Below are 72,089 nucleotides of genomic sequence, written 5' to 3'. Positions count from 1 at the left end.
ATGCATCCGAAGGGTCTGGGGAACAAACTCTCTCAAGAATGTCCCTAAAAACTAAACCTATGAAAGTGAATTTGTGTCGCCGGACAAATCAACTTATACGCTCGCCACCACTGGTATGTTGTTCCCTTAAGTTGGAACGCAGTGAAAGCAACTCCACTCATCTCCACAATACCCATATTGCGGAGAATACAATAGCACTCCCCTAGGAACCCATCCACATCCTCTAAAGCCAAACCACCGAAAGTATGAGGGTATTACTTCTTGAACTTTGCAAGTCTAAGCTGTTACTCCTCATATGTTGCTACTCTAACCACAGGCTGAACTGGGACAACATGTTGTATCGGCATGACACCTGAAACCTGACCAACGTGGAATCGCTGCTCTGGAGTACATGCGGCGAGAGTCTGAGCTCCTCCCCCAATTTGTGAAGTAGCTGGTGTAACCGAAATCCACTTTTTGCCTGAGCCAATGTACCCAACATGCTCAGGAACTGTGCTAAAGTCTCCTAAAGTTCTGGTGTAACAACGGGCACCTCTGGTACCTGTCCCCAACCAGGAGCTACTGTCGGCTCCTCAACGACTGCTCTGATGGGTACTCTAGCTGTAGCACGTGCTCCTCCTATGTTACACCCTATATTTTCGTATGTAAAAATGCGTCGTAAGTAAACTAATGTAGGACAAAAAAATGAGATAATATTTAAAAGTATATAAAGTAAGTTAATCATGTTACCTCTGAGGTTACAAATATTGAAGATCATGAACAACAAGTACAAAGAGGGTTGGATAGTTCAGAAGCTAAAGCAATTGAAGAAAATAATATTTCGTCGAAAGTCGACAAGTTGGGAATGTTATAACATGTACCTTTGGGGTGAGACTAGGGTGATTAACATGATAAAGAGATTATGTTATGATTTATATTAGTCATATTACATCCGTGTGTTATGTTTTTAAGTCAAGCGAGTTGTGGAACAAAAGTCGATGAAAGTCATCACAAGTTACATTCATAAGTTTTACTGAAACTTTGGGTCAAATGTAACTGCAATTTTCTCCCAATATACTTAGAGTTATGGTGTGTTCCACCCATCCAATTAAAGATCTATGAGTCTATTTTCCAACGCATTAAACCATTTGTCAATACGACATCGGAGTAGAGAGATATGTGCATTTTTGCGATACTGCGCAAGCTGCTAGGTGACAAGTAGGTGTGTCACCTACTTGCTTAAATGAAAGCCCAAAAATGGGCCATTTCGGGTCGTCCAAAGAGGCCTTTTAAGGGCCTATTTTCTTCATATATTAGACTTAAAATAGAGCATAATAACCAGACATAAGCTCTGCAAAGAATCCTCCCAAAAATTTCCCACAAACCCTAATTGATTTTCTCTCCCTTTCAAGTTCCAATTGGAGGTAAAACTTAGAGTTTGAAGAACCAAGATAGGAGCTGAGTTATCCAACAAATAAGGTGAGTTTACTGCTCTCTTTCATTCATTTTTTCTTCTGTAAATTCATGGTAAGTCGTTCTATACTTGTAAGAACTCACGGGATGGTGATCGGAAGCCGTGAGTTCGAGTTATTCACTTGTAGCGGACTGTTTTGTGTTGCTGTTGGGCTGCGTGTTTTATTACTATTTTGTGGAGTTTTGGAGGAGGAAGGGGGTTTATAAACACCATATAAATGTAGGGTGGTTGGCTGGTCGTTCGTCATAACATTTTCGGGTCGTTTGACACTACTACGGTGGTCGTTTTGTGTACGAAGAGATTGGGGTGTGTTGGGCTGTTTTGTAGTATTTGATGGTGTATATAGGGCTGAAAAATGATGTATATATGTTGTTATTGTTCTGTCCTTGTATTGTTGGTGTTATCTTGAAGTTGGAGGAAGGGCATATTATAGGGGAGATGCTGCCCGTTTTAATACAAAATAGGTTTGTCGTTCGTTGTGCGATAATGAAGATATGGTTCGAGATGGGACGCTACAACATAGCTCTATGTAGGCTAGCAGGTCATCAGGTAAGCTTTTATTTTTCACTTTCAATATTTATGATTTACGGTCGGTGAGGCAAATTGCTGCTATTTATAAAGATTGGCCATGTGTGGCATGCATAGTATGTTTCTGGCTACGTGCAGGTTGGTTTTAACCTAGTGTACGAAGGATACTCTGGAAAAAGTTTCCAAAGTCTCCAAGAGTAAACATTCGAGGACGAATGTTCCCAAGGGGGAGTGATGTTACACCCTATATTTTCGTATGTAAAAATGCGTCGTAAGCAAACTAATGTAGGACAAAAAAATGAGATAATATTTAAAAGTATATAAAGTAAGTTAATCATGTTACCTCTGAGGTTACAAATATTGAAGATCATGAACAACAAGTACAAAGAGGGTTGGATAGTTCAGAAGCTAAAGCAATTGAAGAAAATAATGTTTTGTCGAAAGTCGACAAGTTGGGAATGTTATAACATATACCTTTGGGGTGAGACTAGGGTGCTTAACATGATAAGGAGATTATGTTATGATTTATATTAGTTGTATGACATCCGTGTGTTATGTTTTGAAGTCAAGAGAGTTGTGGAACAAAAGTCGATGAAAGTCATCACAAGTTACATTCATAAGTTTTACTGAAACTTTGGGTCAAATGTAACTGCAATTTTCTCCCAATATACTTAGAGTTATGGTGTGTTCCACCCATCAAATTAAAGATCTATGAGTCTATTTTCCAACGCATTAAACCATTTGTCAATACGACATCGGAGTAGAGAGATATGTGCATTTTTGCGATACTGCACAAGCTGCTAGGTGACAAGTAGGTGTGTCACCTACTTGCTTAAATGAAAGCCCAAAAATGGGCCATGTAGGCTTTTATGATCAGTAAATATATCAACATGAACACCATATAAATAATGCCGCCATATCTTAAGTGCATGGACAACCGCAGCTAACTCGAGGTCGTGGGTCGGATAATTCCTCTCGTGCTTCCTCAACTGCCTTGAAGCATATGCAATTACCTTACCATGTTGCATCAGGACACATCCTAACCCGACACCTGATGCATCACAATACACGGCATAACCCTCTAGACCCTCTGGAAGTGTTAGAACTGGAGCTGAGGTCAACTTGTTCTTAAGCTCTTGGAAACTCCGCTCACAAGCCTCTGTCCATTGAAACTTAGTTTCTTTCTGTGTCAACTTCGTCAATGGAGCCGAAAGGGAAGAAAAACCCTCTACGAACCTCTGATAGTATCCTGCTAAGCCTAGAAAGCTACGAACCTCTGTCGGAGTGGTAGGTCTAGGCCAAGATTTCACGGCCTCAATCTTCTGAGTGTCCACCTTTATCCCTTCATCTGATACAATATGCCCCAAGAATGCTACAGACTTCAACCAGAACTCACATTTAGAAAACTTAGCATACAACTTACGATCACGGAGGGTTTGGAGTACCGCTCGCAGGTGGTCCGCATGCTCATCCTCTAAACGGGAATAAACCAGAATATCATCAATAAATACTATCACGAACAGATCTAAAAATGGCCGGAATAGGCTATTCATCAAGTCCATAAATACAGCGGGTGCATTAGTCAACCCGAAGGACATGACAAGGAACTCGAAGTGGCCATATCGAGTCCTGAAGGCTGTCTTCGGAATATCTTTTTCCCGAACTCTGACCTGGTGGTACCCCGACCTCAAATCAATCTTGGAAAAGCATCTAGCTCCCTGCAACTGATCAAACAAGTCATCGATCCTTTGAAGTGGATACTTATTCTTAATAGTTACCTTGTTCAACTGCCTATAATCGATACACATCCTCAGCGAGCCGTCTTTCTTCCGCACAAATAGTACCGGTGCACCCCAAGGTGAGGTACTGGGCCTAATGTAACCTTTCTCCAGCAAATCTTTTAACTGCTCCTTCAACTCCTTCAATTCGGCAGGTGCCATTCTATACGGAGGGACGGATATTGGTTGAGTTCCTGGAAGCAAATCGATGCTAAAATCAATCTCTCGCTCTGGAGGAATACCTGGAAGCTCATCTGGAAACACATCTGCATACTCTTTGACTATGGGAATAGACTGAAGTGTAGGTATCTCAGCATCTGCATCTCTAACTCGCACAATATGATAAATGCACCCTTTTGCAATCATTTTCCTCGCCTTCAGATAGGAAATAAACCTACCTCTGGGTGTTGGTGTATTACCTACCCATTCAAGGACTGGCTCACCCGGAAAATGAAATTTGGCTACCTTTGCTCGGCAATCAACCGTGGCATAGCAAGCTGCCAACCAGTCCATGCCCATGATAGCATCAAAGTCCATCATCTCTAGCTCAACTAGGTCAGCTGAGGTCTGACGACTACAAATTGTCACCGTACAACCTCGGTAAACCCGTCTAGCAATAATCGATTCTCCGACCGGTGTAGATACCGCAAAAGGATCACTTAGTATTTCAGGCACTATACCAAACTTCCTCGCGACAAATGGGGTAATATACGATAAAGTAGATCCTGGGTCTATCAAAGCATAAGCATCGTGAGAGCAAATGGTTAATATACATGTCACAACGTCTGGTGAAGACTCCTGGTCCTGTCGACCCGCTAAAGCATAGATACGGTTCTGATTACCGCTTGAACTGGAACCTCTACCTCTGCCTCGACCTCTACCAGCCGAAGACTGAGACTCACGCCTTGAAGGATGCACGGACATAGACGATCCTGTTGCTGAACTCGCTGGTTGTGCCATTCCCCCAGAATCTCTATTTGGGCAATCTCGCATCATATGCCCCGGACGCCCACATGTATAACAAGCATCAGAACCTGCTCGGCATTGACCCAAGTGTCCTCTACCACATATGTCACACCGCGGAGGAAATGACCATGTCTGCGCAGAACCTCGTTGTCGCTGCAAACCCGACGCCCGTGAGCTCTCACCTGGTCCTGACTGAGTATAGCGGTCGAGTTGAGAGAGCGAGTTCCGCAGCAGAAGAAGCCATTGTTAGAGCTCAAGGGAGATGGGGTTCTCAGATACAAGGGTCGTTTGTGTGTTCCAGATGTAGCAGGGCTACGAGACAGGATTATGTCAGAGGCACATTATTCATGGTATTCCATCCACCCTGGATCGACGAAGATGTATCATGACATTAAGGATATGTACTGGTGGAATGATATGAAGAAGAACATTGCTGAGTTTGTCGCCCAATGTACTAGTTGCCAGCAAGTGAAGATAGAACACCAGAAGCCCGGAGGGCTAATGCAGACTATAGAGATCCCGACATGGAAATGGGAGGCGATAAACATGGACTTTATAACGGGTTTACCTCGTTCTAATCGTAAGTTCGATTCCATATGGGTGATAGTCGATAGGCTCACAAAATCAGCTCACTTCCTACCGGTCAGATCTATATATACAGCAGAAGATTATGCAAAGTTATATATTAAGGAGATAGTGCGGCTACACGGAGTACCAGTTTCTATTATATCTGACCGTGGGGCTCAGTTTACAGCACATTTTTGGAGGTCATTTCAGAGAGGTCTAGGGACTCAGGTGAATCTCAGCACAGCTTTTCATCCACAGACTGATGGACAAGCCGAGCACACAATTCAGACGCTCGAGGATATGTTACGAGTATGTGTGTTGGATTTTAAAAGAAGTTGGGATGAACATCTACCTCTTATCGAGTTTGCATATAATAACAGTTACCACTCCAGTATCCAGATGGCTCCGTACGAGGCTTTGTATGGGCGTAAGTGCAGATCTCCTATAGGGTGGTTTGATGTTGGAGAATCTGGGTTACATGGGCCAGACCTGGTTCAGCAGGCCATAGAGAAAGTAAAGGTTATCCGGGAGCGACTGTTGACAGCTCAGAGTCGTCAGAAGTCATATTTTGACGTGCGGCGACGAGACTTAGAGTTCAGGATTAATGACTGGGTATTCTTAAAGGTATCACCTATGAAGGGCGTGATGAGGTTTGGCAAGAAAGGAAAGCTTAGCCCACGGTATATTGGGCCTTATAGGATCATTCGGAGAGTGGGCCAACTAGCTTATGAGTTAGAGTTGCCCTCAGAATTGGAGTCTGTCCATCCGGTTTTTCACGTATCTATGCTACGGAAGTGCATTGGCGATCCTACCCGAGTGGTGCCCACGGATGATGTACAGATTACAGAGGACTTGTCATACGAGGAAATTCCAGTTGCCATCCTAGACCGACAAATCCGCAATCTACGAAATAAGGAGGTAGCTTCCGTAAAGGTTTTATGGAGGAGCAAGAATGTAGAAGAGATGACGTGGGAATCGGAGGAAGAAATGAAGTCTAAATACCCCCACCTATTTCAAAATGAAGATATGGTTCGAGATGGGACGCTACAACATAGCTCTATGTAGGCTAGCAGGTCATCAGGTAAGCTTTTATTTTTCACTTTCAATATTTATGATTTACGGTCGGTGAGGCAAATTGCTGCTATTTATAAAGATTGGCCATGTGTGGCATGCATAGTATGTTTCTGGCTACGTGCAGGTTGGTTTTAACCTAGTGTACGAAGGATACTCTGGAAAAAGTTTCCAAAGTCTCCAAGAGTAAACATTCGAGGACGAATGTTCCCAAGGGGGGAGTGATGTTACACCCTATATTTTCGTATGTAAAAATGCGTCGTAAGTAAACTAATGTAGGACAAAAAAATGAGATAATATTTAAAAGTATATAAAGTAAGTTAATCATGTTACCTCTGAGGTTACAAATATTGAAGATCATGAACAACAAGTACAAAGAGGGTTGGATAGTTCAGAAGCTAAAGCAATTGAAGAAAATAATGTTTCGTCGAAAGTCGACAAGTTGGGAATGTTATAACATATACCTTTGGGGTGAGACTAGGGTGATTAACATGATAAGGAGATTATGTTATGATTTATATTAGTCGTATGACATCCGTGTGTTATGTTTTGAAGTCAAGAGAGTTGTGGAACAAAAGTCGATGAAAGTCATCACAAGTTACATTCATAAGTTTTACTGAAACTTTGGGTCAAATGTAACTGCAATTTTCTCCCAATATACTTAGAGTTATGGTGTGTTCCACCCATCAAATTAAAGATCTATGAGTCTATTTTCCAACGCATTAAACCATTTGTCAATACGACATCGGAGTAGAGAGATATGTGCATTTTTACGATACTGCGCAAGCTGCTAGGTGACAAGTAGGTGTGTCACCTACTTGCTTAAATGAAAGCCCAAAAATGGGCCATTTCGGGTCGTCCAAAGAGGCCTTTTAAGGGCCTATTTTCTTCATATATTAGACTTAAAATAGAGCATAATAACCAGACATAAGCTCTGCAAAGAATCCTCCCAAAAATTTCCCACAAACCCTAATTGATTTTCTCTCCCTTTCAAGTTCCAATTGGAGGTAAAACTTAGAGTTTGAAGAACCAAGATAGGAGCTGAGTTATCCAAAAAATAAGGTGAGTTTACTGCTCTCTTTCATCCATTTTTTCTGCTGTAAATTCATGGTAAGTCGTTCTATACTTGTAAGAACTCACGGGACGGTGATCGGAAGCCGTGAGTTCGAGTTATTCACTTGTAGCGGACTGTTTTGTAGACTGTTTTGTGTTGCTGTTGGGCTGCATGTTTTATTACTATTTTGTGGAGTTTTGGAGGAGGAAGGGGGTTTATAAACACCATATAAATGTAGGGTGGTTGGCTGGTCGTTCGTCATAACATTTTCGGGTCGTTTGACACTACTACGGTGGTCGTTTTGTGTACGAAGAGATTGGGGTGTGTTGGGCTGTTTTGTAGTATTTGATGGTGTATATAGGGCTGGAAAATGATGTATATATGTTGTTATTGTTCTGTCCTTGTATTGTTGGTGTTATCTTGAAGTTGGAGGAAGGGCATATTATAGGGGAGATGCTGCCCGTTTTAATACAAAATAGGTTTGTCGTTCGTTGTGCGATAGTTGTACCTTTCGTAACTTAACGATAGTATTATTATCATTCTTGTAGATTAAGGTGCGAAGAGGTGAGTTCAACTTGGTGATTGAAAAGATTGTGATAAGGTATGTTAAGGCTAAGCCTTCCTTCATTTTGGCATGATCTCGTAGCTACATGTGTTAGTAATGAGACAAAAGAGAAGTTCATATTCATGAATTTATTCACACTATTCTAGTCTCATAAGTTACAATATTATTCCTTATCGAGACTCTATATTCAATTTTAGTATTGTCTTCTTTCAGTCAAGAGAGCAGCAAGCCTATATATACAGTATTACAGTATTTTCATTACCATCGAGCTATAATCGATGGGCAGGCCCCTATTGGGCAACCTCTGATCAGATGGAAAGTTATATACCGAGCCTACTGTGGCCGAGCGCCTATGAGCGAGCCCAGCATGGTCGAGATACATAGCCTAGTATGGCCGAGCGCCTATGAGCGAGCCTACTATGGCAGAGCAGTTATATATACCGAGCCTTATAAGGCCGTACAATTATTTTACTTACTATATTGAAGGAGTTGAGTCAGTATCAGCAGGTAAGTATATCTCCAGATCATCTTTGACTCCCAGTTAATTTCAGTTATCATATTATCAGTTCAGTTTCAGATTTCAGTTATTTTATTGCCTTACATACTCGGTACATTATTTCGTACTGACGTCCCTTTTTTGGGGGCGCTGTATTTCATGCGTGCAGGTTCAGACAGACAGACGGGTAGACCTCCTCAGTAGGTGTTTCCCGAGTTCCGCCTGATCGGTAAGCTCCACGTCTTTCGGAGTTGCCAGGTCTAGAGTTTTGTGTACATCTTATGTATATCTGTATATATGTTATGGGTAGGTCGGGGCCCTGTTCCGATCACAGTACATCTATCAGTAGAGGCTTGTAGGCATATCCTGTTGGTTAGTGCAGTATGTTGGGTTTGTATAAATTGGTGGTTTGTCAGCTGTAGTAGCTATGACGGCCTTGTCGGCCTAGCTTTATATTGATATTTAGTTAGTGCTAGTTTCCATTCAGTTTTATATTTTGCTTCGCAAATTGTCTTGCAAGGTGGCCCCATGGCCAAAGTATGACATTATGTGTTCAGAGTCCCTTAGTCGCAATTTGGTACGCCAGGTTAGGTGAGGCACGGGGTGCTTGTCTCGCTCCTAGGTTCGGGGCATGACATCCTAGGCCTCTGCCTCTGCCCCGTCCCCTAGCAATGCCGACTCTGAGGGCAACATTGTCGTTAACTGCAACTCATGTCCTCACCATTTATGAGAGAATATAATGACAAGGATTCAAAATCCGAGATCAATAAACTCACGCGATAGGAATGAAGGAAGTTAAATTGTCTTAATAGTTTCGTAGCCTCTCAAAGATAAGTACATACGTCTCCGTATTGATCCGCAAGACTCTACTAAACTCGCTTATGACTCATAGCACCTATGAACCTAGACCTCTATACCAACTTGTCACGACCCAATTTCCTTCCGTAGGATATCATGACGGAACTTAGTCTCTAAGACTAGGTAAGCCTAACACTTACTAAATAATTCAAAGAACTCAACCATCAAATAAAAATACGAGATAAAAATTTTATACAAATTACAATTCCCAAAACTGGAAGTACAAGTCATAATCTCTACTGAGTTTGCTAGAAAAGCCCTAAATAAAACTGTTTAGATGGAAAGGCGACTCCGAGGCCTGCGAACGTGACGGCAGGTTTATCTTGAGTCTCCACAGCTCGACCAGCTAATTAATAATCAATAAAAATTGAGGCACCTGAATTTGCACAAAAATGTGTAGAAGTGTAGTATGAGTACACCGCAACGGTACCGAGTAAGTATCAAGACTAACCTCGGTAGAGTAGTGACGAGGGAAAGCCAAGACACCTACCGAACTAAACAACCTGAACAAATGTGTAGATGAACTAACAGAGAAACAATATTAATATAAAGCTAAACAGGATACGGGATACAAGACAATACTTGCAATGATACACTAGTAACAACAATATTCAACAGGAAGTAGTCAGGTAATAATGTTGTAGAGTAACTAATCATAGTCTATGTCCGGGAAAAACAAATAAAGGGAAACCAACAACAACTCAATGAGAACAACTGCTTTCACACAAAATCTGTTCAAGTATTTTCATGAGGTACCTGATGTTAGGCCAAAATTCTATACTTTTAGCACATTATCCGCCCTATATTTTGTTGGTTTAGTAAGTTATTGTGCGACAATTACGCTAAATTTCGTTGGTCTATGTGTAGGAACATCGGAATAAATCATCGAATGAAAATTGCACAAAACGTGGACAAACAACGCAAGAAAAGAGCCAAAAGCATAAAGTACCCAAACTGTGCTACAAACTAGGCTTTGCGAGGTTTATAGCCAGGTTGACCGTGCTATAGACCAGGCTTCGCGAGGTCTATAGCCAGGTCGATCGTGCTATAGACTAGGCTTCGCGAGGTCTATAGCCAGGTTGACCACACTATATACCAGGTTTCGCGAGGTCTATAGCATGGTCGACTGCGCTATAGACCAGGCTTTGCGAGGTCTATAGCCGGGTCGACCACGCTACAGACCAGGCTTCGCGAGGTCTCTACCACGGTAATTAAAAGTCGAGATTTAAAAGACCCTAACCCGAATTTGGACCGGGGGATTGACATAAATACTCCCCAAATGAGTTATTCTAGGGTTGGACACGAATTTGGAGAAGAAAAAGGCTGCCAAGCATAGGAGAACCATTTTTTAGGGTAGACTCCACCAATGAGGACGTTCTTTAGAGGGGATTCAGCCTAAGGAGGCAAGAACACTCTAGGAGCAAGGCGGTGAATTCTTCTATGAATTTTTCACTTCCTTCTTCCTATTTTCATTATTGGTTATGAATTCTAGTATTGTAGTTTTGCATACTATTATAAATAGCTATTTTGTTATCTAGAGTTTTGATAGAACCTTTTGTAGGACAAATTCTTGTTATATTTTTATATAATTGAGCCATTGGATTCCTCGACTTGTTCAAGTATGCGTTTATTGTTGTTGATTGAATGTCCATGAATTAATTGTGCCTATTTAGTGTGTATATTGCTTGAGAGAGTACATATTTAGGTAGTTGTTGAACAACATCACTCCTAACGTATGTGAGAGATCAATACGATGGGTTTAAAGGTAGGATTAGAGATAATGAAACCTTGGTGTGATTGTAGTGAGTAGTGAATTAGTGCCAGCTACCGCAGTTCGAGAGAAAACGTTTAGTAAATTGTGGTAGTTGCTCGAGAGAGAGCTACGACACCCAAAGTACTCACGATCGGTAGAGAACACTTAGGCAAAAATACAGAAGACGTAGCGGGAAGGATTTCGACATTTGGGGAAATCATAACTCTAGACCTCCTTAGTCTTGTCTCAAATTTCATCCTTGTTAGTTGATAATTTTATTGCTTTATAATAGTTGTTAGTTAATAAAACATTATAATCTTTATAATTAGGAAATTCTTTGGACTTATGTTTCTTAGCAATATTGAACAACTGTAGCTAAGCCTTAGTTCTCTATGGGATTCGACTCCGGACTTGTAAACCGGATTATATTTGCAATGACCGCTTAGTCCTTTTCATAAGGCATAGTTGGGCGTGATGAAATTTTGGCGCCATCGTCGGGGAACTAACGGTGTAGTTGTAGGTGTACATATTGCTAGGTTGCAAGTTTGAGCTTTTATTTTTGTTTTATTGTAATTGATTTTTTTTTTGTTTTACTTGTTGATTTTAGAAATATGGAATCTTGGAATTATGAGAGTTTTGATGTTGGTAATTCTACTTTTGATCCTCCTTATGCTTATTGTAGAGGAAACCACCTGTGGCAAATTTGTTAAAATATTCCCGAGAGTGTGTTATGTGCATCAACTCAATCTTATGTGTGGAATGTATCTGATGTTTGTGTGGTCAAGATGGTTCTACATTTTCTTGTGAAGTTAATAGGAACAAAGCCCAGGGAAGCTGACCTGAATGAGATCAAAGATATGTTAAAGTGTTTCATGGAACAAAGTAATGAGAAACAACTACAACTGCAAAGGCTATGGGATACTATCCAAAGGCAAGAGGCAACTCAAGGTATGAACAATAACTGCTAACTCAAGGTCGTGGACAAGATAGTTCTTTTCATGCACCTTTAGCTGAGTCTAGCCAAAACTCACACAGTGCACTTATCATGTGAGTTTGTCGTGTTGTAGCCAAAATTTATCCATCGCGAACGCGATGCAATTGTCACGAACGCAAAGACCGCTCAGCTTTAGCCTTCGCAAACGAGGGATCTCCATTACGAACGCAAAGCACGAAATCGTGCCTGCCTCAAGTTCTTCTTTGCGAATGTAAGGACCATGTCGTGAACGCGTAGCTTCAAGGTTCCACACCTTCGCGAACGCGAGAATGACATCGCGAACACGAAGAATAATTCAGTTGCCCTTCCCAGATGCCTTACGCGAATGTGAGAACTCCTTCACGAACGCGATGAAGAAAATGCCTTCAACAGAACACCAGAAAGTTGCTATCTTTCAAAGTCCAAAAGTGATCCGTTAAGCATCCGAAACTCACCCGAGGCCCCCGGGACCTCGACCAAACATACCAACCAATCCTAAAACACCATACGAACTTAGTCGAGCCCTCAAATCATATCAAACAACACTAAAATCACGAATCACCTTCCAATTCAAACTTAAAGAACTTGAAACTTCAAAATTCTATAACCGATGCTGAAACCTACCGAACCACGTCCGATTGACCCCAAATTTTTCATACAAGTCATATTCTATATTACGGACCTGCTCCAACATCCGAAATTGAAATCCGACCCTGATATCAAAATTTCCACTACCGGTCCAAAACTCCAAAAATTCGACTTTCGCCATTTCAAGCCTAACTCTTCCATCTTCAGCTGGTCTATAAGCTACGGACCTCCAAAACACTATCCGGACACGCCCCTAAGTCCAAAATCACCTAACGGAGCTAACGGGACTGACAGAACTCCATTCCAGAGTTGTCTTCACACAGTTCCGACTACGGTCAAAATCTTAAGGCTTAAACTTCCATTTAGGGATTAAATATCCCAAAATACTCCAAAAATCAAAACGAAACCTCCCGGTAAGTCACGATAGCAGAAATAAATATGGAAGAAGTAGTTAAATAGGGTTTTGCCTTACAAAGCCTGCCTAAATCCAGGCTCCTCTTCTACATATTAATTTTGATGAGTGAGCACATAATTAATACTTGGACAAAATCAGTCTACTGCATATGGAGATGATATAGTAGCTACACTTGGAAGACTATGTTGGCTTCAACTCTGTGGTGGAGATGTTTGGAATTTATTTTAGCCTATGGACAGTATACCCTGGCGCCTGGTGAGAGCTTGATAGGTATTGCTTGGTATTTTTCAATGATAATTGGATTCACATACACTGATAGGAGAAGGAAGCATTCGACTTATTATGTTGTAATAGCTAGTTCATTAGATTTTAGCTTTTCTATCTTTTTAATAGCTAGTAGCTTCATGCAACTTCTATTTTGGTTTGGACATCTTATAAGCTTTGGATCTATTTTGGGATTTTATTTATATATTAGCCACTAGGCAAGTACTGCCGAGTGGTATAGTTGCTTAAAAAAGAATAGGGGATCGGGGCTGTAACTCTCAAAACGACCGGATGAGTCGTTACAACATAATAACAACCGCACGGAAGAAACCTCGTGCAACACAATAACAACCGCACGGCAGAAACCTCATGCAAACACATAACAATTTTCTCAATAAAACATGTATGCCAAAAACATAACAACTCAAATAAATGACTTTCACAATATGTGCCCACATGCCACAACATTACCTCAAAACAGTTTCAATATCACAACCACGTATAGCCCTCGGCCCAACAACACGGAATACAATAGCAACATCTATAGTAACACGAGAATACAATAAGTAATTCTACACAAGAACTTCAGAACATAAAGGAACGGAAGAACGAACTCATAGAGAAAGACACAACAGGGAAATAATAGTCTCAACAAGATTAGTTCAATTAGGGAGATGTAATGTGTAACAATGATTCCACGAAAGTGCAATTCGACAACAAGAGAGATAGCATGAATCAATGACCCCAAATAAGAATACACCAACAATGAAAAGGGTAACAAACTTACATTAAGGCTAAGCAATTACAAAAGAGATAATAATGATTTCAGTTAAGGTTTAAGCAATTACGGAAAGATAACAATGATTTCAATTAAGGTTAAGCAATTACGGAAAGATAGCATGACGATAAAAGAGGCAACAACTTCAATTAAGGCACATAAGAGTTTAATCGGCAATAAGGGTAGAATATGAAGCAATTAATTCCAATTAAGATATGTAAGGGTGAATTTAGTAAATGAGAAATTTAACATGACAAAACAACTTCATATTTAATGGACATAAGAACCTAAAAGCACTAGACGGTCAAATTTTAACAAATAATTCCGGGCACGTACTCGTCAACTCACGTACTTGGCCTTCACATGACACAATTTGCACAAAAGACTCGAATCTTAAGGGGTAGTTCCCCCGGACAAAGTTAGGCAAGATACTTACCTCAACCCACACTCAATCAATCAATCAATTAGAAGGCCTTTCCTTCGATTATCCAACTCCGAACAGCTCGAATCTAGAAAAAATAATTTCATATTTTAAATATAACTATAGAAAACTAATTTAAATAATGAAATAATGATCTTAACTAAGAATTGAAAAATCTCTCCAAAAAGTCGACCCGAGCCCGTGTCTCAGAACCCGACCAAACATTATAAAAACCGAACACTCATTCGATATCGAGTCCAACCATATAATAATTACACAAATCCGATACCAAAATCTAGCTCAAATCTCGAAAAATTTTCCTAAGAACTTTCCTCCATTTCCCCCCAATTTTCAACCCAAAACACTAATTAAATGATGAATTCAAAGACATAAATATGGAATTTAACCAAAACTAAGTAAGAATCACTTACCCCAATCACTCCCTTGAAAATCTCTCCAAAATCGCCTCCAACCGAGCTCTCAAAATCAAAATTGTGAAATAAACTCAAACCCTCGATTTTGAAATATTTAAGTCTTCCCAAATGTCCTTAATCACGATCGCGAAGCACAACTATGCTGCCCCAAAATTTAACCTTACACGATCGCGTAAATTCCCACACGAACGCGATGACTACCCAGCACAGAACTACGCAATCGCAATCACTTCTTCACGTTCGTGAATAACAACCACGCGGAATCCAGTTGCCTTACTTCCTCTCCGCGAACGAGACTTAGCCCACGCGTTTGCTATGCACTGCTTCCTCCAGCTTACGCGATCGCAACCCAAAACTTGCGATCGCATAGAACAAACTTCCACTGCCCAACAAAATAGCCTATGTGATCGCAGACCTGTCCATGTGATCGCGCACAAGGTAACCAGACAGAGACACTAGAAAACTTCAGCCATTACTACAAATGAAATTTCATTCTGATAACCATCTGAAATCCACCCGAGGCCCCCGTGACCTCAACCAAATATACCAACAAGTCCTTAAACATGGTACGAACTTAGTCAAGGCTTAAAATCATATCAAACAAGGCTAAAACCACGAATCGTGCATCGATTCAAGCCTAATGAACCTATAAACTTTTAACTTCTACATTCGATGGCGAACCCTATCAAATCACGTCTGATTGACCTCAACTTTTGCATACAAGTCATAAATAACATTACCGACCTACTTCAACTTTCGAAATCAGAATCCGACCCCGATATCAAAAAGTCCATTCCCGGTCAAACTTTCCAAAAATCTTTCAATTTTCCAACTTCTGCCAATTAACGTCGAAATGACTTCCGTACCTTCAAATCAACATCTGGGCATGCTCCTAAGACTCAAATCACCAAACAGAGATATTTGAATCATCAAAATGCCATTTTAGAGTCATTTATACCAAAGTAAAAAATTCTGGTCAACTCTTACTACTTAAGCTTCTAAAACAAGAAACCTTCTTCCAAATTGACCCTGAATCATCCGAAAACCGAACTCAACCAGACAAGCAGGTCAAAACACATAACACGAAGCTGCTTGAGACCTCAAGCCGTCGAACGGGACGCTAATTCTCAAAACGACCGGCAGTGGAGGTTGATTATACACTCATAGATTTAAATATAATCAAGGTCATGGGTCTGAATTCTTATCATGATTACATACTCATAGATTTAAATATAGTATTCCTAAGGTATCAACATGATCATGATTCCAACAGTACTAGTCAGTTATCATGTTCAAACAATATCAACAAAGGGACTTCACTAGGGTTTAAGAGTCAAATCTAGTTTTAGATCAATAGTAGGAAGAAAGACTGAGCATGGATCAAAACAGAGTATGGTATTGTAGAATTAAGCAAAAGCTGGCAACATTCAGTCAACTGCTTATGGGCAGAATAAATGAGGTACTGACCTCAAACAAGTATGGAAACTTTACACATTACAGAATCAAAATGATCAGGAAAGTGGAGAGAGAGGAGGTGAAAACATTGTGTCAAACAAGTTCAAAGTCCACATGAACCTAGCTCACCATATAGGTATAAAGTAATCATGCTTCAATTCTATCATTGGTTTTAGAAGTAGGACTAAATCATTTCTTCATGAGAGATAAACTAACTATATATGCAAGCAGACTTTTAAAAAATCCCTAGGGGTTCAAACACTAAGGACAGGGATGTATTGCACATGTGTATGAAGACCTCAACTAGTTATAGAACAGACAAACCTAGTTATGCAATAATTACTGGTTGACTTTATCTAAACAAATCATGACTTACACTGTAAGAGGAAAATAGTTAATCCTACAAAATGTATATGCAGCAAAGATTCATGAGGAAGAACATCTTGATGTAAGTAAGATAGTATTCTTATGCATGCAATTTTTTGAACATGATCATGGGAAGGCCCTAGTGATAGCTCAGATATCACTCTTAGAATTAACAAGTATACATGCAGAGTAGAAAGCATCTAGGCACTCACACTCTTTCAACTCAGTTAAGTGACATGGATATATAGTATATCAGTTAAGATTACCACATAATGAACCTGACTACAAACATGTAAAATGCAGGGAAATGATATGCATAGGTGGCCATTATAACAATATTATTGGCGGAATGGAAACATGAACATGATTGGCTTATCGATGATGGTAATCAAACAGAATAAAGACCATAGTGCTAATTCAAAAGCAGTTTTAACAAACACAATAGACAAGAAAATTCTTAAACATTGTAAGTTCAGACTTAAGGTTAAAGGGCAAGGACACAAGTCTTGAACAAATCCAGATTTCAATAGCTACCAAATAATACACTTAGCCTTTAGAAGTCATAAAATTACAAAAGTGCAATAAAACAAGAATAAGCTCATTATGAGTCACTGAGAACTATGAAGTTTACATTGAACATAAACATATAAGAATTTAGGCGTAAAGGCTGTAAGAAAGCTCAGAACAAAGATCAATAATTATCATTCAACTAATCGATTATCACTTAGGAATAATAATGGAATAGGCTGCTCGTAAAAAGATTATTATACTAACAAAACATAATTATCAAAACAAGTCCAACACACACAGTATAATTATAATCTACAGAATCTAACATTAATGTATCTAAATCATTAAGAGAGGCGAACAAAAAGAAAAAGGGAAGAAGGGTATTGACCTTCTTAAGGGCAGCAGACCAAACGAATTCCCTTTTATTGTTCAAAGATCGCGGAAAAACTTTTAAACTTGAACCAGCAAATAACTCGGCAAAAGAGAAGAAACCAGTAAGAGACCTAATTATAAGAAAACCTACTTTCTTAATGTTTTGGTTGCTCTAGTTTTGTTGTGTTAGGTTGTCTCTTGGTAAGTACATTAAAGATCCCATTTTAAAGTGGCATTCAATGCTCTAAGGCTTCATGAATTCAAACTAGTAGTGGAGGGTGACGCATAGTAGATGATGACAGCTAATCGAGTGAAAATCACAAGACAAAGGGTGAAATGAGTAATGATTTTACCTGAATACTAGAATGGAGTGAATCGTTGAACGTTGAGGCATAAAAAACCATCGGTCAAAACCCTAATACCCATAGGTCATTGCATTTGACCTCTGGGTGTCGAATATTGATGATGAAGCCAGCTAACACCTCATGCTCGCTTTGATTTAAAAGAACGAAGAACGAAATAGATGAGTTTGAAATTTCACCTTTTAGGTCTGATTTTCTCGACTAGGGTTTTGAATTTGAAAGGAGAAAACAGAAAGAGAGATGAGACTGAGAGTGCAAGAACAAAAGGAATAGCCATGCATGCTATGGATTTGAAAGATCAGTGACGATTTGAAATCTCATCTCTCAAATTGAAGTTCAGCTTTTGGGAGATTTGATTTGGTGATAAAATAGGTAAAAGTCCAACGGAAATCATGGATATGGAAGACAGATGATATGATTTGAGGTCAATTTCACGACCTTGCACCAATTTGTGCAAGGTTTGTTGATTGATGGGGGTTTAAGGCAGACGAGATAAAGAGAGAAGAAGAGGAAAGAAAGGCGGTTGGGTGAGGGAAAATGAGTTAGGGTTTGGGGTGTGAGACTGGTTGGTCTCTGAGTTAAAATGGAAGAAAAAGATCTGGGCCGTTGGATCATTTGATGAACGGCCCTGATAAATCGGGGCATTACTTATTTAAGAAAAATGACTTTAGGAAAATATGGGGGCCGTCGGATCTATGTGATTCAACGACTAAGATAAATTCTAATAATGGGTCGAGATATAAATGAAAAATAGGGAATAAATTGTGACCATTGATAGTTTGAATCAACGGTTTATATCGATTATGTTGGTTTTATAAGTAGGATCAACCGGTGACGTGTCAGGTCATGATTGGTTGAGACGTAATGGCAAGGATTGCCAAGTTAGAAGGGGATGGGGGTTTTTGGACTGGGTTGTTCCGATTTAGGCATGGTCTTTGGGCCAAAATTAATTTAAAGAATAGTCACTTTGTGCTTGGTTAAGGAATTGCAATTGTAGCCAGTTAGTAATTTTTTAAAAATCTTTTTTAAAATCAATTTAAATAAACTTAACAATTTTAATAAAATATGGTGAAATTATAATTACTATATGTTACTAATTATTTAAATTATCTATAAATGATACTTAAATTGTAGCACTAATTTCAAACTATTAATGGAGTAGCCTAAATTTGGAAATTATGGAATAATTTTATCAAATTGTAAAACTTATGTAATGTACATACAAAAATTATTTTACGATAGTAAACATATTGGTAATTACACAATATTAGTACTATGTGATCAATTTTGAAACTAATATTTAATTAATTTATAAAAGAGATATTCATTACAAGAAAATTACCTTTAAAGCATTTATTGTAAATTTTTAAGCGTGAATAAATTAACTTTAAAAGGGAGGGTAAAAATTAGCCATCAACAATAACAGAGACTGAGATATAATATGCAAATGAATGAATATGATTGAGCACATAATTACAATTTAGGAAAATAACTCAACAGCAAAAATGACCTCAGTGGGTCCTAAAAAAATCAATATATAGCCTAAACATGATTTCTAACAAGGATCACAACTCAATTACTCTTACACACACAAATTTCATGGATAGAAACATGATTTGGTAACTACACAGTACCACAGAATCAACCAAGTCATAATTCATACGGTGCATGCCCACACGCCTGTCACCTAGAATGTGTGTTACCTCAAAACCAAACACATAGCATGTATATTCAAGGGTTCATACCCTTAGCACCAAGCTTAGAAGTGCTACTCACCACGAACAAGCCAAATCCAATACCGAGCAAGCCAAACAATACTCTAGAAATGCCATCACGCGTATACCGACCTCCGAACGACTCAAAACTAGCCAAAAGAAACTCAAGAACATCAAATAATGCCAAAGGAAACAAACCCAATCGATAAAAGTGGATTCTTTAATCAAAAGCCTAAAGTCAACTAAAACGTCAAACCCGGGCTCGTACCTCGGAATCCGATGAAACTCACAAAATCTGACAACTCACTCAATTATGAATCCATCCCTAGTAGTTTCTCTCAAATCCAACTCTCAATCGATGTTCAAAGCTCAAAAATTCACTTTATGAAATTTTAGACAAAATCCCCCAAATTTCACTTTGAAATCATCAATTAAATGCCAAAAACGAAGATGGATTCACGAAATATAACCAAACTGAGTATAGAATATTTACCCCGATCCACATGGTGAAAATCGCCTCCAAAATTGACCAAATTCGAGCTCCCAACTCAAAATATGACAAAATAAACAAACCCTCGATATTATATGCTTTTTGCCCAGTTGTTCTGCCTCCTTTCTTATGACAAACAACCCTGGAAGTTGCTTTCGATGCCTCTAATGGATTCCTTGTAATATTCCAGTCAAGTTAGGCTTTTCAATCACTCCATTTGACCTTATAATGAATGAGATATGTTGGTTTCAATATTTCAAAATAGTATAGTTTTTTAAATACGAATTCAGTGGCAATGTCATAATTAATCTGAAAATCTAGTAACCCAATTTTTAGTAAAATGACCATAAATTTCTCATACGATGTCGAAACTTGATGATTCCAGTTTTTATGTTTTCAAAATTACGATATGGATATAATGCTTCAATCAAAATATACATTGGAGCTCATTTTCTTAATGTGGTGTCATTTTATGCTTGAAGAAACGACGTTGAAACATAAAAAATAAAAAAAAACAAGCGCAACACAACCCAAACCTATTCGAAACTCACCCGAGCCCCTCGGGACCCCATCCGAATATACCAACAAGTCCCATAATATAACACGGACTTACTCGAGATCTCAAATCATGCATAACAACATCAAAACCACGAATCGCACCTCAAATCGAAATTAATAAACTTTTTAATTTTCAAGTTCCAAAACTCGTGTCGAACCATATCAAATCAACTCAGAATGGCCTCAAATTTTATACATAAGTCCCAAATGACATATGTTGAGAAAGTTTGAATATTGACGAAATGATGCGATAAGTGAAAAAGTATAATTTTAACCAAGTAGGAGATCCTACTATTATTGATTGTGTTATCGGGCATGTGGGATTACATTTAGGACAGAGGGATAGTTGTAATTTTCTTATGGTTTGTAATGTTGACATTAAAGTGAACTCGGACATGGATTAACTGGTTTCGTCATATTTAGTACTCCAAATGTTCTATATGTGGTGACGATCCTAGTGAGGAGACTATATTTGTGGATAGGGTATAGAAAAAATATGTGATATTTGTTCAGGGATGGGACACCGTAATCGTTCTACTAGTATTGTCAATGTCTGACTTTAATATTATTATGTGCATGAACTGATTGATGTCCTGCTATGTGATGCACAATTATCGGGTAAAGGATATTAGATTTGTTATTTTTTATGGACTTAGAATAACATGAAAGGGAATAAATTCATGATTACCATGGGCGAGGAAGTTCCTTATACGATGATTCTACATAAGATGAATAGAAAGTGTTCAACATATCTAGTTATGATTGAAGACACGAGTACATATTCTCACTCTTGGGATAGTAGACACGAGTACATATTCTCACTCTTGGGATAGTTGTAGTTACTAATAAGTTTCTCATAGTTACAAGAGGCATATGTAGTGTAATTAGAAAAAGATAAGGTGACTTTAACGACGAAGTATCCATAACTCTCTTTTGCTAGGGTATAGCTCGTTTAACATTCGTGTCTTCTTAGTGGGGGGAAATGTAATAACCCAATTGTTTTCTATATACTTATTAAATTGTGAGACTAGAAAATTAATTTATTTTGTAGCTATTGAAAAAGTACTAAGCTAGTAAAAAATAATTTATTATAATATATAAGATAATGCACTAAATAAATAGTTAATGGGCCTAATTTGTCATTACATGTGTTAATTGGGTAATAAAATAAATGAGACAATAAGTATTATTGAAGAAGTGGACAAACCCCATATTTACTTTCCCGATGGCCCACGTAATGGAGATTTAGGTTAAAGAGAAACAGTAATTGGGTTTTGGGTCATTAACTAATACAGTCGAATTGCAATTGTAAGGAAAAGGCAATAGACGTGTCTTTGGTGGAGTTGACGTCATCGGGAATCGAGAGCTAGAAGTTGACAATTCTTCAACTCAAAATTTAGTACTCAGGTACATTATATATTTCATCTCAATAAATGTATTCCTTAAACTTGGTAAGAAAAGAATTATTTATTATATTTTATGGTAGTGTTAAGAATTGAATTATGGAATAACTGGGCATGGCAGACATACTCATGAGGCCTTAGGATTGAATATTTAAATTTAATAAAAGATCGTCTTACCCTTTATTATGGAAAAAACCAATTAAGATGTAACTTTTTGGATCTTAATATTAGAACATTACATATACAGAAAATTAGTGATGGACCTTTACACACATGTAGAATGACAGGGTTATGATTTATATTTTCTTTTTTTTTGGTAATAATTACATAATGATTGAAAACATAATTAATAGTAATGAGTTTAAAAATCAGGTGCAAGGTTGGACCTATTTGGACGTTACCATTAAATCCACTATTCGAATTCTTATTATTAAGTATAGAAAGATTTTGATTGTATTATGTGGTTGTGATAGATTAGAATGGGATATTGGGATATATTACTATTTAGGTATAAAAGAAAAATATAAAGATATCACTCTAAGCTCGAAGGCTAAGAATATTGAGATTTGACCTCACTAGTCTAATTGACACTATCAATTAGTAATATTTTTGTATAGATTGAGGCCATTTGGTTGGTGTTATAGACGTTGCAAGGTTGGGGAACTTTCCGTTAGCGAGGTAAGTGAGACATTAAGCTTTGATGCTTGTTTTTTCAAAATACGTTTTGAAAGTATGTTTTGTCTACATGTTCCATGTGTTGGGACGAGCGTGTGCTTGGCAGAATCGTCGATCTTTGACCAGCCGCAAATATATTTTTTTTTTTGTGAAAAAGTTAAAATTATTTAATTAAGTGATTCGTGGTGTGGTGTTATATGGCGTAGCCTCGTGCTATGGCGTTGGGGTATTAAAATTTTTTTTTTCGTTGCTATAATATATTTGAGGCATTGTATATGCCGCCATAGTATATTTGGGACATTGTGTATGATGTCGTGGACTCGTTGGATGTTTGGTTAATTTTCTGTGCTGCCGTTTATGACAAATCTTTAGTGTAGATGGTACTGAGATATATAGTGTTATTGTTGAATAGTTGTTTGGACCTTATAGAGTAATTATATAGTGAAAGAATTTCTGTGCATATTATTTTTGTGCTCGTTGTGTGTTTGTATTTTCTAATACTTTTTACCGAGGTATTGAGAGTGGCGGGTCGGGGATCTTACTAGGTTATATTAACGTATAACTCACTCCTTACCTGCATGTCTATGCATATACTATTGGTGAAGATGGAGTTAGTAGCTGAAGAGTTTGCTAGAGTTGATTCAGCTATTGAGATGAGCCGCAGCATTGTCCGTGGAAGCTGCCAAAAGAGTCTTTATTATTTATTCATATGATGTCTTTTGAAATTCTCTTAGATGCTCCATGGTCTAGTGTGGGATTTGGGCTAGAGTTTTAGTTTAATGTTATTAATTGTTCGTAATTAATTATCAGATTATTTGGATACTCCTTTAATTAATCAAATACTACAAATTAATGGATAAGGTATGAAAGTATGGTTCGCCTGATGGGTAGTGTTAGATGGGTGTCAGTCACGTCTAAGGAGTAGTTTGGGACGTGACAAAATTGATATCAGAGCTTAAGCTTTAAGTCCTGGGTCATGGAGCAGTGTTTAGTAGAGTCTGGTTCATGGGTATGTAGGCGCCCATACTTATGATCTTGAGGCTACTAAGCATTTGGGATATTTTCCCTTATTTCATTCCCCATTCGTGCGTTAAGCTAAATCGATTTTATTCTCAGGGCATCCCTTTAATTAGCAAATAGCTAGGCCACATGTATCCTTCTCTGCTGGACGCACAATTGATTTGGAAGTTTATGATAATATATGGGCGATTGAGAATGGCCTTGAGTACATGAAATGTTATGCGCATTGGTGATAGTTGAGATTTTACTTGTTTTAAATTTTGGGATAATTCTATATTCGAAGGAACGTGTGCAAAAGTTCCTGTAAAGCAAAAAAGTTTGAGAGTTAATCAAAATTTTGAATGTTGAGATTCTGTGTGAATTGTAAAGTGGTCTAAGGATTTGATTTTTGCCTCATAGTGACTTATTTAGTATTCAAAGTTGTGGATACTACTCTATATTATAAGTTTGATTTGGATAAGAAAAGAATTGAATGCAGAAGTAAGAAGTGTAAGGTAATAATAGGTTATACATATCTAGATTGTTAGGCTTGGTGTGAAAGACATTCTGAGGAAGGTGCTTATATAGTTCTAAGCTTAATGCCTTTTGAATTGATTTGATACTACTAGTGATATCGTGATGGTAATGTTATAGGTGTAATCGTGGCATTACTATTCTAATTTAAATGCATTGAGTATGACCATGATAGTTGCACTATGTGATGTAAAAGTTACAACATATTAAACTTGGGGTCCGTTAATGAATTCTGATATGTGAGAGAAAGTAAGACTTAAATATAACGCTTAATGCACCAATATAGAAAGAGGTTGAGTATGAAACTTAGTAAATAGTGGCATGATTAGCTATTAGTCGGCATTTTTTGCTTGACTATTTCTTTGTCAGGACCGAGGCCATGATGTCCACCACCGCCGACTCTCCTGAGGCTTGGAACCCTATTCGTAGGTGCTCGTATTTATACATCTTTTATTTTTTTTATTTTTGGTGTTTTCCTTACTGTAGGTTGGTTAATCAACTGCTCATTTTTCTGAAGCTACTGCTCAACCTCTTAAGATGGTGACCCACATTGATGATTGGGCCAGACAGATCCTTCCTCATACGGCGGGGATACACGATTGGTCATGTTTTTCTTAGAGACTTAGGCCATCTCTTCCCTCGGCAGGTAACCTATTCCCTATCGTCGACGTTGTGGTTCCTTCGCCTATGTCTATTCCCTTGGCTGATTTCTTCCTTTCTCATTTTCCTTAAGGTTCGGTCAGGGGGTCTTCGAGGAGGTCGAGATCCCCCACGCCCTTGTTCCGGAAGAGGAGGTCCACTACGCCTTCAGTCTCTGCCCCTGCCTCGGCAACGACCGCTTCTGCCTACATCCTGATTCCACCCGTCGCTGCTTCTGCCCTCATTTTTGCTTCGGTCGTTGACACTTCTGTCCCTCCTCTATATTCACTCATTGACGAGGACGACGAGAATTCGTCTAATGCTAGGGATCTTCAACCTCAAAAGAGGAGTTCTGTGGATGTGGGTGATGGAGTCCTTCTAGTTGTTGATGCGGCATAAGGTAACTTCTCGTTATGTGAGACATCGACGATTTTGTGAGTGATGATGTTGAACCGAGTCTCGAGGTTCCGACGCCGGTGGAAGATGATGTAGTAATGTATCTTTATTCCAAGAGAATTGAGATTGAGGGGGCGGCTGCGGGTGATCTTTCGCGGCGAGAGGAGGCTTTAATCTCCCAGAGAGCCACATATACTTCTTTGTCTACCGATGGTAGAGGTAAAGGTATTGCTGAAGAGGGTAACAATTCAGGTTCTGACATTAACATGGACGACCTGAGAATGATTGAAGAGGGGCTTACCCAGCTCGAGGTGAGGTTAGAGGGGGTTCGAGGACTATCACAATCCCTATGGATCGCGACTTGTTGGTGGACACTGAGGATGTAGTATCCGCCCTTGGTCCCCTCTGTTCCGATGTTGAGGGTAAGACCCTTAAGGATGTAAATGATAGCACCTTGTCGAGGAGCATTATTGGCCTCTCTCTCAGGGTAAGTATTTGTTATATGAACTTTTCCTAACTTTTTAACGCATTCTAAGTTCTAACCTTTTTCTTTTTTCTTTGGTTCGTAGATGGTGATTCTGGAAATTGAGAGTGCCTTGAGGGAGAAGAGGCGCAAAGAGATCTTCGTGAAGCTGAAAGATAAATACATTGAGTACCACGACAAGTATCGGGATCTCCAAAGTCAGCTTCGCGAGGGTGGCGGTGTGCAGACCGTGAGGGAAGATTTGAAGAAGAGGGACGATGAGCTGGTGTAGGCCATAGAGATGTGCAGCATCCTCGAGAGGAGGTTTAGAAGTAGGGAGAAGGAGCTTGATGTTAGCAGGGGAATAGAGGCCCAATGCAGTGACCTTCAAGCCCAAATGGTTGAATTGTGAGGGCGGCTTGAAGAGTGTCAGTTTCAGTTGGAAGCCTTTAGCGGCGAGATTGCCGTGAACATGAGGAACTTGAGAAGGCGGAGTCTTCTCGTTTGGACGCTAGGAGGAAGGCGGAGATGTTCACGTTGGCGAATAAGACTCTTCAGGACAAGCGGGAAAACGATCAATATTTGGCGAGAGATAAGGAGGACCGGCTCGAGGAGAGGATTGGGAAGTTGGAAAAAGTCAACTCCAACCTTCATGACTGAGTGACCACTTTAGAGGCCGAGAAGGCTCAACTACTTGCACGACCATCCTCTTCCAATGCTTCTAATTTTCCCAGTGTACCTCGGTAGTTATACAAAGAGTGGATCCACGTCGAGGCCCGGATAGATGTGTTTCGGGACCTGTACGCACCAGGCTCCATTTCTGAGGCTGTCGGGGTTAAGACTCGTGAAGCTCGAGTCGCTTGTGGATATAATCCCACGACGCCTCAATATGACGAGGAGGATGGGGAAGAAGGTGTATATCGTCTTGAGGAGGACACTTGGTATGAAACCGTTTATCCTCAGGGCGAAGGTGGCGAGGATATCGGGGACCGAGGTGATAAGGACGCAGAGGGTCGTGATGGCGAGGGCCAATAGTCTTTCTTTTAGATTCTTTTTTTTATGTATTTTTGCTGGCATCTTTAAGAGCCTTTGTAATGAACTCTTTATTCATATATGAATGTTTAAGTTGTTTTCTACGTCTTCTTTGTACCCGTCGCTTGTTTCTACGCTTACGTACTTTGCTTTTGTTCTTTACTTGTTATGATTTCTGCTCTTTTTATTGTCGGTGTCTTCTAGTTGGTCGTGACCTTAGGGACGAATATTTATTCGCCATATCTTCCCTTTGTTTATATAGGTCGAGTGTGTCTCTTCATTTGTATTTGGTTGATAGGTGTTGTTTGAAATTGGTTGATTTTTATCTTTTACCAAGTTGTGGCTGAGGGCCGGTAGGTGTTCGTCCATGTTGGGTCGAACTTAACCTCGTGCTAATGTACGGACGAGGGATGATAGGTGTTTGTTTGAGCTGGGTCAAACTTAACCTTGTTCTAAGATGCGGCTAAGGGCTGATAGGTGCTATTCGAGATGGGTCAAACTTAACCTTTTATTAATGTGCGGCCGAGGCCCGATAGGTGTTGTTCGAGATGGGTCGAACTTAACCATTCGTTAATATGTGACCGATAGGGCCGATAGGTGTGGTTTGAGCTGGGTCGAACTTAACCTTTTATTAATGGTGTGGCTGAGGGCCGACAGGGTCTTTCTCGGCAGACATATTTTTTTGATAAATGTAAGTTTCTTATTACTTTGACGTTGTCGCTCTGATTATATGATTGGAGAAAGTTACAAATTTTGGGCTCTAGCTGACGTTCCAGTATCAGTCTATCTAGTCCCTTCATTGCTTGACTTGGAAAGTATTGAGAAGTTGGGCAATGAAAGAGAAAAACAAATCCCTCCCCCGCATACTTCGACTCCAAGTGTCCCTTTTGTTGCCTCGTTAAAAACCTCCTTGAGAAAACCCTAATGGGACAAAAATCAAGTGAGGGGAAAAGAGTACGACTTTGGGATACTTCTTCCTTTTAGAAGTTGAAGTACTTGAGATGGCTGATGTTTCAATTGTTCGATAATTATTTCCCTTCCATTGTCTCTAATTGGAATGAACCCTTATTTTCTTTGGCTGTAATTTTGTGCGGGTCGTCCCAGTTCGTTCCCTGTTAGCCTTCCCGTGGGTCTTTGCTCGCTTGAGTTTTGGCTTTGAGTACGTAGTCCACGACTTTGAGTGACAGAACTTTTGCTTTCTTGTAGTAGTAACATTCTGCTTGCTGTTTTTGGGCGACCATCCTTATGTATGCCATATCTCTTCATTCGTCGATCTCATTGAGTTCCTTCCTTCTACTCTCATCACTACTAGTACTACTTTTGTGGGAGTACCTTAGGCTGGGTTCTCCGACTTTAACTGGTATGACTACTTTGGTCCCATAGACCATAGAGTAGGGTATATATCGTGTGCTCGTTTTCGGTGTAGTTCTACATGCCCATAATACTTTTGGGAGTATCTCCGGCCATAGTCCCTTGGCATCTTTGAGATTTTTCTTCATGATGTTTAATATGGACTTGTTGGAGGATTCTTCTTGCCCTTTACTCGCTGGGTGATACGGGGTTAAAAGTATCCTCTTAATATATCATTTCTCGAAGAATTCAGCGATTTTCTTTCCCGTGAACTGGGGTCCGTTGTCGCAACTGATCACCTTAGGTAGGACGAATCGGCAGATGCTGTTTTTCCATATAAAGGTGATTACCTCTTGTTCGCCATTTGGGCGAACGCTCCCGCTTCTACCCATTTAGAGAAATAGTCAGCTAAAACCAAAAGGAATCGTACATTACCTCGCCTTGCTTGGAGAGGCTCCACGATATCCATTCCCCACTTGATGAACAACCACATAGAGGTGACCGAGCGAAGATGTTCGCTTGCTTGGTGAATTATCGGGGAGTATTTTTGACATTGTTCGTATTTTTTCACGAATTCTGAGGCGTCCTTTTTCATGGCAGGTCAATACTATCCTGCTCGATTGAGACATCTAACGAGTGCTCTATTGCTAGAGTGAGCTCCGTAATAGCCTTCATGGACTTCCTCGAGGACGCGCTGGGTTTGGTTTGGTCTCAAACATTTCGCGAGAGGACCGCCGTATGTCCTCTTGTATAGGTCGCTATGGAGGAGGTTGTATCTGGCTGCTTGCATTCTCAGTTTTTGGCTTCCTTTTTGTCGTTAGGGAGCTCGCCATCCTGCAAGTAGGAGATAATACGATTGCGCCAATCCCAAGTTAAGCTTACAGTTCTTACCTCGCTTTGGTCTAGCGATGAGTTGAGGAGGGGGACTACGCTTTTATCCCATTCGAGAAGCTTTTTCACGGTCGGTGGTGTCCCTTCTCCTATGGACGTAGAGGCCCCTTTTCCATTTGGTTTTGTTATGCTACAATGGGGGGAGGTGACCTCTCACGCTCGGGGGAGGCAGTGGGTGTCACATCCTCGCCTAATGTTTCACAACTCTCATTGATAGCATTCACGAGGTTGCTAGGGAAATCGCCTGTCACTTTCCTCATTTCTCCTTGGTTACCTGCCATGTAGATTTCCGTATGTGCAAAGAAAAAGAAAAATATTGGGTTTGTTAGGTTAGTGACTCACGTTAGCTATAGATCTAAAGGAAACTAAAATATTAACTAAGAAGTCCCCATAGACGGCGCCAAACTGTTTGACCAAAAATATAGATCTTGGTTCAACTAATTAGGTTTAAATAAATAAGAGTTAATTTTAGCTAATAATAATATCCTAAAGACAAGGTTATCAGTTTTATGACAAATAACTTGTATATTTGTCCTGATGGTAATGAATGTGAGCAATAATAATAGTGTTCAATAATCCAAAAAGATGGAATATGGTATTAAATAGTAATAAATAGTAATAAATAATATTTAAATAAATAAAACGTGTAAGTCACCCGAAAAGGGGCGAGATATGTGGATATTCTCTCTGACAATGATGAATGATTGATGAACCTTTGTACACTTAGGTTGTTCTTGGATCTAGTGAAAAAGCTCGACAAGAATCTTAGTAAAAAGGTTATTTTTGTATGCTTGTAATATGGTCACATTCTTTCTCTATAAAATCAATATGTTTTACTACAAGTGGATATCTCATGCCCCCTCTCATTGTATCAATTTCTATTTATAGGGATCATGTTCCTAGGAATCTTAATAGTACAGATACAGAGAATTTTACTAGAATATTTCTTTTTCTGTCCTATCTTAAAACTAGCTGTTATAACTCTGTCTAGGATGCTCCACCTCGGTCTTGATCTACGATGATTGCCCGATCTTGATCTTTGTTGACTCTTCGACCGCACCCTTCATCGCTTCTAGGCTACTTCGACCTGGGGCAGATCTTTGTTAAGACCTTATTGATAACACGTGGCGGCCGATGAAGGCTATCATGGTGCTGGTGTGGCCTGCTTATATCAAAGATATTGTTTGGCCTATACAGTTACACGACAACACATCACAAATGTATAAAAGAGAACACCAAGAATTGTGGTGTGATGGATAGGATTCTCCATTCTTAACTGCAGGTCGAGTTCGATCCCTGAAAATGAAAAAATTCAGGGGGGAACGACACAAATATGATATTTTTGGGCGACTGTTGGTTTTTTGACCCCGATAACAGAAGATTTGAGAATATAATCTGATGCCAGAAATACGATCGGTGAAATTTCTAGTTAAATCCTGGTGATCACAATAACTCACAAAGTTCCAACGGATCACCAGAATGTTTTACCATTGTTGCTGAAAATTTTGGATGACGAAAATTTTGATGATCATCAGAATTTCTAGTGTTTTAAAATTCTAGCACATAGATTACCAAAAAATTTCAGCATTGTTGGCTGAAAATTCTGGTGATCTTGAGAATTTCTGATGCTTTAACATTCTGGTGTGCAAACTATTTTCTTAAAACTTTCCTTAACGGGAAGAAAATATAAACAATAATTTTAAAAGATCTATTTAACATAATTTAGTGAAAATTCAGGTAGTGATTGCTTCTCCATTAATGGACCTTTTGCGACTCGAGCCTAAACTGGACACTGAATAACGAAAAACTTAAAATGTGAAAAATAAAAGAGAATAGGAGATCTAATTACCTCCGTGACCTGTATGGGCCAGTAAAAAGAACCAACACCTTTGATTGACATGTTTTTGACTTGATCTTCCTATGCAGTCAGTTTCTCCATCATTATGTCTTCTAAAAATGTGACTAATGGTCCCTGAAGAAACACTGTTTAAGATTTGTGAGGAAATTTTCAGAATTACCTTAAACTACTTCAGGGTGCTGTCGTTCGAAAAAATTTATTTTGTGTCTGGATGCATATTTTTTGTCTCAATTTTGTAATCTTAGAATTTTATGGACCCAAATATATAAGATATGGATTCATAAATATGTGAGATAAAGAGAGGTCTTACACAATTAATATCAATTGTGTGAGACACATCATAAAATCACTCGTTGTCCGTCGGGGTAAAAACAAGAAATGGAAAAGGTCATATTAACTACCATGTACTGGGGTAATATACATTTGTCATTAGTTGGTTACCAATTAGTCCGTAAATTATTACTTAATGAACTTGATTTACGATTTGTATGTATATATAGGAAAAGTATCCTTTAATCATGCGAAAGAACTGACAATAAATAAAAGTGTTTCCTATCTAACATTTTAATTAAGTTTTTAGATGACGTGGTAATACAAGTTAATATATTATCAAAGCACCCTATGTAAGTTATAGATTCATATCTCACTGCCCCTTTATCATAAATAAATATTTAAAAAATTATGTGCTTAGCTTGAGAAATAGAACATAAGTGCACTTGAGACTAAAGACATAACTAAATAAATAAATGTGCCTCATTTTCAAACAAGTAAAATTTTTAAATGAGATAATCACACAATTCAATAAATTATCGGGGAATTGTTGAATGGTTTTTGAATGAATTAAGTGTGCGAATAAAAAGGCTATTAAATAAATAGATGTGCCTCATTTCTAACAGGTAACAAGGTCACACAATTAAATGAATTACCGGAAAATTATGCTGAATTGATTTTGGATGAATTAAGCGTACGAATTAAAAGGCTCTGCCCCTTATCCCCTGCTATGACAAGGAAAGAGTAACCATAATCTTTGCATCTTTCTCTATTTTAGGCCTCAATATTTTCGAATTTCTCTTAAAGAGATATATCTAAGCTTCTTGTCTGTTAGTCAAATTAAGAAAATTCCTGTGCCATTTCCTTTGGATTATTGAATTACAAGGGACCATAGTTCATATATTTATATGGATTAAAGGGAATAAATATACATTTTCATGATTACAACAGCTCATGATGTGATTTAAATGCTGATTTTGACATGGGAAATTTCCGATATATGACACGACAACATGGTGGGATCCTAACCTGTCTGTCTTTCTGTATACTCTATCCCAAGTTTATGATTAAATGCAATATATTAATTGTACTCACGTTTGTCACACAGAAAAGAAACTATTTTCTGCATTAATTTCGTGTTTTAGTCGTAGGACTATGGCGATTGATCAATGGGGCACAGAGCTATAAGAGAATAGGACTTTCCACTCAATCATGACCCACTCTATCCGAGAATCATGTGATTGGCCTTAGTGTTTCTTTTCGAACGACGAGGACGAGACGGAGTTAGAATTTTAAATTTGTGGGTTCGAGATTCTAGAAAAGATGGGTTACTGTGTTTAAAATAAATTATTTATACATATTAAATAAAATTTTTTAACATAATATATGATTTGAACTAAAACAATTGAATTTTGCCGAACTCGTACACACTACCTTAGCATCGCTAGATGATGACTCATAGCAGATTCTGAAATTTTGATTTGGTAGATTCAATATTTAGATTTTTGTTACTAACTCATTATACATTTGAGCAGTTATGAATTTAGTATTTCTTAAATTTTAGTAGTTTTTCATATATGTTTCTATGTTTCGTATCGAAAACATAGGGTTCATTATGAAACCAAAATTTATGTTTTCCATCCGCCACTGAATGAAGATATACCTAAACAGATTGTTGTGCATGAGAATTGTTCGAGTTAGTAATATGAATTAATTAAATTATATGTAATGATAGGGCAAAATTTTTAAAAAATATAATTAGTGTAGTTTAACATATTGTAGTAGGTTTGTTATTGTTTATATATGATTATATTAACTTATATTATAAATATTTACCTATAATAAAACTTATAAATGACTGATTATGTTAATTTTTTTTGCAAATTCATTACAGGCCGGATGAAGAACTTAGCAATCCATTTTTAAATAGATTGTATGTATTTACGTCGATGAGTCCTAAAAGTTCGGAGTATATATATAGTGAGAGGGGACAGTACTTAAATAATAATGGTAAGTAAACATCATATTGGAAAAGAAACAAAAGCCTTATTAAACCTCACAACCTTAAAATCAAACTTGTGTACTAGCTCAATAATGGAATAAATAGATATTGTTTGCGTAAAATTCTGTATATGCCACTAGTTAGGGAGAAGATTAAATATATCTTCACAGTTCTAGATTGGTTGCGCTAATAATATTTAGCAAATTTCTACTGTAATAATTAAATATTGCCCATTAAACATCTCATAAAAATTAGAAAGAGAAATTTTCTATTAGAAATGAGCACATAGCACAGCAGAGATATATAGGTGTAGCATGTGAATTCTCTGCAAGAGAAGAAGAGTATAGTGGAGAGAGCTAACTTAGGAAACAATACATTAAATTGATCTAGTCCAAATAATATCTGAAAAAAATAAGAAGCAGACGAGGAAGTCCTTCCCCTTAGATATTAAAAGAAATAGTAAGCCAGCGTTGTTTTCGGTACTCGCTTTGGTTTCGCCTAAATTTGGATTCGTGTCGGAAAGTCCCATATTGGTAGTAAAATACTCCCTAATAAAGACGACTTTATACCCAAACATCAAACCCGAGACGTTTGGTTAAAAATGAACCACTCTGCCATAACTCTTGTTGGTCGTTAAAACTATTTTATATTCCTAAGGGCGGTCCTTCCTTAAAGCGGGTAAAACAACTGTTTTAGGCCCCATATTTGTAGGGGCTTTATTTTTGGTTACACATAATAGGTTGTATATAAGTTTAAAAAAAGGTTTTGTAAAGTGAAATTTTTTGATTTCCTTCTTTAACAAATACAGAGAAGAAGGATTTGCAGCTGTTATGATTTCTGTCAATGAAATTGCCTTAGAAATGAATATCGAACACGAATTTCGTAAGAAACGTGTGATATGTAGGAAGAAACACTTTGATTAGAATGTTGATAATGAAATCTCAATATCTCTCGAAGAGTCCTTTAGAGTTGATTACTTTTTATACATAGTAGACAAAGCTATTTTTCACTTCAAAATGGATTTTGAACAATTCGAAGCACATGAAAATATTTTTGATTTTCTGTTTAGCAGTAAAAAACCGAGATCACTCTATGATGAAAATTTAAAAAATATTACCTTAATCTTGAATGTTCCTTAAAGCATAATAATCAATCTGATATTGATGGCTTAGATTTATTTTCTGAATTGAAGTGTTAAGATAAATAGTGCAATTAGAAGATAATAGATTAATTGATATACTCAATTAAATAAAAAAATTAATTTTTTTTCAAATGTCTATATTGTTTATAGAATAATGTTAATAAGTACTCATGTTTACCGTTGCTTCAGCGGATAGATTTTTTTAAAATTAAAATTGATAAAATTTTATCTAAAATCAACAATGTCTCAAAAAGGGTTAAATGGATTAACTATATTGTCAATTGAGAAAGACTTATTAGAAGAAATTGATTATATGAAAATTATGAATAACTTTGCATATAAAAAAGATAAAAAAAAATAGATTTTAAATTAAAAAATAATAAATATTTTTAAAAAAAGTTAAAGCCCCATTTAAAGTTTAATTTTAGGCCACAAAATTCATCGGCCGCCCCCGTATATTCCTCAATAAATATATTCTAGCTAGTAAGATTTCCCCTCTATCTAATTTTGCTAATCTGAGAGTAAGATTATATAAAATGTCAGAATTTGATTCATCTACATATCTATTTCTGTTTCTTGTTCTGAAGTATTTTTAATGTTAAGTAAATGGTCTGCGGTGGACCACATACAATTCAATGTTCTTTGTTTTGACCATTATCATCGGTGGCGGATCCAAAATTTTGTACAAGCGGGTTCATTAAATACGGCATCAATAATAAGAACGATAACAGATATAACAAGCGAGATTTGCTCCACTATATTTTTTCTTTTTTATTCACTACAACAAATGAAGTCATCATTTTTAAGTTGACGTTTTTAGCTTTACCAGTTGAGCAAGTTTTTTTTAATAAATGTACTATAAATTCTATTTAAAATTTAATTTTAGAATAAATTATCTACTTACTTGAACAAATTTCAAGATTTGCTATGTGGAGTTGATCACTACACCATCCTGAGTCTTTGAACCCGCTTGACCACCGCGCCACAAAAGTGTGTTGTGCCAAGTGGATTCATTATTATTTAAATAACCGTATTGTTCCTGTATTAGATTTATAAATGTATGTATACATAATATTTTTTTTTTGAAGAAGTTGGTTCATTTGAACCCTTTTGATATACGTGGGTCCGCCCCTTATTACAACCTTTGCAATTCTTTCCTTTTTATACATTCTTCAGTAGACTAATTGCAATGCATAACCGAATATAGCATACTTTATATTAGTAGTATAGAGGCCATAGCCATTATTGAGAATACGGGGCTAAACTTTCTGCCTATAACTGCTACTTAACTATTTTTGTTTTTAAGTGTCTGGCATCAGTAATTTGATTAGGTAAAACGTTTAACTAAAAAGAAAGAAAAACTCTTGACCCATACATATCGGAAGTGAATTTAAAAGTTGTGGTTTTAAATATGACTCCATATTCCGAAGATGAAAGTAGCAGAAATGAAGATGTTAAGATGGATGTGCCAGCATACTAGGATGGATAAGATCTGGAATGATGATATTCGGGAGAAGGTGCGCGTGACTCCCATTGGTGACAAGATAAGGGAAGCGAGGCTCAGATAGTTCGGGCATGTACAGAGGAAGAACCCAGATGCCCCGGTAAGGAGGTATGAGCGGCTGGTTATGGAGGGCACGAGAAGAGGTAGAGGGCGGCCGAAGAAGTATTGGGGAGAGGTGATCAGGCAGGACATGGCGAGACTTCAGATTTCCAAGGGCATGACACTTGATAGGAAGATGTGGAGGTCGAGTATTAGGGTTGTAGGTTAGGAGGTAATTAAGTCTTGCCTTACTTCGTACCGTTGTGAGACTGAGCTGAGGGTCTTTCGGAAACAGTCTCTCTACCTCTTCGGGGTAGGGGTAAGGTCTGCATACACACTACCCTTCCCAGACCCCACTAGAGGAATTTCACTGGGTTGTTATTGTTGTTGTTGTATTTCTATGATTATAAAAGTATATCTTTAGTTAAGGATATGGTGGAAAGTTTGAAGTTAAGCATTCTAATTAGGAAAGACAAAGTCATTTACTATCATATGTACTCTCACCGTCTTATGACAAGAATAAATTTAAAAATTGTGAGTAAAAGAGAAGTTGAAAATAGAGAATAGTGCTAAGTACCTTTTTTAATTTTAAAAATATATGTAATAAAAATGAATCGCATTTAACTTTGAATTAACATAATAATGGCGAACGAAGTAAAGAATAATGAAAGAAAATCATTTCTGTTGAATTAAAGGTAATTTAGAAACATTTTAGGAAGTAACATTCACTATGACTTTCTTTTATCCTCCCCAATATCCTATATCCTATATATGATACAAACTTAGCACCAAACTAGCTCCTAATTTTTTTTTAATTTTATGTATTCATAATTTTAATCTAATCCTTTAATTATGTGAATCTAATTCAATGAGTTACTCGCACTAGTTTTGTCAAAGTCTCGATAGACAAGAGTATCTAACTCGAAAAATTACAATACGTAATTGCAAATTGGCTAAAATATAAAGTGAATATATTGAGGCCATAAGCTTTACTGACTAACATTTTAAAATATATTACATGATTAGGTTGTTTTAAATCTAAATCCACTAAGCATATGTTTGAAACTTGAAAGAGATTGTAATAATATATTGAAATTAATCAAAAAAAGTTTAACGTGCAAATGCCTTTTTAGTCATATACATGTATGTGGGACTATAATCTTGAAGATAAGATGGTTACATACTATCATATCACTTAAAAGATATTTATAGGTAAGCCTTCTTTACAATACATAAAGGCAATTTGATGGTATAAAAATATCTTATGTGGCAAAAAAAGGACAGCCCAATACACAACATTTCACATTTATGTATGGTCCGGGGAAGAGCTATACCTCTAGGAATGTGGTGTAGAGAACTTACCCTAATGTAAATATGTAAATATTAGTGTCTACTTTCACGACTCGAACTCGTGACTTGTAAATCACACAGAGACAATTTTACAGTTGCTGCAAGACTCCCTTTCGTAAAAATATCTTGTACTGAAATGTATATAACTTAAAACTCCTAATCCATTAACTTACTACTCCCTCCGGTCCACTTTAATTGATTTTTTAGCATTGTTTTGTGTGATCCACAATATTTGATTTTTTCATATATTAAGAATGAATTAACTTCTTTTTTTCAAGGTTGCCCTTGGAGTAAAGAGCCTAGGAGGATATGTTATATTTCTAACGAACAAATTAAGGTTAATATGATCAATTTCTTCGTTAATTAATGCTAAAAGATAAATTTCTTAATATGTATAAAAACAATCAAAAAATCAATTAAAAGTGGACCAGAGTTCTTGCACTCATTGGTTTTTCCTATTTTGAAGTCACAACAACATACCCAGTATAATCCCACAAGTGAGGTTTGGAGAGGGTAGTGTGTACGCAGACCTTATCCCTACCTGGAGAGGTAGAGAGACTGTTTCCGATAGATTCTCGGCTCAAGATAAGATAAGGTGGAAAAGAAGAAAAGGAAAAGAAGAAGAAGAAGAAGAAGAAGAAGAAGAAGAAGAAGAAATAGGGTGGAGAAAGAAAGACGAGGGAGACAAAAGACGATAAGGAAAAAGAGGAGAAAATGTATCATCAGATAGTAACAATCAATGAGCAACAATTTCCAGTAAAAGAGAATAATACTAGTACTACTGGCAAACCTAGGAGAAACTCACAACTACCTGTCAACCCACCACCTTAATCCTCGACCTCCACACCTTCCTATCGCTAGTCATGTCCTCGGTTAGGTGAAGCACCGACATGTCCTGCCTAATCACATCTCCCCAATACTTCTTTGGCCTACCCATGCTCTTCCTCAAGCCCGCCATGGTCAACCTCTCACACCTCCTGACTGGGGCATGTATGTCTCTTCTTCTCACATGGCCAAATCATTGCAACCTCGATTTCCGCAACTTGGCTTTCAGGGATGCCACTCCCATCTTGTCCCTAATAACTTCATTCTTGATCTTGTCTTTCCTCTACACATTCATCTCAATATTCTCATTTTAGCTACGCTCATCTTCTAGACATGAGACTTCTTGACGGGCCAACACTCAGCTCCATACTATATAGCCGGTCTAACCACTACCCTGTAAAATTTTTCCTTAAGTCTAGGCGGCACATTGTTATCGCATAAAATCCCCGAAGCTAGCCTCCATCTCATCCAACCCGTTCCAATGCGGTGAGTAACATCCTCGTCAATCTCCTATTGCCTTGAATTATAGACCCAAAATACTTAGAAACTATCACTCGTGGAAATGACTTGGGTATCCATCTTTACTTCCACTTTCACTTCCACTGCCACTTCTTCTTCGTGCCTCCAATGGGGTGGGTAACATCTTCCACTTCTTCTTCACGCCTATTTTGAAGTCGTAACTTCATAATATCAATCTGCACTAATTAGAAGCTGCCATGTTATTAAATAGGATTAGAAACTTCCAAATACTCCATTAATTTTAATCAAATTATGTAGGTTGAAGCACAAGTTTCTAGTAAAAATCCATCGTACCATGAGCTATATTAATTGTACGTATCTTTTGTAGGATCGGACAAACGTGGCACGAGGAATTCAAAACCTTTTAAAAGGGTATAAATAAGGAGGTTCGGTGAGAAGCCTAAGACAGAAGTTTGTTTCCTTTCTTTTATTCTAAAGCACAATAGGCAAAGCTGCTCTGTTTTCATATTCTGAAACATTCACTTTCTTTTCATATGCTTCTCTAAATTCAACTGTTTGACCGAAAAGAAAAATGAAATTCGATCTCGAGAATCCATTATCGAGCTCAAATGAACACGAAAACGACACCGTTTCAGCTCTCTTCGCCGCCGAATCCGATCACATGCCTTCCTTTTTTTCATTCAAATCTACTGACATTCCCTTCTTTATTCGCCGCCACGCCTTTTCTCTTATTTCTCAAGTAAATACAGTTCAAAATCTCTTTCTGTGGATTATTCTTTTTCCTATTTATTTATTTATCTGCAACTAAATTTTGTTTGACTTTGTGATGATTTTTTTGAAGGTACAGTTTTCTTACAATTTAGATCAATTTACTACATATCTCGCTGTCAATTACATTGATCGTTTCCTCTCCAAACAACCAGTTCCGGTAAATCAATCTCATATATGATAGTGTAAAAATATTATTCGCATTATCAATTTTAGTATCTAAGTTAAATTAATGAGAAATTGAAGATCTGATGGAAATCCTGTTGACGTACCTCAGGGGAATAAGCCATGGATTGTACGGATTCTCGCAATTGCTAGCCTTTCACTCGCTGCTAAGATGAGGAGCATCAGCTTGTCTCTCTTCGATTTTCAGGTAATTAAACTGTCAATAATTATAAGATAAAGCTGTTTATCTTATGACAATTTTATCTGATTAATTCAGTGAAACAATTTGAACAGAGAGATGAAGGTTTAATTTTTGATTCGCAATCCATTCAAAGAATGGAGGTTTTGATTCTCACAACGCTTAACTGGCGGTTACGATCCATCACGCCTTTCGCGTTTCTGCAATTTTTCGAGTCATTGTTTGAACTCAGTGAGTCGTCTCTGAGTCAAATTCTCAAAGACCGAGCTACAGATATCATCTTCAGTTCTCATTACGGTATATGTGAAATCTCTGTTTCATTCGTGATTAATTACCATTAATTAATAATTAGATGTAACTTAATCATTGTTTAGTGATGTTGATGTTTGCTTTAATTACAGAGGTTAAGCTTTTTGAGTACAAACAATCAATATTGGCTGCATCGGCGCTACTTTGTGCAGCTCATGAGTTGGTTCCGCAGCAATTTTCTTTTTTCTTAGATGCAGTTTCTAAATGGGAACACATAAATAAAGTAAGATTCTCTTTTATCCATCACTTTAGTTTTAACTTTTTAATGTGTTGTTTATGCTTAGGACTTAAATTATGTAAAACGGGAGAAGAAAGTATATAACGTTCTGCAACCTCAAAGAGAAAGCGATAAAAATAGTCCCTTATGTTTGAGGATAGGTTTAATATAGTTTCTTAAGTATGCATTGAACATTTTTTTACATTTGAATCTGAATACAAATCTGAATATTAAGATGTGTTTTAAGATCTGAATACTAAATGATTATGACTGTTTGTTTTTTAAACATCTGAAGATATAAAATTTTCTTTATTTAAAAATTAATAAATATAAATTCAAATAAAATATTAATTAATCTATTATTCTATCAATAATATATATATATGATAATTGGCGGTGGTGATTGCTAAGGGAGGTGCTTGTGAGTGTTGACTAAAGGCGGTGGTTGGTGGTGATTTTGGATGGTGGTGGTTCTAGGTAGTAGCTAGTGGTGATTGATGGCGATAACGATTATGGTTGAGGAAGGTGGTGGTGGATGGTGATAGTTAATAATAGTGGGTGGCGATGGTTGTGGTTGTGATTGAGGAAGGTGATGGTGGGTGGTGATAATTTATAATGGTGGACGGTACCAGCTATGATTATTGCTGATGATGGGGTGGCTAGTGGTGGTAGTTGAGATGGGTGAGTGTGTGGTTATGGTTGAGCATGATGGTGGTGGTGGTGGTGGTGGTGGGTGGTGGTGGTAGTGGTAGTTGATAATGGTAGGCGATGGCGGCAGTTAGTAATGAATGTAGATGATAGTATCTTAATGAAATTAAGTCTTTGTTATAGATCTTAATCATACAGATTTATTTAGACCCATTAAGTAATTATGAAGTAAAAAAAAAAATAAACACGTTTAATGATTAAGATGTGAATGATTAAAATTCAAACTTTAAAAACAAACGCACTTAACGTCTGAGATCTGAATTATTAAGATTCAGACCTCCATTAAATGCAAACAAATAAGGCCTTAATCTTAATAAACATCTTGATATTCAGATGGCTATTCAGATTCGAACATCTTAATCTTAAAAAAAATAAATGAGGCCTTAGTCCTTTTAAGTTTGGCAAAAGTTAACACTTTTGGTCTTCATCAACTATTTAACAAATTATGTTTGCTAGATTTGATGAAAACAGTAGAGAAAAAAATTCAACCAAACACAAGAAAAGTCTCATCAAATCCTAAAAAATATAACACAAAAACTACATTAGTCATAAAAAAGATACAAAAATATCAAAAATTACACCTCAAAAATATGTATCAGACTCTATAAATGAACGAAAAATAGCAGAAGCTACAAAAATTAGTACCTCCAGACGTGAGTACTTGCTAAGTTACTTTTTTTTCACAGTTCCCGTCAAAATTAACAAATAAAGTTTGTTAAATATTTGACAAGTCCAAAACTGTTAACTTTTGACAACTTAAAGAAACAAAACTACCCAGTACATACTTAAGGGACTACTTTAAACCTATCCTCAAACTTAAGAGACTATTTTTGTCATTATTGTTGTAGACACAAGCTAAATGAAACATAATTCTTTTTAAGTTACAGAATCACATTTTCACGCCTATTTTATTTACTACTTATAGTCAAACTCAGTCTGTATATTGTTTTAATATTTTTAGGACGAACTTCTGAATTGTTGGGAGCTAATGCGGGATGTTACAGATGCTGGGAAGTCCACAATCGACGAAATGTCTTCTATCTCGTTGACCCCAAAAACTGTTCTTGACTATGAAGTTACAAGTCCTCAAAACGAGAACAACAGTAAGAGGCGAAGATTGAGTGGTTTTCGGAATGATCAAACGTTCCATATCTCTCAGCTTTAACATTGGTAAAAGATTGTCTACTAAACATAATTTTCAGATTTGTGTTCAGTCAAAGTAGGGAGATGGGAAATGGCGCAAGGGAAAAGTTAATAGTGTTCGAGTGGGAGAGGTTGTGGTCTAACAGAGATGAAGCATTGGTGATAAATGAACCTTGTGCCAGTGCCTAGCTCAACCCGAAAAGCTAGCTCAAAGGGTGAGGATTGTCCAAGTCATATAAAGAGTCCAATGAACCTATCCATCTCCGACGTAGGATTCCATCAGAAGAAGATATGTTGCTTTGGTGTGAATTTTAGTGGGGTTGTTTGATCTTGGTTGAAGAGATGTTTCTTTCATGTAATTAAAGCAACTCTAGTAAATTCATAGTAATATATGCTTTTTGGGAGTAAACAATATATAATGTTCCCTTTGGGACTGAGACGTGGTTATAATTATTGTGAACAGTGTTCGCTTTTGTAATTTTCTTTGCTTCTTCCTCCGTAAGAGTCAATTAGTTACTCACTCATTGAAGCACACCTGACAAAGTATTTCTTATGTTTTAATTACATATATCCTATGAAAAACGTTATGTAACTAAAGTCATATTTGTAAATGTACTACACAAACAAATCTCCCGAATATTTTTTTGCCCTTGTGCAACAAAACATCTTTAAATTGATGGTTTACACTAGGTAAATCAGGTTAGGAAGGGAAAGAAATAGTTGAGAGAGAGAGAAGTAGCAACATCAACAAGAAGAAAGGTGTGACAAAAGGATCTCATATGACCAGTTACAATTTGAATAGAAGAAAATGACCCTATAAAGATCTCTCATGTTTTATTTATCGATCACTCGTGTTTTATTTTGCTGATCTCGCACGAAAGAGCATATGATGAAAAAGAACATTTGTAATGGTTAATATAATCGATCTCCCAGCAAGTGTAGTTATGTGGAAAGCTTGAACTGATTTGTACTTCATTTACCTTTCCTCTAAGTTGATACACTAAAAGGTGGAATACTCTGTTCGTATCTAAAAAAATTGCCAGGATCCACTTTGCTCTTCACCTTTGCTAACCTCTCAAAGTTTTCATTGAAATACTTTGCACCCCAAACTTTAGCCTTTGAATATCTATATACTCCATCATTAGTCCCAAAATCAAGATCCCTATAATTGAGATAAGCAGTTCTAGGACAATGTGACAAAAATGGCTTCATTTTCTCATAAAGTTCCCTTAACCATTTAATCTTCTTGCTAGATATACTTTCACTATTATCACCCCAATTCACCATATACTGAATATTGAACAAATTTCCCTTCCTATGAGGAAATGGAAGTTCAGATTCTGAAATTTCATCCAATTTTCCACCCAATGGATCCAATATTATCATAGGTTTTTCTTCTTCCAAAAACAAGTCTTTTATCATTCCCCATACCTCTTCTTGCATTGGAGTTTTCACAAAATCAGACGTCGCCTTTTGGTAATTCTTGGTTTGTGACACCGTATTATTCACTAAAAATTCAATTGAATTGTTCGTTCTCTTAGATGCAAAATACAACGTTGATCGAATCCAGGGTACTTCAAAGCATTCTTTTTTTATGAAGGGCAATTCATTGCAGTTCACAACTGGATCTTGAAAACAATTTTTTGGGTCTAACCCGAATTCGGGGAACGTTTGATTCAATAAAGGGGTTAACTCACTCGCTCTCCCAAGAAATAGGCCTTGAAAAGAAACTTGGACTATTTTTTCATTTCCAAATCCCATGTTTTGAATCAAAACCCTCATAAACAAATCTTTAGGAAATTTATGTGACACATTTTGCCATCTTTGGAGAAGATTTATAGTGTTACCTTCTAATTTTCTACGAACAGTGAAAACAGTAACCTTAGGTGGAATACGTACCAATTTAATTTTCCAAGCTAAAATAACACCAAAACTTGATCCTCCTCCTCCTCTTATAGCCCAAAACATGTCTTCTCCCATTGATTTTTTGTCAAGAATTCTTCCATTGACATCCATAACACGAGCATCGATAACATTATCCGCTGACAGGCCAAATTTCCTCATTAAAGTTCCAATTCCACCACCACTAATAAGTCCACCACTTCCAACACTAGGATATAATCCTCCTGGAAATGCAAGAATTTTACTTTTCTTGGCAATTTCATAATAAAGTTGCCCCATTGTCACACCTGTTTGAATCCAGGCCGTTTCTTCGTTTTTATCTATCCTGATATCATCAAGATTGATTAAATCGAGAATAACGAATTGGGTATTGGTAACAGAGCGAAAAGAGAGACCTTCGTAGTCATGACCGCCACTTTTGACTCTAATTTGTAAGCCAAATTTCTGGCTACAAAGAATAATGGGTTGGATTTCGGATTCGTTTTTAGGGGCAATAATGAAAATTGGATGTGCAAATGATGAATTTAGCCACCTGGGATTTTTCTGTGCATATTCAAGAAGAGATGAATATGTAGGTGAATTTGGAAAGTGTATATGTTTCTTGATATTTTCTGAAGAATGACTATATATACACTGCAGAAACTCTTGTTGAGCATTAGCTTCTATTAATAACAAGAATGAAACTAACAAACATGAAAAAAGTTGAAGTCTTCCCATTTTTCGGAAGAGCTAAAGTTACTAAGTTAAGTTGCTGTTGGAGAACTCGGTATAGGCAATTTTCTGCTTCCGCCTGAATTTGAAAGAACGAAGAAGTAAGAAAATGAGATGACTCTGTCTTGAACTATATCGTAAATGGATCTGCACTATATAGTGAGATGAATAGCTACAAATTAAGGTTACCATTAAAAGAGAGTTGAATAAAATAACTAGCAAAACGTTACAGTCAGACTTGAAATGAATAACTATAAATTAAGGTCAGTATTAACATAGAATTGATTTAAAAATCTAGCAAAACGTTACAGCTAGATTTTAAAGAATGGAATCTTTAACTAAATAAACTGGCACTTGTAACTAAGTTTATTTGAAATTTGGGAAAATACAATATTAGAATATGAACGTGAACCAATATGGTTTTGTCAGTATTATTGAAAAAGTAAAGATAATTAGACATAATATATTTTTGAGCATGAGGAGAATATTGATTATTGAGCTGTCAAGGTCCATTTTGATTTTGGCTGCAAGCTAAATCCTTTAACTTTTATTAATTGTATGTATTAGCTTTATAGAATTTAGCACCTATTTTTGGTTTGTTGCTGGGTTGGCCATGTTGGATTTTAGCAATTTATATGATTATATCTAGTAGAATATCTAGCTCAAGTGGACAGTAATCCACTCTTTACTTTTCTTCTTCCTCGCGTCTTAGACTTGTATTAAATTATATCTAATCTTAATTACTAGAAAATTTGAGATTGCATTTGAATATTATTAGCAGGGGCGGCCCAAGAAGATTGGTGGCCTAAAGCCAATTTTTAATTTGAGGCCTTTCAGAAGGAAAAAAATATATCATAACATAAATGATTCATTCCGATGTTCCTACACATAGAACAACACAATTTAGCGCAATTGTTGCATAATAACTCACTTAAACCAACAAAATATAGGACGAGTAATATGCTAAAAGTATAGAATTTTGGCCTAACATCAGTTGTTAATAGTTTCTTTTATAAATAATTTAGTCTCTTCTAAGATATTGTTGATCTTAGATAATAGAACCAAATTCATATAGATATCTCACTAATGATGTCACTCGTAAAATTTAAATAAAGAAAAGTTTTATATTCGCGACAAGAGTTTAAGAGGAGTGATTCTCTTTCATTTTTTGCTCAAACGGTTACATCACTACTAAATTAAAAGTTATCTTGAATTTTTATAAAATATTTTATTTTTTATTTTAACATACCCAATATATTTAGACCCAGCCTCTAAAGATTATTGTGAGATGTATTTGATCCAACTGACCTTAATTAAATATATTGGGTTCGAGTCCTGTGGTTAAAAAAAATCCTGTTAAAACATGTTCTCTCTTTTACTAGATCTTACGCGGTACGAATCTAGATTAGTCGGGGTCTCAATACAAATACGAGTAGAAAAACAAAAAAAAAATTGGGACCCTCAAAATCTGGGGGCCTAAAGCCTTTGCTTTAGTGGCTTGACCCTTGGGCCGCCCCTGATTATTAGTAACCTATGATATTAAAAACACCAAACTGTGAGTTACGTTTGAACAATTTATGTTTGAGAAGAGAATTTACTGTCAGGTGTTCTTTAATTCGCATTATATCTCTAAAAATAAATTTGACTATTAAAAACAACAATGAAACTTTTATACAAGCGAATGCTTCCCGAGATAATTAATTTCGCGATTAATTATACTGCAATTTTATCCCAATTAAATATGGGATAAACTCTTATTAAATTTAATTTCGACATTAATTATTCTTTATCTCTCCTACCAAACAAGCCCTAAGGTTATTATTTCCAACATAGCATAACATTAGAAATATGGGCGGATGCACGTGGAACGAAGCGGTGGCACGTGACACCACTTTGTCGGAAAATTTTACGAGATATATGTGGTAATATTGTATGAAAATAATAAGATAAAAAAGAAGACTCCATTTGACATATATGGTTGCTTAGTAAATTGGATAAGTTTCTAATTTTGCTCTAAGAGGTAAGACAGAGGCGGATCAAGAAATTAAAGGCGATGGGTGTCACATTTTCTTTAATGTACCCTTTAATTTTGACTATGGAGTTTTTTAGAAACATATATTTTGTTCAGTTCGGTCTATTTCGAATTTATTAAGTCAACTTAATAGGTTTTTGATATGCAAATATGAAAATTACTTCTGAAACAAATAGAATCAACATTTTCAACAAACAATCACATCTCTATTATTAACAACACAAGTTAAAACAATATTTTCACTAGGGGAATCCTTTTCTATATATCAAAAATAAATATTCACAACTAAAATTAATATTAATGTTTTTTATTTAGAGAATCACGCCCTCTCTATTAAAGTTGCACAAGTAAAATAACATCTTCGATAAGGAAATTACACCAATTTAAAATAAGAATAATAGAAAAAGCATCTCTAATAGCTATTATACGCTACATAAGTAAATGTAGAACTAGATAAACTACAAGTTCCAAAAATTGAATCCATAAATTTCATGTTTTTTTTTATGCAATGCGTACCAAATTTTCATTATAATATAGAAGTAAAAAAATTTATGATATAATTAAACAAAAGAAATTTATAAAAAATACATTTGATCTCAATCCAAAATTCTTATCGGGACCCAAGTTTTTAAGTTTTGGAAGAAGAAAACTCACATATATGAGATTAAGAACAATAATTATATTTACAAATCTCATGTTTACACCAAATCATGTCAATATATCATGGTTAAGTGATAAATTAATGTGAGAATGTATATTAATTAACTATAGTTTAGTGTTAACCATATTTGTGAATACATGTCATGTATTTATTGGTGTGCGAGTAAGTATTTACCTCGGAATATGAGCCTTACACGCAAGAAAAACTTGCAAAACACATTTCCAGCCATGACACCTTTGTCTAGTTTGAGACTGTGTGTGACGAGATTAAATATTTAACCTTATTTAAAAAATATTCAACATATGTATATATAAATTTTGCTAATTTAGCGGGTGCCATACCACCCCTCAACTTAAGGGGTGGATCCGCCACTGAGGTAAGAGGTTTGAACCTCTGGGTTGAATTGAACTCATGACCTCATCTAACTTAAGACTCAACGAAATCAATGGACTAAGGCTATTTCTTTCTAGTAAATATGATAATTAATATTATTTATTTTTCACTCTTCTATAACTATTGACACCACTTTCAAAAATCTAGCATACACCCATGACTAGAAACCTGTTATAAATAAAGAGTCAATCACTATATATATTAGCAGCTTCTCAGAATTTTTCTTTTATTCAACTCTGAGGGAAAATGTAATATGAGTACATTTTTCAGCAACCCGCACGGAATATGCGAATTTGCTTATTTTCCGAACTCTTTCATATTCTTTTTTATTTATTTCACATTAGATACAACTTTTACATAAAGAACAGAACATCCAAAGAGCACATTACACGTATATAAAGTTGATTACAATATACTTAAATCACATTAAATTGAGATAATTTGCAGTCACAGGCTTAAACACATGGGAAGCAGAAGTCTCAATTAGTTCCAGTTGCCATTTCATCAAATGCATATAAATAATCCAATCTCCATTTCCTTTAGGACTTGGCATTGGCATCACATATCCTGATTTTCCTGCCCATGGAAAATGATATGACCAGAAAACTGGCTCACCCCATCCGAAATCTATCTCTCTGGCTGGAAATTGTTGCCCCGATGATACTACCACGGCGGGCCCATCGTCGTCCGTGGCGTATATTTTCGTCACGGCCGGTTCAGGACGATGGGCCTCAACCCAATCTATCAATCCAAGAAAATGTTCGCGTGTTACTGCTTTTTCTATAATCTCATGAATTGCATTTGCCACCCAACTCAACGACTTCTCTTTTAGCTCCTCAATTTTCTTGTTTCCAAATGGGATGGAGAGAACATTGCCAAAATACCCTTTTAGTAATTTTTCTTGATTATCATCTCCGTTACTCAATCTAGTCCTACCATCAACAATGATACCAAACCTGAAATTCTTGGAATTCGACGTTTCTTTAATTCCACATGCAATTGTTTTCCACAGGAAAGCGCTGAATGATTCAAGTTTAGACCTCTGAAATTTCGTGCTTTTTTGGTCACGATTGGCTAGTGATTGAAGGTGGTTGATTTTCTCCCCCGTGACATAGTAAATTCTACTTATTGCTTGATCGTTAGGGTTTAGGGTTTCGGGTTTTATGAGTGGTATGGTTGGTATTGGTACGTACAAGCCATCGATTGAGTCATCGTAGTAACCAGGATGTCGAGGAAAAAGGAACGATTTACGGAAAGATGGGAGCTGAGTGAGTGGTTTGGATTGAGCTAATTCAGACCATGATACAAGAAACAAGTTGGCTGAATATGCATCAGCAACTCGATGATCAAATGCGCAACCCACAACTAGTCCTCCACATTTGAGTTGTGTAACCTGCAGTGAAACATTGGGTAAAACTGCAAGAAATAAAATAAAACAAGAGGAAAGAGGACAAAAGGTAGTGGTAAGGACTGCGTACACGCTATCCTCCTCAGACCCTACATGTGACATTTCACTGAATTTATTAATTTTTTTGTTATTATCGTTTAACAATATCACATAAAATGGGACGGAGGGATTATTACATATAGATTAGGTATGTTACTGATCCATATTTAAAGAGTTAAATTTTGTATACCAAAAAATTTAAAAGTTTTCTTTCACTGTCAAGTTACTTAAATCCATTTACCAATGTTTATAGTAAGTTGTATCGGTAACTTAACAAATAACTAATAAACACGAGGAAAATCAAATAAACATATTCAATTGGAGATACGAGTAATTCTCTGCATTCTTCTTCTTCTTTTGCGTGTCAATATCCATGTACACACTTCTCACGAAAGAAAAACAAAGAATGGGTAAAACGACTGCATATAATTTAATTTAGTTTCTATATATATATATATATATATATATATATATATATATATATATCGAATATAGCTTATATATCTTTCTTTCTTAAACTTATCGTTCACTAGCAAAATAAATTTGGATAAAGTAAGGGTAGCATTGAGACATAATCTTTTAGTTTTCCTCCATTCTCATAGGGGTGAGAAGTGAGAACGTGTTATTGAGAAATGTCAATTGACCAAATTTGTGATCATTTTAATTTTCATTCTCCTTATTGTTTTCTCACCTCAGAAGTATCTAAATGGGATGTGGTTTTTAAGTTTTCATTATTACTACTGAATATTCTAGGAAACCGAAAAGGGCTATGAAAAGAAGGAAAAATTGAGGCGGATGCAGGAGTTGAAAGTTTATTTTTTCTTAATAACGAATTCAAGTCAATATACAATAATAATTGTGCTTAATTAAATATTTTTATATATTTATTTGAATTTTTTAATACATATACAAGATCAAAACAAAATATACTGAATTTACGTAAACCGTAACTTACGTGCTAGATTCGCCCCAAGTAAAGAACAAGGGCTTCAGAGGCAAGAGTTCTCTAATTTTGTAAAACCGTATATTGCCTTCCGAAAATGGGAAGAAAATCTATGAATTCTTTCATATAAAACATCTAAGAATTGAAGATGAGAGAAGAAATATCAAATAAGTGTTACAAATAGAATATAATATAGTGATAAAGCAAAAATTACAGGATATGGCGCCTTTGGATTAATTTAGATTTGCAAACGATATAATTATTCATATATAGTTCAGAGACGGATCTAGGATTTTAAGATCATGGGTGCACATATGACTTTGACATAAAATTAATGCTTGTCATAATGTCATTAACGTTAAAAGATTTAGTATTTTATGATTATTATTAGCTTTAAAAATGTTATTCAAAGAGATAATTAACTATAATCCTGCTAAATTAAATTTATTTTTTGATTAATATTATCAATCATACTTTGTATAAGTATTAATGCCGTGAAAACTAAAACTAGTCCAAGTTTTAGAATAAAAAGAAGCACGAAAATATCAAAAAGTTTTGGAGCATATGGTTGTCTTCCCATTTTGTTTAGGTTGTCTTAAACGATGAAGTCTGTCATATTTTGATGATCCTACTGGTTAATCATATTAGGTATTTGTACAGTTCCATGGACGACTAGGAAGTTCCATAAAAAGAAAACTGAAAAACAGGAAAAATACACGAGTATATTAAACATGATCACTTGCACATAAATTACTACTTTGGTTATTAAAGCTAGATTAGTAAATAAAATTAGCTATCTTGTTTCTTTTTTTCTTCTTAGTTTTTTCCCCCGGATTTAGATGTTCCTTATTCATTTTCTCACTGGTCAATGAAGAATATTTTCATTATTTTGTCTTTGTTAAGTTGAAAGGCAGCCTTGACGCAAAGGTAAGTGACCAGAAGATCACGGTTCAAGTCGTGGAAGTGACATCTTGCGGAAATGGAAGATAAGACTGCGTACAATAGACCAGAAATGAATTCAGGATTTAACAGATGTTTGGTGATCTTCTTAATATATAAACAGGATCTGAGTAAAAACTACTGTATTCTTGTGAACCCATCCCGTACGCTATACTCTAGATCCATCACTGTAGTAGACTCAATGATGGTCCGATCTATGCTCGGACCATGCACATATAAGAGGAGTTTAATGCATCGGTTTTTTTTATTTTTAATTTTTTGTGTGTCTTTGTTAAGTTGGGATATTAAGAGGTCACATGCATGAAAAAAAAGGGAGAAATTATGCATTAAGATACAGTACCTGAACAGCTAGTACACCATGCTTCTTCTTTGGAACAAGATTTCCCTCTATACTCTCATCTGGATTATAAAAATTAATCTCTTTGAGCTCAACATCAGCAAAAGCTTCTGTAAAATTGACTCCACTATTGTTGCAAAGAACCTCAGGTTCTCCAGCTAAGTTCTGAACTATCTCTCCAGCAAATGCATAATAAGAAACTAATGTTTCAGCCAAAGAAGCTTTGAGAATTCTAACCATTGAACCAAATTCTAATTTGGTTGTCACTGAAATGAGATTTTGATAACAGAAAATAACTCCAACATCCAATGGAGGCAATAGCAAGTCAAGATTGGACAGTGGTAGCCAATGCTCTTGTATTGGCAAAACTGCTGCCACCAATTCAGTGTTGCTCATCTTTAGATTGAAGTTTCTTTTTGTAGTTATCTCTTTTATACACATTTTTCTTTTTATTTAATTTTTCTCTTTCTTTTGTGGGGTTTTGGGTTTGGTTTGGGGGGGGGGGGGGAGGGGGGCTTGAGGGCAAATGGAAGTATATGGTTCTTGATAGCTTGTGTAGTGGTGTGTGTTTAGTTTAGTGTGATAGAAATAAACATTGGAGAGCTGTATTTATAAGGTTCAAATGTTGGGTGAGATAATAATTAGTTAATAATAATAGGATTGGTGTTATCCATTTGTACAAGTGTGAGGTGATGGATGGAAACACACATAGAAGAGCTGTATTTAATTTAGGGTTTAATTTATATATACATTAGTGTAAACAATTCTTTACACTACCAAATCGCACAAAAGATATCTACAGGCAACCCTTAAACTCTTTAATATATGGAATTTAACTTCTATGTACATTGATAGTCTAAAAGATCATTTTTACACTATTAGGCCATTAAAAGATAACAACATGTCCATAAAAAGTGTAATTAGTGACTTGGAAATTAAGGTAAGTAACATGCTGTAACACGTTCAAATACATTGAAAATATAAATTTTTATTATACTATTAGTATGTATAAGTTAAATATGTATCTGTAAGGTTCAGGTTCAATGTTGAGGATCAAAGCCAAACCCCCTCCCATCGCAAGGCGGCTTTACTAAAAAATAAAAGTTCAATCTTGGGTGAGATAATTAGTTACTTCAAATAATAGGATTGGTGTCTACGAGATAATATTATGTATTAATGGTACAAAGGGTGGTTATGAGTTCTTTGAACAAGTAAACAGAGGACAACAAAGTCAATAGTTTTGTTAAATTTGGATTAAGGTGATGATGAAGCAAAGCTGGAATATTTATTTTAAGCTGCCCATCCTCTTCTTATCTTTTATAATTGTTCTTAGTTCCCTATTAAGTACTAATTATGAGTGATTTTAAGGGTGTTGTTTACTTTCAAGTTTGTTCTTTTGTGTATATAGTAATTCTGAAATTACAATATTATATTGAGTACTTTAACTTATAATGCAAAGTTACGTTTATTGTAGGTCAATTTAATTTGACGGTGTAAAAACTCTTCCTGTGCTGTTTTTTGGATTAGATAATAGATAGTGTTAATTTTGTGTCTTGAATTTTTCGATTCTAATTGCTATCCAACCCTTAAAGATCGTGGTTGTGTTGGTACGTAGCCGAGGTTCAGAGGGTGCGAAATTTTTGTAGGGATCGAAATAACATGGTACATGTAAAGCTAACAAATTAGGCATAAAACAAACATGTCAAAAGAGACTATCATTTAAAGTGGTCTGGTCCAGTGACCTACATCAATCTCCTAATATATAAAGAATATTATTGAGTGAATAAATTTTTCCCTAAATAAAACTCTCTGAAGGACTATATTCTGGATATTATTGTCGTTGTGAGAAGCAAAAATCCTCGATTTATCCATGTCCAAGACTTTTCTTCCAAAATAAGAATAATAAGTCATACGAAGGAGGTTTATTCCTTCTAGAGTCTTTTTTCCTTCCCTCAAGAAAGATAATCCTAATAGAATAAAAATTTAGGACAAAACTCTAACAGCCTGAAAATCTCAGAATTCGGCTCATTAGCATTTTGAGATCGTGCAACCACCGCAGAGCACTGCTAAGAGCACCGTGGTTGATTACACGATCATAGTGTAATTGCGTGAGAAGTTCAAAGCTGCTCGTAATAGCCCGGGCTTAGTCCGGTACCCTTGTTATTTTTTCTTCTGTTGTGAGGTCCGTTTGGCCCGGTTGAGGATCAGCTCTATCGGTTTTCATTTCTTTTGTTTCATAATTAAAAACTCTCTGCTCATGCCTCGAGGATTTGATATCTGGGCTAAACCTCATAAAATCCGATTTTAGTGCCGCTTGTCCAATTGAGTGTAAATTTTACGCTCTATAACACTCTCTCACTAAGTGGCATTTCTCTTTTCGATAGAAAAACTATCTTCCAACCCATCAGTATAAGATAGTTTCTTTAATTTTCCTTTCTCTTTCACACTTAACTTCAATTCAACAAAATAATACATTGGAAGCTGGCATAAGGAAAATTGAGGATGATCTGTGCAGTGTTGACAAATTAAATACACACTGGTAGTTATGAAGTTAATGTTGGTTGTACGAACAAAGTCTCACATTGATAGCTGAAAAGATTGGGAGCCTGCATATAAGGTGTAGGGATTTCTTAATGGTGTAGGGCCTTTTAGGGAAAACCGTGCGGGCTTAATCCAAAGCGAATAACATCACACTATTTTAATAGTATCTTCGAGCTGGTTGAGCCCAACAGTTAAGGAAATGATCAACTCGAAGTTGTTTGAAAGTTACATTACCTTTAGAGAGTGATTGATTGGAACTACTACTTAAAAGTTGAGATATATGTATTTAGTTTTGTATTAAGGTTTCTTCTATTGGCGATTGCTTTGGTAAAGTTTGTACAACTAAAGGCTTGTGTATCTATGTGGTTTTAGAGAACAATTTTGTCCTTGTCAACGTAATGGTGGAAAGGGTTGAGATAATAAAATTTATGAACAGTCAATGTTGGAGCAAAATGCAGTTTGATGGCAACCTACCAGCTGAAAGATTATAGTCTTCATAATTTCATTTAAAAGAGGGAAACTGTTGCGTTCTTCTGATTCTGAAGTCTCACCAACTAACAATTCTAAGCTTTTATATATATATATATATATATATATATATATATATATATATATATATATATACACACACACACACTCCATGCATCTTTTTTGACAAATTTTCGAGGAAATCCGCAGCCGCTATTCTTTGGGTGCGCACTGAGTAACCTGCCAAACCCCGTGCGACGAACTTTGACTGAGGAGCCTGCTGGTGAGAGGAATCGATCTCAAGTCTCCCATGTGGGAAACTACTCACCCAACCAACTCAGCCAACCCTTACAGGCTCATACAGGAAATATAGACTGTATTAGGTAATAAGTCTGGTACGACGAGCTCTGATTGAGGAGGCTGCTGTGAGGGAAATACCTCCATGCATCTTTTGACATAGTTATAAATATGATATTGCATCTAAGTTTCAAGCTGCAAACACTTGAAACTAATTAGATGTTTTTGGAAAAAAATATTAAAACAAAAGATAACACATCAATAGCTTCCCCTCAGTCAGATCCAATTTCATACTTAATGTCATGGGCGGCTTTCCAGCCATGCCCCATGATCCCTTGGACGCGCCCCGTGGCGTCCTGGCCAGCCTCCCAACGCCCGTCGCCACGGTCGGCCCCGTGGTCTCGGCAGCTCCAAGTGACAAGCGCGCATGTGCCTCTGTCGCCCCACCGATAGCCATCGCCAGTGCCCAGCCACAGGCAAAAGCCAACAGCGCCGCGCGCGCAGACAATGCCGCGCGCGCAGACCCTGATGCTAAAGACAAAGTTGCTGCCAACGGACTTGCTGCTGCTTTGTAGAAGACTAAGTCCTTTTCATTGTAAATATAGAGTAGTTTTGCTGCATTTTCTTTAAGTGTGATTTTCCAGCTTTCATAGGTCTAGTCATGTAACTTTGGTTTATTTTTTTAAGCATTATTAAGGGGGACCAAGCAATCAAAACTTTCAAGCAAGCAAACAATTCTCTGTACTGGTGTCTCTCCCCCCGACACCGTCTTGTTTTCTGTAATAGCTTTCATTCAATGCAATCAAGCTTTCTTTCATTCTCAATTCTCTTTTCTGCTCTCTTTCAATTGCTCATGACATTGGTTTTCCCGTACGGCACTGACAATCTAGTCTAGCGTACGGAGGGGACCTCAGTTGGCGGACAGCAACCGTACTGACATCGGTTGCCTAGCCTTACGTCGCCCTTCCAAGGAACTTCAGGAAGGCGCCGCGTAACAGTTGGTATCAAAGCCTAGGCTCGACATCGGACGAGGGATCACATTGCAATTACCACCATTTCTGACCATGGTGAATTATGGGGATCGCATCGCGACCCTTGAGGGAACGGTTGACGCATTACGGCCCATCGTGGAAATGGTGCCCGATCTAAAAACCAGCCTAGTGCAAAGGTTGGACGACCTGGACCGCAGACTCATCCAGGCCGAAGTTGACATAGAAAACATCAGCCGCGACTCTGAAGGAGACCGGCAAACAGCAGCCACAGAGGCAGCTGAAATTTTTGGTAAATTTGAGGTCCTCCAGCAGGAGCGTGCCGAGGATTTAGCCAACAGGGAACAAGAGGCAGACAGGGTGACTGCCATGCAACAAACCATTGACAACTTGACAGGCCAGCTCAATGTTGTCAATGCTGCTTTACAGGGCCTACTTCGAGGAGGCGGAAACCAATTTGGGGGTGGTGTGAACCTCGCCCCCGTGGCACAAAAGCTGAAAATTCCTGAGCCAAAGCCATACAGTGGAGCTCGGAATGCCAAAGAAGTGGAAAATTTCATTTTCGACATCGAGCAATACTTCGATGCCGTGGGAAGCCTGGAAGAAGCTAAAAAGGTAGCAACTGCTGCCATGTATCTTCAGGGTGATGCCAAACTCTGGTGGCGGGTGAAGTATGAAGCCATCAAGGCAGGTGAAGATGCCCTCGACACATGGGCGGAACTGAAGGCAGCCATACGCCTACAGTTCTTCCCCGAAAATGTTGAGTACAATGCCAGGAGAAAGTTGCGGGAGCTCCGCCAGACCAAATCAGTGCGAGATTACGTGCGGGAATTCTCCGCGCTCATGCTGAACATCCGTGACATGGGGGACAAAGACAAACTCTTCACCTTCCTGGAAGGGTTGAAACCTTATGCCCGGATGGAGTTGCAGAGACAAAGGGTAGACACGTTGCCTAAGGCAATCCAAGCAGCAGAGTGCCTTGGGGATTACCAAGTGGAAACCCGGAAGGATAGGCCTCAACAGCCTGTCCGAGGAGGATACAAAGGGGGCCAACCAAACACTAGTGGCCCTAGCAGAAGTGGAGGAGACCGGAGTGCACCCAAATCCAAGACTCCCTCTTCCGGCAGTACTAGTGCTGCATCTAACAACAATGATCGGGGGAGGAAACCCCCCTCAGGATGTCGCCATTGCGGCGGACCACATTGGAATAATGAATGTCCACATGCACAGATGAATGCCCATCAAGCTTTTGAGGATGGGACGGATGACGACGCCGATGATGCGGACCAGACCGAGCCAGTAGGTGCATTCAATGCAATTGTTGGCTCCATTTCTGAGCCCTTAGCGGGCACCAGTGCCGGTATCCGCAAGAAGAAGGACCCCTGTCCAATTGCCAGGAAAGGAAATAAGAAGGCGAATTTGAGGACTCCTCCTCATCAAGAGAGGACCCTAATGTTCGTTGACATGAAGGTAAATGGCAAGCCCATTCGGGCAATGATAGACACAGGTGCCACCCACAACTACTTAGCCTCGACTCAGGTGGAGCGTCTTGGACTAGTCGTAGGAAAGGCGCATTGGGAAAGTTGCATACCGGGTGGATACCCCAGCTTGGTGGAAAATCCATCCTGTTTTCCATGTCAGTCTCCTGAAACCTTTTCGGGAAGATGTGGAGGATCCTTCACGAAGCCAACTCACAATACCAAGTATTCGAGGCCCCAATTCAACCGGAAAAAGGCGTGCTGAAGCTATTCTTGATGATCGAGTGATTCACGCCTCAAGAAAAGATCACCAGGAGTTCTTGGTGAAATGGCAGGGATGTGATGCAGAGGAGAATACTTGGGAGAGGGGAACAAACCTCAAAGCCTACAAGAGCCTGATTGATGATTACCTTGCAAGGAAGGCGCCGAGGACGTCGCCAACTCAGGTGGGGGAGAATGTCATGGGCGGCTTTCCAGCCATGCCCCATGATCCCTTGGACGCGCCCCGTGGCGTCCTGGCCAGCCTCCCAACGCCCGTCGCCACGGTCGGCCCCGTGGTCTCGGCAGCTCCAAGTGACAAGCGCGCATGTGCCTCTGTCGCCCCACCGATAGCCATCGCCAGCGCCCAGCCACAGGCAAAAGCCAACAGCGCCGCGCGCGCAGACAATGCCGCGCGCGCAGACCCTGATGCTAAAGACAAAGTTGCTGCCAACGGACTTGCTGCTGCTTTGTAGAAGACTAAGTCCTTTTCATTGTAAATATAGAGTAGTTTTGCTGCATTTTCTTTAAGTGTGATTTTCCAGCTTTCATAGGTCTAGTCATGTAACTTTGGTTTATTTTTTTTAAGCATTATTAAGGGGGACCAAGCAATCAAAACTTTCAAGCAAGCAAACAATTCTCTGTACTGGTGTCTCTCCCCCCGACACCGTCTTGTTTTCTGTAATAGCTTTCATTCAATGCAATCAAGCTTTCTTTCATTCTCAATTCTCTTTTCTGCTCTCTTTCAATTGCTCATGACATTGGTTTTCCCGTACGGCACTGACAATCTAGTCTAGCATACGGAGGGGACCTCAGTTGGCGGACAGCAACCGTACTGACATCGGTTGCCTAGCCTTACGTCGCCCTTCCAAGGAACTTCAGGAAGGCGCCGCGTAACATTAATTACGCGGTGGGACAAATAATCTAAAAACTACAGTCATATCTCTCTATAACAACATCCCTATATAACAGTCATTCATTATAAACGACAAGTTTTCCTCTGAACCGATTTTTAAGTTATATTTTATCTTTCTATAAGAGCTTTTTACCTATAACAGCAACAACCATATTTATAGTAGAATGCTTATTATAAAATTACCTCTCTATAACAGCCATATAAAATCTTTAAGATTACTAACAATAATTCTAAGAATATGCAAACAATCTTTTCCATTGAGCAAAGTTTTTTATTTTGCATACGACATAAGATTTCAAGATTTGTACATGATATCTTTTTCATTGGACAAATGCCAAAAAATATTTAGATAGAAGACTTTAAGCTCTTAGATTGTCTTCAAGTAAAAGCTATTGGATACCTTTTTGTTGAAAATTTGGACACCAATCTTCGCCAATTCAAGCGTTATATCGCTAGTAAGATAATGAAATCTACGAAACAAGCTACAATTACAAAGTTCTTCCATTAATCTTGAAAGAATTTATTTTCCTAAGTAACTTTAAAATGTGTGCCTTAGAGTTTAAATCTTTACACGTGTAGTTATGAATTTATTAATAATGTATTAGATTTCTTCAATATTTAACAAGTGAAATATGCATATCTTTTGAGATTTTAAATTTGAATAATTTTCTTATATCTTTTATATGTAACATTGGAAAAGGAAAAATAGTTGATTTTTGGATAATTTTTATATATAACGGCCAAAAATATTTAAACCTCAAATGTTGTTATAGGTGTATAACAACCATTCACTATAAAAGCCAAAAAATATCGAAACAAATGAGATTGTTATAGAGAGGGTTAACGGTATATAATTACACCCAAAATTCAATTACAAGGTGACGTTCCAAATAGGCTCTAAATTTCCCATTTTATTTTATTTTATTTTTGGTAATAATCGGTTGCTTATTGTTACATAGATGAGTTCTCTCCTTTAAAGATGGATAATAATTAACTGCCTTCAGTTAGAACTCGAACCAAAAAGAAATGTTCTCGAGTAGGTCTTTATCAATATGGTACTGTCAGAACTACTCCCTCCGTCCCAATTTATGTAACGTGTCAGATCTCGAGAGTCAAAACAATTTATTCTTTGACCGTTAATTTTTTATATATCTTTTAAATATTTGAATTATTTATTATTGTTACTTATAATACTTTATATGTGATTTCAAAAATAAAAATTTTATTTCAAAAAAATAAAAAATTCTAGGTCCAAATGCAATTAAGCAGTTTGAATCTTAAAAAGCAAAAAGTATTGGGACAAGGGAGTATTAGTTATTTGGACGTACAGACAAGTAAAGACAAGCCTCCATTCTAGTTGTATATGAAATATTAGGAAATGATAATTTCATTTTTCGCACTTTTTTCGTTGTTAGCTCGGTAAGAGAACCTTCTTGAGTAAATTTGAGCTAAAGCTCAAAATTAAATATGGTATCATAATGATAAACGTTCCTTGTTTTTTTTGGTGTTTTAGGGCCACAAAATAGGAATGTCATACGATTTCTAAATTTTTGTGTGCTATAGCCCACATTATCTGTATGCATCCGGGTGATCGGACCCGAATGTTCAAAAAATTTTACCGTCCCATCAAGAACGACCTAAGGAACAATAGTCATCGCTTTGCCATGACTGTTCCTCGTTTTTTGGCATTTTAGGGCAATAAAACAGGAATGCCCCACGATTCCTAGATTTTCGTATGTTATAGCACACACCATCTGCATGCATCCAGGCGACCAGACCCGAATCGCCTAAAATTTTGCCGGCCCATAAAAAATGGCTGAATGAACAATAATTATCGTTTCGCCATAACTGTTCCTCGTTTTTGGCATTTTAGGGCCATAAAACAGGAATGCTGCATGATTCACCATCTTTATGCATCCGGGCGACCGAACGCGAATCGCCCAAAATTTTGCCGGTCAATAAAAAATGACCTAAGGAATAATAGTCATCGCTTCGCCATGGCCGTTCCACTTTTTTTGGTGTTCTAGAGCCAGAAAACAAGAATTTCACACGATTCCTAAATATTCGTGTGCTATAACCAACGCTATCCGCATGTATCCAGGCAACCAGACCCGAATCCTGCAGAATTCCAATTTTATGGCCCTACAACGGCAAAACAATTAGGAACGGTCATGGCGAGGCGGTGACTATTGTTCCTTAGGTCATTTTTTATGGTCCAACAAAATTTTAAGCGATCCGGGTCCCGTGGCCTGGGCCCATGCAAAAGGTGTGTGCTATAGCACATAAAAATCTTGGAATCGGGCGAAATTTCAGTTTTATGCCCCTTAAAGGTCAAAAAATGTGGAACGGTTATAGCGAGGCGGTGACTATTGTTCCTTAGATCATTTTTGATGTTCCGATAAAATTTTAGGCGATCCGGTTCCAGTAGCCCGGGCCCATAAAGAAGGCGTGGGCTATAGCACATGAAAATTAGGGAATCCGGTTGAATTCATGTTATATGGCCATAAAACGCCAAAAAATGAGGAACGGTCATGGCGAGGCGGTCACTATTATTATTTAGGTCATTTTGATGATTTGATAAAATTTTAGGTGATCTGGGTCTGGTGGCTCGGGCCCATATAGAAGCAGTGGGCTATAGTTCACGGAAATCGGAGAACGGACGGAATTCCAGTTTAATGGACCTAAAATGCCAAAACACGAGAAATGGTAATGGCGAGGCGGTGACTATTTTTCCTTAGGTCATTTTTAAAGGTCAAGCAATATTTTAGGTGATATGGGTCCGGCGTCCCAGGCCCATGCAGAAGGTGTGGTGCCTTCCAATAATTTGGGATCAGGCGAAATTCTAGTTTTATAGTCCCAAAATGCCAAAATGGATGATTGGTCATAGCAAGGCGGTGAATATTGTTCCTTAGGTCATTTTTGATGGTTTGACAAAATTTTAGGCAATCAGGGTGTGGCAGCCTGGGTCCATGCAAAAGGTATGGGGTATAGCACACGAAAATTTAGGAATCAGGCGAAATTCCTATTTTATGGTCCTAAAACGTCAATAAATGAGGAACGGTCATGGTGAAGCGGTGACTATTGTTTCTTAGGTCGTTTTAGATGGTCCGACAAAACTTTAGGTGATCCGGGTCCTCTAGCCCGGGCCCATGTAGAAGGCGTGGGCTATAACATATAAAAACCTAGGAATCAGGCGGAATTCCAGTTTTATGGCACTGAAATGCCAAACAACGAGAAACGATCATGGCGAGGATGCGACTATTGCTCCTCAGGTCGTTTATTATGGTCCGGTAAAATTTTAGGCGATCCGAATTTGGCGGCACGGGCCCATGCAAAAGGCACGGGCTATAGCATATGAACATTTGTGAATCAAGTAGAATTCCAATTTTATGGCCCTACAACGGCAAAAAAATTAGGAACGGTCATGGCGAGGCGATGACTATTGTTCCTTAGGTATTATTTTATGGTCCAACAAAATTTTAAGCGATTTGGGTCCGGTGGCCTGGGCCAATGCAGAAGGTGTGGGATATAGCACACGAAAATCTTGGAATAGGGCAAAATTTCAGTTTTATGGCCCTTAAAGGCCAAAGAATGTGGAACGTTCATGGCGAGGCGGTGACTATTGTTCCTTAGATCATTTTTGATGTTCCGATAAAATCATAGGCGATCCGGTTCTAGTAGCCCGGGCCCATATAGAAGGCATGGGTTATAGCACACGAAAACCAGGGAATTGGGCAAAATTCCAATTTTATGGACCTAAAACGCCAAGAAATGAGGAACGGTCATGGCGAGGCTGTTGCAATTATTTCTTTGGTCATTTTTTATGGTCCGGCAAAATTTTTAGCGACACGGGCCCATATAAAAGTAGTGGGCTATAGCATACAGAAATCTGAGAATTAGGCGGAATTCTAGTTTTAAGGCCCTAATATGCCAAAACATGATGCATGGTCATGGTTAGGCGATGACTATTGTTTCTTAGGTTGGTTTTGATGGTCCAATAAAATTTTCTGCGATCCGGGTCCTCTCGCCCGTGCCATGCAGAAGGCGTGGGTTATAGCACACGAAAATCTAGGAATAGGGAGAAATTCTAGTTTAATAGACCTAAAACGTCCAAAAATAGAATGGTCATAGCGAAACAATGACTATTTTTCCTTAGGTCATTTTTTATGGTTTGGAAATATTTTAGGTGATCTGGGTTGGTGGCCCGGGTCCATGTAGAAGGCGTGGGCTATAACATATGAAAATTTGGGAATCAGGCAAAATTTTGATTATATGGCCCTAAAACGCCAAAATATAAGGAACGGTCATAGTGAGACGGTGACAATTGTTCCTTACATCGTTTTTGATGGTCCATCAAAATTTTAGGCGATCCGGGTCCTGCGGCCTAGGCCCATGCAGAAGGCATGGACTATAGCACATATAAATTTTGGGATCTGGCGGAATTCCAGTTTATAGCCCTAAAAATCCCAAAAATGAGGAACGGTCATGCCGAGACAATGACTATTGTTCCTCTAGTTTTTTTGATGATTCGGAAATTTTTTTAGGTGATACGGGTCTGGCGTCCCGGCCATGGCCCATGCATAAGGCGTGGGCTGTTGCACAGAAAAATCTGAGTTTCAAGCGAAATTCCAATTTTATTGCATTAAAACGGCAAAAAATGAGGAACAGTCAAGGCGAGGTTGTGACTCTTGTTCCTTAAGTCATTGTTTATGGTCCGGCAAAATTTTAGGCGATCCGGGACTGGCAGCACGAGCCCATGCAAAAGGCATGGGCTACAACTAAGGTTGGCATGTGGGCCGGTCCGGGCCCTAAACAGGCCATATGAGTGGGACCAAACGGTTCCGGTCCTGGGCCGGTCCCAAATTAAAACGGGTCAAACGGTCCCGGGCTAAATGGTCTTTTTGTAGGGACTGGCCCGGGATCGGGACCGTTTGGTCCCGGGTTAAACGGTCCCGGCCCGCGGGCTAAATGGGCTAAGTGGGCCCAACGGATTTTTTTTTAAAATTAAATAGAAATTAGAGACAAAAGGATGTTAAAAATAATATTTAAGGCAATGCCTTGTAAATTTTATTATAGGATTGTGACCTAAAGTTTTTAATTCAAATTTAAAGTCTAAAGACAAAAATATTGTAAAGAGATATTCAAAGCAATGCCTTGTAATTTTATTGTAGCTTTAAAAAAATATGGCAATATCTTTCTTAGTCTTCCTTCCCCCTATAGAATGAGCACAACAAGGTGCTAATACCACCATTGAGAAAAAAATGAAACTAATCAAGATGGGCCAAAAATACAAGTTACATAATACATACTACTTTTTGTTCATACAAGTTACATGGTATCTCTTACAAACTTATAAATCCATCAAGGTCCGGAGGAATTTCCGTTGGTTGTGGCGGAAAAGTAGCTTGGTCATCGCCACTTTCGGGCGAAGCAACATCCTCCGCAAGTTCAGCTAGAATTTCTTCGTAAACTTCATCTTCCTCTGGTTGTGATTCAGCAAGTCCAAAATTTCTTATTTCCGAACGGATCCAATCTCTGAAAAGTACTGATTTTTCCAAGCTCTCCCTCATAGACGCTCTATAATCACCGAGTTGAAGTCTTGCTTGATTGAAAATACTCTCCGATGTCACTATTTAAGCTTGAATAGTTAAAATGTCTCGGGCTATCCTTGAAAGAACCGGAAAGTGTTTTTCATTGTCCTTCCACCATTCCAAAAGATTAAAGGAGCTGTCGGGATTTACTTCCTCAATTCCCTGCGACAAATAAACTTCAAGCTCATTTAGTTGTGAAACATCACTATTACTAGAACCTTGAGAACCCCTAAACCCCGTCCAAGCACTAAGTGCTTTTACTCCCGCAGTTCTTTTAGATGATTGAGAATCAGAAGAAGAAGGAGTTGGAACATTTGGTCTAGCATGATTTAATGCAACTTGATAAGCATTAAAAATAGTTTGAGCATTTATTCTAGTTGAGGATATTGCTTCCGAAAGTTGAGACAACTCCTCATTTTCAAGTGCTAAATCATTATAAACAGTTTCATACCAAAATTGAGGACCTCCTAATTTTATACAAGGATTTAACAAAGCAGCAACACCATAAATAAGGGGAATATGGAAAAAAATATTTTTTAAACTTTTTTCTCATAGAATCAATAACAAGTTTATAAATTTTCCCACCCTATGAAAAGTGAGCAAACAAATTTGCAAGTTCTGCAATATAAACTAAACAGTTAGAAATAGTAGGATAATATTGCCCAGAAAATTCATTTGTAGCAATATGAAAGTTTTCTTAAAAATCTACAAGCGTTTTAACATTAGACCAATCCCTATTCGTAAGGTGCTCATCATCATCACTTACATGTGCATTAAACGTTGAGTTTATGGGGTTTCTATATTCATATGTAATAACCAAACTTTCATACATGTAATTTCATCTAGTTGGACAAGGTTTAGGAATCTTTCTTTCTCTTAGGCCAAATTCATCGCATCTTTTAAAATATTCTCTAAGTCTACTTCTACGATTTGAATAAAAAAGCCAGTTAAGAACCATTTTAACTTTTTCAATTTCAATATTTAAAATTCTTATACCATCACCCACAATTAAATGGTAAATATGAAAAATACATCTAACATGAAAAATGTTACTAAATGTAGGATTTAGCGTATTGGTAAGCAAGGCTATAGCATTTGTGTTACTAGTAGCATTATCCATTGAAACTGACATTATTTTATCATTAATGCAAAAATATCTACAAATATCCGTAACTGTGCTAGCAATAAACTGCCCTGTGTGATGTGAATTAATTATTCTATAAGCAATAATGTACTTTTGCATTATCCAATCCTCATCAATCCAATGACTGGTAACAGTAAGGTAATCACAGTCGTTACCACTTCTACCAATATCAGTTGTAATAGCAACATGATAATTTATATGAGTAAATAAATAGCGCAAATATTGTTCATATTCATGTTTATATTTATAAATATCGTTCTTTACGGTTGTGCGAGGAAAACCTTTATAAGTAGGATTAAAATTTTTTCTAATATTATGTACAAAGTTAGGGTCAGAAGAAAAACTATATGGTAAGCACCTAACAGTTACCATTTTTTGCCAATTCTTCCCGATTATTTTTTGGATCATAATATAAAATACCACCGGTAACAGTGTTAATTTCCGATTGAAATTGATTTGAACCGGTACTAGGGTCAGCCTGACTAGGAGTAGGTACACTTTTCCCCTCGGCCAAAGCTTTCAAACGAAGATATCTCACTCTATCTTGAGGGTGTTTCAATATGTGTCTAGCCAAAGTTCTCGTCTCCCCCTCCCCGCAATCCAAAATATTTAAAAGCTAACTCTGTGCCACAAGTTTTATACTTAGCCTTATTTTCTGGAATTAGTTGAGTAAAAAATGGCCAAACATGAGATGTTTCCGTCCGTTTGGTAGGTTGTCTAGAAAAAGTAGGAGTAGTAACATGAGTATCAGATGGGGCATCATTTGGATTAGCAGGGTTATCACTAGTTTGGTTAACATCAAGAGCAGGACTAGTGGGTGTATCATCATCCAGTTGAGTTTCATCAAAATCTATTTCCTCATCATCATTTTCATCAATAGTTGGATTAGAATAAAGAGCATTCATTAATTCATGGTCTAATTGTTCACCAGCTCTAATATTATGGAAAAATTGACTCTCAGTAAATTGTAATAAACTATTATCGCTATCAAGAATAGCAGGTGTAGGACGGATATGGATTTTGGTTCGGGGAGCCCGGGGCAGTGGAGGAAGAACAGATTGAGCACTAGATTCGCCACTCTTGGATTTTTCCTTATTTTTACCAAAAGGTTTTTTTAAGGAAGCCATCTTAATTAATCAAGTAATAAAAAATAAATAAAACAAAAAAAAACTATAATATTAAAACTTAAGAGTTGGAACGAGTTTACCGAATTGACGAATAACTTATTGCAAATTGATTATCGTTGAAGACTTCAATTCACCAACTTTACAATTGTTTCACAAATTGTAACAATAAAGTAAGCAATAGTAGCAATTATAGAAGAAATTTAGAGAGAGATTTTGATATATTGATTATATTGTATGAAAAATGAAAGAATGAGGGGGTATTTATAGTTGAAAATAGGGAAAAAGTATAATTATAAAAAGTTTGGGGTTAAACCAAAGTTGGGGGGTTAAATGGCTTTTTTGTAAATAGCCAACGACTATTTTGTGACAGCCCCCATTGGCCAGATTTTAAATTACATTATATATATATTTTTTAAATTTGACCGTTGGGACCGTTTGGCCCGCCAGGGTTCGGTCCCGGTCCCAAACGGTCCCGGTCCTAATTGTAGAACCGGCCCAGTAGCCCCGACCAGGCCCACGAATACCGGTCCTACTAGTCCTGGCCCATTTAGCCCGCGGTCCTGAGCCAGTCCCGGACCGGCCCACTTGCCACCCTTAGATATAGCACACGAAAATTTATGAATCGGGCGAAATTCAAATTTTATGGTCGTAAACGCCATAAAAATGAGAAACGGTCATGGAGAAGCAGTAACTATATTTCCTTAGGCCGTTTTTGATGGTCCGAAAAAATTTTAGGAGGCCCAATCCCATCCAGAAGGGTGGGCTGTAGCACACAAATATCTCGAAATCAGGTGGAATTCAACTTTTATGGCCCTAATATGCCAAAATATGAGGAACGGTCATGGCGAAGCGGTAACGTTTTTTCTTAGGTTATTTTTGGTGGTCCGGCAAAATTTTAGGCGATCCGGGTCTGGCGGCACGGGCCCATGCAAAAGGCATGAGCTATAGCACACAAAGAATTGTGAATCGGGCGGAATTCCAATTTTATGTCCCTAAAATGGCAAAACCACGAGGAACGGTCATAGCGAGGTGGTGGCTACTGTTCCTTAGGTCGTTTCTGATGAATCAGAAAAATTTTATGCAATCCGGGTCTAGCGGCCCGGGCCCATGCTGAAGGCATGGGCTATACACATGAAAATCTAGGAATCGGGCGAATTTTTAGTTTTAATGCCCTAAAACACCAAACAATGAGGAACGGTCACGGAGAGACGGTGACTTTTGTTCCACATGTAGCTTTTGATGGTCCGACAAAATTTTAGGCGATTCGAGTCAGGCGACCGGGCCCATGCAAATGGTGTGGGCCACAACACACAAAAATCTAGAAATTGGGCAGAATTCAAGTTGTATAGCCCTAAAATGCCAAAACATGAGGAACGAATGGCGGGGCAGTGACTATTGTTCCTTAGATCGTTTTTGATGGTCCGGCAAAATGTTACGCGATCCAGGTCTGGCGGCTTGGGCCCATGTAGAAGGCATGGGCTATAGCGCACGAAAATAAGAGAATCGAGCGGAATTCAAGTTTTATTGTTCCTTATTTGGTTTTTGATGGTCCGGCAAAATTTTACGTGATCTAGGTCTGACGGCCTGGACCCATGCAGAAGGCGTGGGAAATAGTACATGAAAACCTGGGAATTGGGCGAAATTCCAGTTTTATGGCACTAAAATGCAAAACAATGAGGAACGATCATGATGAGGCTGTGACTATTGTTCCTTAGGTCGTTGTTTATGGTCCGACAAAATTTTAGGCAATCCGTGACTGGCGGCACGGGCCCATGCAAAAGGCACATGCTATAGCACATGAAAATTTGTGAATCGGGCGGAATTCAAATTTTATGGCCCTAAACGCCAAAAATAATGAGGAACGGTCATGGCGAAGAGGTGACTATGTTTTCTTAGGCCATTTTTGATGGTCCGACAAAATTTTAGGCGTCCCGTTCGGCCGGTCCCATGCAGAAGGGGTGAGCTATAGCACACGAATATCTCGAAATCAGGCGGAATTCAAGCTTTATGGCCCTAATACGCCAAAATATGAGGAACGGTCTTGGCGAAGTGGTAAATTTTTTTCTTAGGTCATTTTTGATGGTCCGACAAAATTTTAGGCGATCCGGGTCTGGTGGCACAGGCCCATACAAAAGGTATGGGCTATAGCACACGAAGATTTGTGAATCGGGCGGAATTCCAATTTTATGGCCCTAAAACACCAAAACAACGAGGAACGGTTATGGAGAGGCGGTGACTATTATTCCTTAGGTCATATTTGATGGATCGGCAAAATTTTACGCGATTCGGGTGTAGAGGCCCGGGCCCATGCTGAAGGCATGGGCTATACACATGAAAATAAAGGAATCAGGCGAATTTCTAGTTTTAATGCACTAAAATGCCAAAAAGTGAGGAACGGTCACGGCGAGGTGGTGACTATTGTTTCACTTGTAGCTTGTGATGGTCCGGAAAATTTTTAGGCAATACGAGTCAGGTGACCCAGGCATATGCAATTGGTGTAGGCCATAGCACACGAAAATCTAGAAATTAGGCAGAATTCAAGTTGTATGCCCTAAAATGCCAAACAACGAGGAATGGTAATGGCGAGGCGGTGACTATTATTCCTTAGATCGTTTTTGATAGTCCGGAAAAATGTTAGTCGATCCGGGTCTGGCGGCTTGGGCTCATGTAGAAGGCGTGGGCTATAGCGCACGAAAATGGTCATTTTTGATAGTCCGGTAAAATTTTAGGCAATCCGAGTCCAACGTCCGGGGCACAAGCAGAAGGTGTGAGCTACGAAAATTTGTGAATCAGCCGAAATTCTAGATTTATAGCCCTAAAACACCAAAAAATGAGGAACGGTCACGGCAAGGCGGTGACTATTGTTACTTAGGTCATATTTGATTGTCCTATAAAATTATGGGTGATACGGGTCCGGCGGCCTAGGATCATACTCGAGGCGCGGGCTATAGCACACGAAAATTTTAGAATCGGGCAAAATTCTAGTTTTATGGCCTAAAATGCTAAAAATCGAGGAACGGTCATGGCAAGGCATTGACTATTATTCCTTAGTTGGTTATTGATGTCCGAAAAAATTTTACGTGATCCGGGTCCGATGGTCCAGACCCATGCAGAAGGCGTGGACTATAGCACATGAAAACTTGAGAATTGGGCGAAATTCCAGTTTTATGGCATTAAAATGCCAAAAAATAAGGAACGGTCATGGAGAGACTTTGACTATTTCTCCTTAGGCCATTTTTATTGTCCGACAAAATTTTAGGCTATCCGGGTCTGGTGGCACTGGCCCATGCAAAAGGCACAGGCTATAGCACATGAAAATTTGTTAATCATGTAGAATTCAAATTTTATGGCCCTAAACGCCAAACAAATGAGGAACGATCATGGAGAGGTGGTGACTATTGTTCCTTAGGTTATTTTTGATGGTCTGGAAAAATTTTAGGCGGCCCGATCCCATGCAGAAGGCGTGGGCTCACGAATATTTAGGAATAGGGTGGAATTCAAGTTTTATGGTCCTAATACGCCAAAAATGAGGAACGATCATGATGAAGTGGTTACTTTTATTTCTTACGTCATTTTTGATGGTACGGAAAAAATTTAGGCTATCCAGGTCTGGCGGCACGGGCCCATGCAAAAGGCATGTGCTATAACACAAGAAAATTTGTGAATCGGGAAGAATTACAATTTTATGGCCCTAGAACGCCAAAAACATGAGAAACGGTCATGGCGAGGTGGTGACTATTATTCCTTAGGTCATTTTTGATGGACCAGAAAAATTTTATACGATCCGAGTCTAGCGGCCCGGGCCCGTGCTGAAGGCATGAGCTATAAGCATGAAAATCAGGTAATCAGGCGAATTTCTAGTTTTGATGCCCTAAAACACCAAAACATGAGGAACGGTCATGGCGAGGTGGTGACTATTGTTCCACATGTTGTTTTTGATAGTCTGGCAAAATTTTATTGGATTCGGGTCAGGTGACCCGGGCCCATGCAAAAGGTGTGGGCCATAGCACACGAAAATCATGAAATCGGGCGGAATTCAAGTTGTATAGACATAAATGCCAAATAATATGGAACGGTCATGGAGAGGCAGTCACTATTGTTACTAAGGTCATTTATGATGGTCCGACAAAATTAAAGGCGATTCAGTCTTGCGGCCCGGGCCTATGCAGAAGCCGTGTATAGCTCACGAAAATCAGAGAATCGGGCCAAATTCCAGTTTACTGGACCTAAACACGAGGAACTATAAAGGAGAGGCGGTGACTACTTTTCCTTAGGTTATTTTTGATGGTCCAGCAACATTTTAGGCGATCCGGGTCTGGCGGCCCTGGCCCATGCAGAAGGCGTGGGCTACAACATACAATAATTTGAGAATCGGGCGGAATTCCAGTTTTATGGTCCTAAAAAGCCAAAAAAGGAGGCTTTCTCATAGCAAGGCGGTGACTATTGTTCCATAGGTCATTTTTGATGGTCTGACAAAATTTTAGGGGATCCGGGTCTGGCGGCCTGGGTCCATGCAAAAGGCGTGGGCTATATAGCATACAAAAATCTAGGAATCGGGCTGAATTCCTATTTTATATCCCTAAAATGCCATTAAATGAGGAACGATCATGGTGAAAGGGTGAATATTGCTTCTTAGGTCGTTTTAGATGGCCTGGCAAAATTTTAGGCTTTTCGAGTCCTCTGGCCGGGGCCCATGCAGAAGGCATGGGCTATAACACATGAAAACCTAGGAATTGGGCGAAATTCCAGTTTTATGGCACTAGAATGCTAAAAAATGAGGAACGATCATGGATAGGATGCGACTATTGTTACTTAGGCCGTTGCTTATGGTCCGGCAAAATCTTAGGTGATCCAGGTCTGGCAGCACGGGCCTATGCAAAAGGCATAGGCTATAGCACATGAAAATTTATGAATCATGCAGAATTCTAATTTTATGACCTTAAAATGTCCAAAAAATGAGGAACGGTCATGACGAGGCGATGACTATTGTTCCTTAGATCGTTTTTATGGTCCTACAAAATTTTAAGCGATCCAGGTCCGGTGGACTGGGCCCATCCAGAAGGTGTGGGCTATAACACACGAACATCTTGGAATCGAGCAAAATTCCAGTTTTATGGCCCTTAAACACCAAAACACGAAGAACGGTCATGGCGAGGCTATGACTCTTGTTCCTTAAGTTATTGTTTATGGTCAAAAAACTTTTTAGGTGATCTGTGTCTGGCAGCTCGGGCCCATGCAAAAGGCATGTGCTATAACACAGCAAAATCTATGAATCGGGCGAAATTCTAATTTTATGGCCCTAAAACGCCAAAAAAATGAGGAACGGTCATTGAGAGGTGGTGACTATTGTTCCTTAAGTCATTTTTGATGGACCATAAAAATTTTATGAGATCCGGGTCTAGCGGCCCGGGCCCATGCTGAAGGCATGGGCTATACGCATGAAAATTAGGGAATCGGGCGAATTTCTAGTTTTAATGTCCTAAATTCCAAAACATGAGGAACGGTCACGACGAGGTGGTTACTATTGTTTCACAGGTCATTTTTGATGGTCCAGCAAAATTTTATTCGATTGGGGCAGGGGACCCGGACCCATGCAAAAGGTGTGGGCCATAACATACGAAAATTTAGAAATCGGGCGGAATTCAAGTTGTATGGCCCTAAGATGGCAAAAGATGAGGAACGGTAACGGCGAGGCGGTGACCATTGTTCCTTAGATCGTTTTAACAGTCCGGAAAAATTTTAGG

At 37.9% G+C, this 72,089-nt stretch overlaps 3 protein-coding genes across 4 annotated transcripts; 1 reads left to right on the top strand and 2 right to left on the bottom strand.

Annotated features, from left to right (window-relative positions):
* The first annotated feature begins 39,002 nt into the window (after positions 1 to 39,002).
* On the top strand, positions 39,003 to 42,603 carry LOC107762855 (putative cyclin-D6-1). Of its 2 annotated transcripts, none has more exons than XM_016581254.2 (6): positions 39,003 to 39,380; positions 39,483 to 39,569; positions 39,687 to 39,782; positions 39,869 to 40,070; positions 40,175 to 40,305; positions 41,969 to 42,603. In XM_016581254.2, exons 1-6 carry the CDS (start codon positions 39,213 to 39,215, stop codon positions 42,170 to 42,172), a joined length of 888 nt encoding a protein of 295 aa, XP_016436740.1. In that variant the 5' UTR covers positions 39,003 to 39,212; the 3' UTR covers positions 42,173 to 42,603. The 2 variants fall into 2 exon arrangements, with proteins under 2 accessions (XP_016436740.1, XP_016436741.1); XM_016581255.2 differs by having other exon boundaries at positions 39,026 to 39,380; positions 39,489 to 39,569.
* Positions 42,604 to 42,779: 176 nt separating this feature from the next.
* LOC107762856 (berberine bridge enzyme-like 22) lies at positions 42,780 to 44,877 on the bottom strand. Its single transcript, XM_016581256.2, has one exon. It carries the CDS (start codon positions 44,767 to 44,769, stop codon positions 43,138 to 43,140), a length of 1,632 nt encoding a protein of 543 aa, XP_016436742.1. The 5' UTR covers positions 44,770 to 44,877; the 3' UTR covers positions 42,780 to 43,137.
* A 3,323-nt stretch (positions 44,878 to 48,200) lies between these two features.
* On the bottom strand, positions 48,201 to 52,092 carry LOC107762853 (coniferyl alcohol acyltransferase-like). The gene is made up of 2 exons (XM_016581252.2): positions 51,540 to 52,092; positions 48,201 to 49,242 (listed from the first exon to the last, which is right to left on the bottom strand). Exons 1-2 carry the CDS (start codon positions 51,975 to 51,977, stop codon positions 48,271 to 48,273), a joined length of 1,410 nt encoding a protein of 469 aa, XP_016436738.1. The 5' UTR covers positions 51,978 to 52,092; the 3' UTR covers positions 48,201 to 48,270.
* Positions 52,093 to 72,089: the final 19,997 nt, after the last annotated feature.

The sequence above is a fragment of the Nicotiana tabacum genome, chromosome 14, assembly GCF_000715075.1.
Source record: "Nicotiana tabacum cultivar K326 chromosome 14, ASM71507v2, whole genome shotgun sequence".
NCBI lineage: Eukaryota > Viridiplantae > Streptophyta > Magnoliopsida > Solanales > Solanaceae > Nicotiana > Nicotiana tabacum.
Note: the sequence above shows the minus strand (reverse complement) of the source record. Positions and strands in the feature narration are given on the sequence as shown.

Bases quoted from the DNA above. Each gene is read 5' to 3' on its own strand.
- LOC107762853 (XM_016581252.2), bottom strand. From the start codon at position 51,977: ATGTGTATAAAAGAGATAACTACAAAAAGAAACTTCAATCTAAAGATG. The intron at 49,243-51,539 runs GTACTGTATCTT...GTTTCACTGCAG, and splicing joins ATGGTGTACTAGCTGTTCAG to GTTACACAACTCAAATGTGG.
- LOC107762855 (XM_016581254.2), top strand. From the start codon at position 39,213: ATGAAATTCGATCTCGAGAATCCATTATCGAGCTCAAATGAACACGAA. The intron at 39,783-39,868 runs GTAATTAAACTG...CAATTTGAACAG, and splicing joins TGTCTCTCTTCGATTTTCAG to AGAGATGAAGGTTTAATTTT. The intron at 40,306-41,968 runs GTAAGATTCTCT...TAATATTTTTAG, and splicing joins AATGGGAACACATAAATAAA to GACGAACTTCTGAATTGTTG.
- LOC107762856 (XM_016581256.2), bottom strand. From the start codon at position 44,769: ATGGGAAGACTTCAACTTTTTTCATGTTTGTTAGTTTCATTCTTGTTA.